This window comes from Alnus glutinosa, chromosome 3 (genome assembly GCF_958979055.1).
Source record: "Alnus glutinosa chromosome 3, dhAlnGlut1.1, whole genome shotgun sequence".
Classification (NCBI taxonomy): domain Eukaryota; kingdom Viridiplantae; phylum Streptophyta; class Magnoliopsida; order Fagales; family Betulaceae; genus Alnus; species Alnus glutinosa.
The window spans coordinates 21,533,958-21,606,046 of NC_084888.1; the positions used below are offsets into that span (position 1 = coordinate 21,533,958).

Below are 72,089 nucleotides of genomic sequence, written 5' to 3' on the forward strand. Positions count from 1 at the left end.
TCCTGTAATATTACTAGAGTCTAATAATATTATCATTTATTTATAAAATTACGGTTTATAAATAATAAGACCAACCTTATTATTTATCGGGGATTAAAATATCGTGTTTAAAGCCACGTATTTTATTGACTACTGGATGTGAATATTGTTTCCTACAATATTAAGCCGTTCGAATGTCGAGTCTTGAGAATTGAACGTCAATTCCAGACTTATCTATTTTACTCAGTCTTAAATTCTAATTTAAGATATTTTATTTTATTATTTAAAATCTAGGGCATTACACACAGCATCTTCTTCATTATCAGAGTCTTCTTCAGATGACTCTCAATTTTTGGTTAAAGAGAAAAGACAAAATTTAAAAACCCTTTAACTCTTCTTTTCTTTTGGATAACAGGTCTTCATCTTTCCATCAACCGGTTGGAAAAGAAAGATTTTTACTCTTCTAGAAGTTTTAGTAAAGTCCCTCTAACATGTCTTTGTTTTGGTTGAAAACACTCCCTTTTTAAAGGGTTGGGGGAGGCGGGGGGAGGGGAGGAAACTGGCGAGCGCGCGCGCGCGCACACACACACACACACACACACATATATATATATATAACTGATATTTGGTCAACTCAAAATAAGGAAAATGAAAATATTTTCAAAGTGCCGCTATGCTGTCCAATTGTTTTAAAATGTTATTAAACATTAGATATAATAATGTCCTTGCTCTGAGGATTATTTACATATATGTTGTTGTGCTACCCATGTATTCTTAAACATGTAAAAATCTAGTATTTACATTAAAGAAGTCGCTATGTCTATTTTGTACAAAATACATATGTTTTTAAATACTAATACCGTTATTATGTTCAACTATACAAAAGTATAAAGTTGAAACATTAATATTTATGTTGTTATGCCGTCTATTTATTTTCAAAATATTAAACCCATCAATGAGGTCATTATGTTTAATTGGTACAAAGATTATATAAGTCTTTTAATGCTAAATGCCGTTATAATGTCAATGTTAGCTTAAATATATTTTTATGTGTGGAAATATTGTCCGTTTATTTTATACTACGATAGGACCTATAAGAAATTACTTGGAAGCCAAGAAAATAATAAAAGATAATAAAGTAATATTCTTGGCAATATGTGCTAATTTATTATCGCATGAATAAAATTGTATCACAGTAATTACGTGCAAAGATACTCTTTGGAAGCAAAAACTGTAAGTATTTCTAAAATACTTATTGAGTGATATTGTTTTCCATAATGTGGTGATTTCTACTTTATGTAATTATATGCATAGAAATAGTATCTTGCATACTGTTGTAAATAATTATTATACAGAGTTAATAATAGTTGTTGGTTGTTGTGATGACCAATGGACAGACATACCGTCTTTGCGAAAAATAATAGTAAGTACAAGTCGGCTGTTGAGATGGTCAATGTACTTGGCAAGTTATGGCTACTTAATTGGTTGTTAGGATGGTCATTGTATTTGGTTTGTCGAAGGTGACCAATGTACTAAGTTCGCTACTTTGACTAATAGTGCGGTAAAAACTAATAATGAGCATGTTTATGTATACACACCCGAAAGATGATTTGAGTCCAGCAACAAAGCGGTCAAGGACGAGCACTTAGAAATCTCCTCTAGGATTTTACCTGTCAAATTGTTCATACCCAAATCAAGCATGTTCAAACGCGAGAGCCCAGAGAGATCGTCCGGAATGTGGCCCGTCAAAGCGTTCGACCGTAGCTCAAGAACTTCGACATCAGAACAGTTTCCCAGCTCCGGTGGCTGTCGAAAGGCGATGTCGAGCTGCTGTCGTGACCGGAGTCGCTGGGGTGTATGGAGATTCAACCGTGCAACCTGTGATGGAGTCTTGGAGATTGAAAAAAAATAAAAATTCATAGGTAAATTCAAATAAACGATGAGAATTTCAAAGTGTAAGGAGAGAGGTATTTTTGGGCTTTTGGGTTAAAAGAGTCACGTGCACGTGACTCAGTTTCCATCTACTTAGACGGTATAAACTGATAGAGGGGGCCAAAAAAGGAAGCAGTTAGTAGTTTAGAGGGTCGACATGCAAGTATTGGTAGTTTGTGAGGCCATATGGAGAAAGAGTGGTAATTAGGGAGCTAGATTGTATTTTTTTTTTTTTTTTTTTTTTTTTCCATATCATATATATATATAATAGAGGAATCATTTAGAGGAATGCATAATATTAAGACAAGTGGCATTCTATTAAACTTACAAGTGTACTTATTTTTGTGTTAAAAATGCGGCATTTAACTGAACCCCCATTTATGTGTTAAACATATGGCATCTCATGCAATTGATATATAAGTGTACCTATTTTATGGAATCAAAATAACTGCATCTTATTCAGTTTACTTTTCCTACAAAATAACTGCATCATAACTGTTTGCGAAACAGATATCTGAAACAAGTTTAACTGTTTTCAAAAAAACAAAGTAAAAAGAAGGAAAACTGAAAAAGAGGGACGTGCGTCTTACCAAAGAGAGACAAACGTTTTTTTTTTTTTTTTTGGCTAGAACATTCTACTCCCTCTATAGGAACAAGGACATTTTCCTCATGGAGTTAATCTCCAACGCCTCTGACGTAAGATTGTGTTTTGTGAACCACATTTCTTATTTATAATTATTATTACGATTTAATGTTAATTATGCAAAATCGTTATACATTTCAATTTCAGGCATTGGACAAGATTAAGTTCCTTTCTCTCACAAGAAAAGAGATTTTGGGCAAAGGAAATAACACCGAGCCTGACATCCAGGTCAGTAATTTGGCCACATTAAATTAATAAAGATAATGAAACATTGAATTATAGCCCGCTTGGTTAGCAGTTTCTAAATCACATTTTGATAAAATTGTGGTTTAGTATTTAAATTGGAGTTTGACCTTTCAAATAGTTGCCATTGTTTTCAAATTTCTGCTATTTTTTAAAAATGAACTTTAACCTGCTAAATTGCAGGGTCAATCGCATTCTTAGGATTTGTTTGGATTTGTGATTTCTAAAAGTACAATTTAAAAATTGAGATTTTAAAATTTGTGATTTAAAAAAATAATTTCTAAAAAATGCAGTTAAGCGTTTGGCAAAATCGCACTTTGGCATTTAAAACTCCATATTATTAGCCTTTAAAATTTTAGGTTTTCAAAAAAGCACTCTCTTGACTGTGATTTGAAAAAACAGTTTTTTGCATTTTGAAATCACAATTTTTTAAAAATTCAATTCTCAAATGATTTATTTTCTGCGATTTGATTTAAAATCGCATTTTTTTTTTTTTTTTAAGAAATCGTAATTTCCAACGCAACCTTAGTATTGCGCTAAAGAGAGAAGAAAAAGTCTAAATAATTTGATAATAGTCGATACATGTATTGCTGAATATGGAACGGCTTTTTCTTTTTCTTTTTTGGTCTGAAACATGTGAAATGATATAACGCAGATTAAATTAGACAAGGAGAAGAAAATCCTTTCAATTTGTGACAGAGGTATTGGTATGACAAAGGATGATTTAATCAAGAATTTGGGAATCATAGCAAAGTCTGGAACTTCAGGTATCTATGTCCTGTAAAGTTTTTTTTTTTTTTTTTTTAATTTTTTTAAATGATTTTATTATTATTATTATTATTAATTAGAGTTGGTTGTTAACTATGTGGATTTGGGTTGATCTTTATTCTTTCAGTGTTTGGGGAGAAAACGCAGACGAGTTGAGATCTCAATCTCATTGGGCAGTTTGGAGTTCCCTCAATTTATTTTGTAGCATTACTTTAACTTATTTTTGCAAATAAATTGCAATACATACGGAGGTATGTTCTTAATAAATATTTCTTGCTTCATCAATATTGTAAATTGTAATTCACAAATTGAATTGGTATATACTTATACTTTTTACCATTGCATTCTTTGATTATTCTCTTAAGTAACAAATAATATTATATGTTTTACGTGAGTTTGATGAAGACATTAAGTAAATGATAATTTGAAAAAAAAAATTAATACATGTGATTTATTTTACTTCCTTAAGACATAATTCACAATATATATTTATGTATTTTTATTCTATTCCTAATTTTTTTATTTTGTTTTTTAAATTAAATGTAGCATTTTAATAGAATAACTCAAAACTTTGTACATTATCTATTACTTTTAAAACATAAGCACATAAAGTAATTTTAATTTGTAAAAACCCGCGCATGACGCGGGTTACATGCTAGTTTTTATTATGAATAGATAAACAATATAGCGAGGATATAAAAATGTTGAATCGTCCGGAGTGTGAGCCTGTACTTTACTGTACTGTAACCCATGTATTTGGACTGCTGAGATGGACGCTTCTTCTAACATTTCCAAGCGTCCACCGGAACCCACCACCACCGCCCAGACTAGCATGGAGTCCACAGCCAAGCGGCGCCACCTGTCGGGCGAGAGCAGCCTCTTCCGGCTCCTCTGCCCGACCACCAAAACCGCCTCCCTCGTCGGCCACATCCGCCACCTCCAAACCCTCACGAACACCAAGATCCTCATCAAATCATCTTCATCTGAGGAAGAGTGCGTCATTCACATCCTCTCCGACGAAGACAGCATTGGTACCACCAACTCCGCGGAGGAGGAGGAGGCGGGGTGCTCACCGGCTCAGCAGGCTTTGCTGAGGATCTTCGAGAGGATGGTGAGGGCGATCGGCGATGAAGATCAGAGAGAGAAAGAGAAGGATGGAGAATGGGATGGTTTGAATAGTGGTGGTGTATGTTGTAGGTTGCTGGCGGGGAGTAATCAGGTTGGGTGTGTGCTGGGGAGAGGAGGGAAGATTGTAGAGAAGATAAGGCACCAGAGTGGGGCTCAGGTTAGGGTTTTTCCCGAGGATCATCTCCCGCCATGTGCGTTCCCGGCCGACGAATTGATTCAAGTAAGCATCGTTTTTAACTCAATTGCTCAATTCTTACGTCTGATTTCACGTGGTTTCTTTTCGGCTATTCAATATGCGACTGTTACTATTTTATGTGCAATGTTGGTTTGGTATTGCAATTTAATCTATAAAACTAGCTGTGGTGTATTGTAACACCCCCTTCTTGTAGAAAAACGATATTACGCATTGCTCAATAGGAAAGATAAGGATATAAGGATTCCATAAAATGAAAATCAAAGTAAACCAAACATCTCATAACAATATAAACTTAAGCCATTGTATTACTCTTATTACAACTCATCCCATAAAAACCTAACCTTTAAACTCTTAGTCTTAACATAAAAAGTACGCTGGACAAAACAAACTAATGTGCTAACTGCACTTATTCAAGTCTTCTTCTAGGTGAAGGCATCCCGACCCTAGTTTTCCTGGCATGTAGAACTATCCATGACGTCATTGGGTTGTTTTAAAACACCAAAACAAAGGGTGAGTCGAATACTTAGTACGTAGATACAACATACAGTAAATACAATTGAAAACAATTTTAATTTTCAAAACATCCAAAAAGTACAAATATAACATTCACACATCATATATCTTCTTCAATTACGCCTTGTGTGTAAGGGTTGGCGATCACAAGGATCCTGGCTCCGCTCCCGTGGCCACAGTTGGAGCTTCGTTTAGGATACAAACATCACTCAATAAACTATGGTGCGCTCAAGTGAGCCATTCTCAGCAGACCATACAAGTTGGTTACCCGGTCCATTAGCTCCGATACCATCACATAATTTCATATGGCCTAGAAAACAATTTAAAACATTTCATGCATTCATGCAGTCACTTCCTTTTCTTTCCTTTCTTTCTTTTTACTCACTTTTCATTAAGAATCATAATGTATTTATTACATATTCATAAACTAGCAGAAGCATGCATATAAAATCATTTACATTTAAATTCTTTTTCAAACATATAGTTTTGGATTTATAAAAAGGGCTACCAAATAAAGGCTAACATTATATCATATGCTTTGAAAACTATTTTAAGAAAGCATTGCATTGACATTTTGAAGAAATAAAGGTATGATTATATTTGCTTACCTCACTCCTTAGCTTCAAGAGTTCAACACACTTCACTTAGGAACATAAGCAAACATTCACAACAATTGCTATTGTTAACGCTCTCATATACCATTCATACTTTTTCATGGTTTGATCTTCCTAAACATTGCTTCCCACACTAAGGGGTAGATCTGATTTCTTTAAGACATTCAATTCGTATTTCATGTTCGATTCTCTTCTTGAATGATCACACTATGCATGTATGTTCAATTTCCTACACATGACATTCAATTCGTATTTCATGTTCGATTCTCTTCTTGAATGATCACACTATGCATGTATGTTCAATTTACTACACATGGGTCATGGAACACGAGCTTACTCTCATGCTCTTTAGAGTGTAGGTTTCAACACCACTTACATCTAGTCTTTATAGGGTTTTTAAGTCACCTTAAGGTCCCCTAGACAGATCTGGTTTTGGGCCAAACAAATAGGCTGTAAGGACTCAAGGTTCAACTAGTGTGTTTGTGTGCTGTAATTCCAGTAAAATGTCAGCGAAGATTACTTCGTTGTAATCCCTGCATGTGTCCAACATATGGTTCGGACCATTAGAAAGAAAACTCAAAGAAGGATTATTCTAGGGTTTCTTTATTGCTAAACATCTTTTTGGAAAAGGCCCTACAACCACTTTTCTTGGTGACTGCAATTTGAAGAATTTTCTGCAGCAATCTAATCCTGATATTTGGTCTCTACAGTGCAATGCAACACACTCAACCACTCATACACATGTTACGATAATGTGTTTTTTTTTTAAAGGATGTTACAATAATGTTAAACATTCAGGAAATCATGTAATTAATGTGGAGCATTTGAAGAAAAATGAATTAGCGTCTCTTTGAGGACTGCGAGTCTAACGTGCTTTCTTTAATATCCTCTTCTTGGAGATATCTTTTGGATTGGGTTTTTGTATGTGTTCCTTACTTCTACTCATTGGATATGGTAGATCTGGTTAATTTTTTAGATTGTAGAAGCCTTTAGAGTGATTGGCTCTCTTGTATACTTTTCGGGTATGAAGGCTTTGCGTTTTTCTTTTAGACAATAGTTATCCAAATGAGTTTTTAGATATGACTCCCACCACTAACACACTATTCAAAACAAACTACAAAACTCTTTAGAAAACTTTTTACAGGAATGTTTTGAAAATATGTTAACTTTTCTTTAGGTGTCAAGACTAGTCTTGTTACTTGCAAATACAATAAAAATAAAGCGCGTGGAGGCCGCCCCTTCACCAAAGGTGTCTCCCCTCCCAACCTCCGGTGTGCACCCCTGTAATGGGGGCAGGGGGGTTGGAGACCCACTTCTTCCGCTCCAATACATCCTTTTTTTTATTACTTTTTTTTTTTATTTTTTATTTTATTTTTATGTTTTATTTATTTATTTATTTATATCTTTTTATAAGTTGTTTCTTTTATATTTTGGAAACACTTAACAGTTTTTTTGCTTTTCAGAATCACATTTTAGTTTACCAAACGTCTTTTCTTTTGTTAACTCGACATACGACAATTATTAATTTTCACTTTTTCAAAACCTAAAACTGAAAGGCTTTTTGAGAACTTTACCGAACAGGCTAATAATGTTTTTGAACTAGAAAATAGTTTTTCAACTTACAATGCTATAAGATTCCGAATCGACTGTTGTGATTTTGTATAATAAATTGTTTAGTAAATTAATATATAAGGCAGTTTGTTGAGTTGACTACTAATCAAGTGTGAATGTGCACACACACACAAGCAAATAATGGAAGGGGAAGAAGCTGACCTTTCTTTTTCCATGAAAAGCTTGAATGGTATGCTTGACTCCTGCTTAAGTGATGATGTAGCCATAAGGCTTATGCCAACACTAAGGTGTCCTTGAATGCCTGCAATAAAGCATTCCTTTCTCCTTTTCATGTCAAATAATTTTCTTGTCTGATATCCATTAAAGTGACATGAAAAAAAGGCATCTTTCCATCTCAGTGGCCTGTGAAACTTTATTGTTAAAATTTTAGGCTTTTGAAGTAAGCAATGAAAAGGAAGAAACTGCTTAAAGGAATTGTGGCGTGCCTTTGCAAGACAAAGTGAATATCTTTTTTTCATAGCCACTAAAACCAGTTTACATATAATACAATTAAAGAAAAGAAAAAAAAGCGGAGGTAATAGTCCTCCAAATGATCTACAAATAGTAATGGAATTAATGAAGGTAATACAAAAGCAAAATAATAAATGATGCAAAAGCACAATAAAAGAAGGGCTTTTTGGATTTATTGGCTCAAGTTAATGAGGCGAACCGTCAAGAGGTTTCAGTCTCCACTCTTAAGTTTAAAGGGAGTAGAGAGGTGAAAAACTTAGAGTACTCGATTAATTATGATGCTAGGGGTATTGGTTCCAGCTGGTGCAAAGGCAAGAGGGCCCTTGCTGTGATGTAATGGTCTATGGTTTTGTGGGCTGGTTCCTATTGGGGTGTTTGAGTTTCCTTTTGTTTTTGGGTTTTGTGGGTGTTTTTTTCTTTTCTTCTTCTTCTTCTTCTTCTTTTTTTTTTTTTTTTTTTTTTTTTTTCCTGTTTGGTGTCCTTTTTGTATGCTTCCTATATGCTTAGGAGCGCTTTTACACTTTTTATAAATTTCTCTAATTACCTATAAAAAAAAAAAGATTTTTGGTGTATATTATCTTCTATCCCTTATGGTGAACTTGATAGGATTTTTGTGCCTTGATAATAAAGTCAAAATAAATTTCCAAAGATCAGCGTAGGCATCAAAATTGAATTTTTCTAGATCAGTACCAGAATCTTTGAGATTTATTCAAGAGTTTAATGATAAAGATAGAGAGTCACATCTCATCGGTGGCTAAAGCTAAAAGGAGTTTTTAAAGCCTTGAATCATTTTTAGGTCGGTCACTGAATTCAGACAGATGAGTGGTTCTAAGGTTTAAGGCTACTTCAACGTAGTAATTGTTGCACATGACTGAGATGGTGATAAAAATCATCTTAGAAGATGATGCGTTATTGCTTTTTTGAAAGAGTTTCCAATTCTAGCGTTGCCTTTGTACAGTTTAAAGCCTGTGTATCACTTATCACTGAATTGATGTGTTTGTGTTTTTGTTAAAATGCTATATATCTTGCCATATACTCGTGATCTTTATTTGAATTGTATTAATATTTAGTGTTCTTTTCATTTCTGTTTTGTTCAGTACTTCTTAAGGCTATATTATAATCGTATGCAGATAACAGGAACCTTCTCAGCTGTAAAGAGAGCACTCCTGTCTATTTCAAGTTGTCTTCAGGATAACCCTAAGGTTGATGCAGTCGACTCTGGTTCTACCAAACCTTCACTGGCAATTATACATGGAACTTCTGTGCCACTACAGGCTGACCCTTTTCCTCAACGGGGTTATGCATCTAGCCTTCATGCTCCAGATTATCAATTGAGGGGTTACTCTTCTGTTCCAGGGCCTGAAAATTTTGGCACTGGCCACAGGATGGTTCTGGAAGAAGAGGTGGTATTTAAGTTGTTATGCCAACTTGAAAAAGTTGGTAGTCTAATTGGGAAAGGTGGCTGTATAATACGGGCTTTGCAAAATGAAACGGGTGCATCGATTAAGATTGCTGATGCCGCACCTGATTCAGATGAGCGGGTTGTTGTGATATCTGCACGAGAGGCATGAGAACTCAACCGTCTTTACATTATATTTCTGTTACCATTTTGTGGAGAGCCATTATATGTTTTGCATATTATAATGCTCATGCAAGCAATGTAGGTTTTCCATCCTTTCTTTCTTCTTCTTCTTGTTTTTTTTTTCTTTTCTTCACAATGTCACATGGGTAGTGAATCAGGACTCAAGAATGATAGACCTTTAACTTTGTCAAAAGGAGCCCATCGTCATTGACCTTAAATTTTGTCATTCTTTCAAAACTCTGCATTTTGGAGGAATAAAATAAGTTTTCTGGTTCAAATCATGTAACCGTAATGGTATTGGTACTATTTAGTGCGAAAATAATTTTAGGGCAGATCTAAGAAGCCTAGGACATAAGTGCCTTTGTTACAGTGGGATGGGTATTTTAAAGCGTGCATGTATGTGCACTTTAATACAGACTCAAATTAGCGCATTGGCAGTCAAGGGGAATTTCTTGGTTGCAAGTGGTTTCCAAGGAGAGGTTACTTGGACGAGGCCTTAAGACCGTTCTTCTCAATGGGGTATTCAAGTAGTTTTTACGTGGAAGAACTCTTTCGAGGTATTAGTTGCTCGAGTTTTTTCAAAAGGAGCAGTGTGTTCTGTCTCTGGGCTGTGGTAGTGTGAAATGGCTGCTGAAGACCTTTTAAGCTCTGCTTGCTTCTAGCAAAGGGCTCGAAGGAGTTCTAAAGATCATCTAGGGTGGGTGCCAAAGCTCATATTGCCTAGCGTTGCTCGAATTGTCACGGACGTTTCTTAGCTGTTGCGGAATACGGCGGTGGTGGACGAAAGGGTTTTTGTGGTAGTACCAAAAGTTAAAGGCGTAGGGGTTGGTTGAGGCTTGCTCTTGAGTTGTGGACGGTTATAGAAGTTTTCCAGGTATCCTACGGCTTTGTTCCTAAAGCGACTCATTTTGGGGTGTCTCTAGGGGCTGGGACTGGTTAATACCTTGTCTTGCAGCGATGATTTCACTAGGCTTGAGGGCACCGTACCACTGGTTCAATATGACAACGGTCGAGTAATGCCTGGGAAAGGTATGAATCCTGGGTCTTCTGCCGGCTCAATTCGTGGTGCAGTCCTGTTCTGACTTGAGGAAAGGCATGGACCTTGGCACATTCATCGGGATTTGAGAGGCCAACTGGATCGTTTGAGAGGGGATGTGGACTAGCTTATTGTGAGTTTGGGTGTGGACCTAGACACAGTTCGGGAGCCAGTTGGGTTGGGTGGCAAAGAGCAGGTTGGTGCGATTGGTAAAAAGACAGTTGGGTCGATGAGCAAATTTGGGCCATAGTGGGCGACAATTGTGCTGAAGCCCAGTCTTTCAGAGAGGGTTGTTCTTGATCATAAATCTGTTAGAGCTAGAGGCCCAAAGAATTTAGGCCAAATTGAGGGCGAGTTTAATGGGGTAAAGGCCCAGCTGCCTCTTGGGTGAAACGGTGGCCCAAATTAAAACCCACCTTATGTGGGTTAAGAAAACAAGAGTTGGGTCGAAGCCTTTGTCGAGGAAGGATTTAGGTACAGGCTTGGGTCCTGTGGGTGCGGGCTCGAGTTCAGCCTAGCGCGATGGATCTCCATTAGTCCCTCTGCCTAGGCCCATCGTCTATGTGGAAGTTGATTGGAAGGGGAGAAAGAGTGTCGTGGGTGGGTGTTGTCATGGAGAGTCCTCTCGCCGACAGTTCTCCGGCCACAATGTCGTTGTTGAACAACCATAATAATCTATTTTCTCTATCTTTATACTGAGATTTCACTGTTGAGGATGTTGCAATGGATGTTATCGGCGTTGGGCTACCAAAGGTAGGTGATCAAGCTGGATGTAACATTGGCACCGACATGCTAACCGGGCTGGTGGGTTGTGAGGGTATGGTGGCTGAAATGGAAGTTGGGATGTCGGAGAAGCAGGCTGCTACTTGACCGTGCCAGGTTAAGGTGAAAAGGCTTCTGAGTTGGGTGCTTTTGGTGCTGATCCCAGTTCTGAAGGGTTGTTATGGTATAAATGGAAGGTTGGTTGTAGCGTAGGCTCTGTTGTTGATTCTAAGCTTGGGGTTGCGGTGGGATGATGGCAGAAACAAAGGTTTTGTTATCGGAGCAGCTTGTTGCTCCTTGTCCGGGACCTAAAACTGTCGAGGCAGCTTCTAAGGTTTCTGATTGGGCAATTGTAATCAAAGGGGGGAAGCAGGTTCCTTTGCCAGGTTTTTCTCCTTCCCCTATGCCTTTGAGGGGGTCTGCAGTGTGGGAATGGTTTGGAATCCTCAGTTTTGGCAGGTATTGAGGTGGTTGGTGAAGAAGGGCTTAGTATCCTTGAACATATGTCCTTTCCTTGTCAGGGATGTGGATCTTTTTTTATTTTTTATTTTATTTTGTGGTAGGAGGATATCTTTTGTAAGCAGTTGAGTTCTTGTTGCTGCCCTGTTGTGAATGAGGTTCCAGATTGTTCAGGATCAATGACCTGAGATTGGGTTTTTCAGAGAGTGAAGGATTTTTCGTCATAATTTGGGGCTCTTGTGTGAGTGTTTTGAAAAGCAGATTATGGCCCTATTTTACAGCCATTGAAGTGAGCCGTTGCCAAGAGGGTTCGACACTTAGTTCTAGGCTAGGTAACAAAGGGATCAAGGAACTAAAAGGATTATCATGTTCCATTAATTATGATTCCAAAGGTGGAAGTGCCAACCATGGCAGAGTTAAGCGGAGGGTTTCTTTGGTTCTTTATGAAGCCTAAGTCGCTTTCTTTGAATGTAAGAGAGTTGAATGAGGGGGATAAGCGCCTCAGGGTCAGAAACATGCTTAGAGAATGGAGGGCAGATGCTGTTTCTCTTTAGGAAACTAAACTCAATCGCATGTACCATAGCCTAGTGAGTAGTTTGTGGGGATGCCAACATGTGGATTGGTATTGTCTAGACTATAGAGGGGCTTGGAGGAGTATCTATTGGAAAAGAAAGGAAAATACGTATTGAAGAAGAAGATGTGTTGAGGAAGGAAAGGAAAGTTACAATATGCGTTATTTGATTCCTATTATGTAATAAATGTATTTTCCGTAATTGGTTGTAGATTGTTTTCTATTTAAGCTTGTGTAAAGTGTACGAAGCATATCATCGATAATAAGACAATTTTCCCTTATTTCCTCTCCCATTTTTTGTCTTTCTTTTCAACTTGGTCTCAAAGTGGTTGTAATTGGTTTTCTAGGTTGTTTTTAGTTCGTGATTGTGTCGTCAAAGCACAAAAGACCGGTGTTGGCCTTGGGTTTGTGCTGGATGTCACAGAAAACCCATTTTTGAGATTTTTTGGCAAAGTATGGAGCATCTCGGGTAATTCTGTGCTGTTAGCGCTATTGGAGGACCTGCGTCAATCGAATCTTCCTATTCTCGATCGGTGTGAGTGCTTGAAGGGGACTGTATGTGGGTGATGAGACTCAACGATCTGATTTGGATTCATCTCTAAAGAGAACGTGACTTTCTAATGCAGTGGTGAGTTTCTGGCGGCCCTTTGCGACAACAGTGGAAGAAATACAAAAGGACAAGTCATTTTGTGAACACCTGAATGTGTCTTCTAGGCATGGAGAAACAACATGTCGTTTGGTTGAGAACCAAACGACAAGTTGCTCAGATGGAAGCTCACGACAAGTAAGTCTTCCTAAACGGTGGGTCATTTTTTTGATAAGTAAGAAGAGAATTTTATTATAAAAACGCAAAGCGCAATCAAGTATACAGGGGGTATACAAGAGAGACAATTAAGAAGAAGAAGAAGAAAGCAATACAAGGAAATCGTTATAACTAGTCTCTAGAGGTGCTAAATACGCAACCGTCCAGGAGTACAAAGAATGAAGAAAAAAGGAAATGAGCTCCTCTATGGTTCTTTCTTTGTCCTCAAACTGTCTATCGTTGCGTTCCGTCCACAAGCACCACATAAGACAACAAGGAGCCATCTTCCACACGACCGCACTACGGGACCGTCCCCCCGACCACCAACATGCAAATAAGTCTATCACCCGAGAAGGCATCACCCAATACAGACCGAACCAGCTAAGGATGACGTGCCAAAGAGCGCGTGCAACCTCGCAATGAAGGAGAAGATGATCCACAGTCTCCCCGGTCATTTTACACATGCAGCATCTATCAATCACAATGACACGCTTCTTTCTGAGATTGTCCAAGGTGAGAATTTTTCCTAACGCTGCCGTCCAAGCGAAGAAGGCCACTTTCAATGGGGCCTTGGTCCGCCAAATACTTTTCCAGGGGAAAAAAGAAGCTTCTTTGCATGCAAGAGCCTTATAGAATGATCTCACATCAAAAGACCCTTTGCGAGAGAGGGTCCACCAAAGCCGGTCCCCCCCATCTTGAGCCACCTTGGATGAATACAGTAAGGAGAAAAAGGAAGCCATAACGTCCACCTCCCAATCGTGAACATCACAGAAAAATCTGACATCCCACTGATAGGAACCACTTACCACTACCAAATGGTCTTCTACCAAAGAATCCTTGACACAAGCTATATCATATAGAACTGGAAAGGCTTCCTTGAGGGACATCTCTCCACACCAAACATCATCCCAAAAACGAATCCTCGACCCATTGCCCAAGATAAGTTTGGTATATCTACAAAACAAGCTCCACCCCTTCCTAATGTTCTTCCAACTCCCCACACCGTGAGACCCAAGGGGATCTAAGGAACACCAACCATCCCTAGTAGAGCCATACTTCGCATCCACCACGGATTTCCACAGAGCTTCTCTCTCATAAGCATAACGCCACAACCACTTCCCTAACAGCGCCTTGTTGAAAATTCTCAAGTTTCGTATGCCCAAACCACCTTCAGAAGTAGGATGACAAACCTTGGACCAACTGACCAAGTGGTATTTGAATTCGTCTCCTATGCCACCCCACAAAAAGTCACGATGCAGCTTCTCAATGCGACTAGCAACACTGGAGGGAATAGGGAATAGAGAGAGAAAATATGTAGGAAGGTTGGAGAGAGTACTCTTTATAAGGGTAACCCTACCCCCCTTCGACAAATACAACCGCTTCCAGCTAGCCAACCGCCTCTCAATCTTCCCTACAACTTCATCCCAACAAGACTTAGCCTTGAAAGGAGCTCCCAACGGAAGACCAAGATACTTTATAGGAAGAGAGGACACTCCACAGCCCAATATGTTAGCCAGACCGTCCATATTATCCACCTCACCCACAGGAACCATAACAGATTTGGCCAGATTAATCTTCAATCCTGACACAGCTTCAAAAGAAATAAGAAGCATACGAAGATAATGAAGATGATGAGAATTAGCCCCACAAAAGACTAAAGTATCGTCTGCGAACAATAGGTGAGAAATGTTAATAGCTTCGCTGTTGCCAGAACCCACAGAGAACCCTGAAAGGTAACCCTTTTGAACAGTAGCGAAGAAGAACTTACTAAGAGCCTCCATCACAATGACGAACAATAGTGGTGACAGTGGGTCACCCTGTCTAAGGCCACGAGAGCTACTGAAAAAACCGGTTGGGGAGCCATTCACCAGCACAGAGAATCGCACCGTAGAAATACAGTGCGCTATCCAGGAGCACCATCTCTCCCCAAAGCCACATCTTCTCAACATATACAGTAAGAAATCCCAGTTAACGTGGTCGTAGGCCTTCTCAACATCCAACTTACAAAGTAACCCTGGTTCGCCGGATTTGATTCGACTATCCAAGCACTCATTGGCAATAAGGACTGAATCAAGAATTTGCCTGCCTTTCACAAAAGCATTTTGAGGGGATGATATAATCTTCTCCACCACCTTTTTAAGTCTATTTGCAAGGACTTTTGCAATGATCTTGTACACACCACTAACAAGACTGATAGGACGAAAGTCCTTTAGATCCACTGCCCCAGACTTCTTCGGGATTAAGGCAATAAAAGTGGCGTTAACACTTTTGACAAACTTGCTTTGAGAGTGAAAGTCCCAGAAAACCCTCATAAGATCTGTCTTGATCACATCCCAGCAGTCTTGGAAAAACGCAAGAGAAAACCCATCTGGACCAGGTGCCTTGTCTCGATTCATGCTTTTCACCACCTCTAGGACCTCCATCTCCTCGAAAGGAAGCTCTAAAGAGGAGGCCTCAGCTGCATCCAAGGTGTCGAAAGCAATATTATCCATTCTAGGTCTCCATGGGAAAGGTTCTGTAAAGAGAGACTCATAGAATTGAGCCACATGTTCTCTGATAACCTGCTGGTCGGAAGAAACAGAGCCATTGATGGAGAGCGACTCTATGGAATTAGACCTCCTGTTCGAGTTAGCAATTCGATGAAAGAATTTAGTGCATTTATCACCCTCTTTCAGCCACAGAACCCTAGACTTCTGTCTCCAACTAATCTCTTCCTGCAAGGTAGAGTTCTCGAGGTCTCTGATGACCGCACATTTCCTCTCCTTATCTTCAGAAGATAGACCTTGTTGTTCCTCCAACCTATCAAGAGTACATAACTCTTCCATGTGCAATTTTTTACGAAACTCCACATTGCCAAACTCCTGTTCATTCCATCTCTTGAGATCAACCTTTAAGGCCTTAAGCTTTTGAGTGAAGATGAAGTTAGGAGAACCCTGGAAGCGATAAGACTCCCACCAAAGCCGAACCCTATCCACAAACCCTTCAGCCTTCAACCACATATTCTCAAACTTGAACGGTCTGGAACCCCATTGAATGCCACCACAATCCAGGAGGATAGGGAAATGATCAGAACACAATCTAGGAAGCCTTTTCTGAATAGACCCTGGAAACTTGACCTCCCAATCTGGAGAAACAAGAAATCTGTCAATACGAGACCAGGAGGGGTTCTCCTGATTATTGGACCACGTGAAAGTCCCTCCAGCGAGAGGAAAGTCCATGAGGCCCTGCTCGAAAATAAAGTCTGAGAACTCCATCATAGCAGCGTTAAGGCGGCCTTCCCTAGACCTTTCAGCAGGAAAACGAATGACATTGAAATCGCCCCCAATACACCAAGGCATCTCCCACCAAGAAGCAAGGCCAGCCAGCTCGTCCCAGAGCAATCTTCTAAGAGAGTCAAGGCAGGACCGTATACCCCCGCGAAGGCCCAAGTAAAGTCATCGGCAACGCTCCTAAAAGAACAAGCAACAACAAACTCCCCCACATACACATCTAATCTCTCAACAACCCTTCTATCCCACATGATAAGGATACCACCAGAGGCCCCGCATGAGGGTAAATAACACCAATCAACGAAGTGACAACCCCAAAGGCGCCTCACTAAGCTGTTGGAGATGAACTCCAATTTGGTTTCTTGCAAGCAAATAATGTCTGCCTTCCATTGTCTAATTAGGTTTTTAACTTTCAACCGCTTGCTACCCTCGTTTAAGCCCTTGACATTCCACGAGAGAATTTTTGGCTTCATAAAATACCTCCAATCGCCCTCCCTTTACACCTACTCTGAGAGCTGCTTCCGCTTCTCGCATCATAATTAATAGAACAAGATAATCTATTAAGTTCTCTATTGAACTTGTTGCCCGCTTTTAGAGTAGAGCCCGTCTCCTTCTTGTCATTTTCAGCAAGGATAGCCTCAAACACGGCTGAAAGCTGACCTTCATAGCCATCACACGTGACCCCCACCGACTGGCTATACTCCAGAACCGCCTTCAAGAAGTCCATTGGAGATTTTTTACCGGAAAAACCCCTGAAATTATCACCCGGACAGCAACACAAAGGAGCCGGCTCTTCCTCCGGGGGCTCAATAAGCTTCATTCCATTCGTGGGCCCCAAACCGGAAGGGGAGAAGAGAGTAATAGAGGCATCTTCAACTTCTAACTCCGAGGGATAAAAGCCCGAAGGAATCAAAGGATCCAACGAACTCCGACCAGCCCAGACAACCATCACTGAGTCTGAACCCATCCAAACTGTGGCAGGGACTTCCGGAATTTTGGGTACAACCTCCAACCTAGAACCAGGTAGCTCAGACCCATTAATAGGAACCGGCTGGGAGGTTAAACTATCCAAGGCAGGGACCACAGTCTGCCCTCCGGCGCAGAGCAGAGGTGGGCACATGCCGGTGTCCACCACGTTGATGAGTGGCCCGGGACCTAACTCCCACAGCTTGGAGTTGCAAACTGGAGCTTGGATTTCGAGAGGAGCAGAAACACCACCGTCAGCCTCTGTGCATCCCGCAGACTGAACCGCACTCCTGACTGTACCCATCTCTTCCTTTTCTTCCCTTGTATCCGCATCTATGGTGACAGGACGAGACCCCCGCTCTGGCCTGGAGACAGACTCGAGGCATGTGATCTCCGAAGACGTGATCGTCGTAGGAGGATGACAGAACCCGTCAGAAGTCGACGCTCCCTCCGGAACACTCTCTTGTCCACCGGAACCCGACACTGCCAATGGTTCTGTTACAGTAGGCGTTACTTTAGGCGTAGCCAGATCAGCCGTTGAACCACTTGGGTTGGGCTTAGATTTCGGAACCCAACAAGTCCTCTGCTTTTTCTTCTTCCTGTTCTTCTTTCTCTTCCGCCTGTCACCATTGGGCTTGAAGCCCGGCCCAACCAACAGCAGCCCTTCACGCACACTACTCAGTGCTCGGTCCACCTCATTTTTCAACTTCTCCAGCTGGCTCTGCTAGAGCAGCAGGGAGGGTAACGTGTCTTTCCCTCCAAACTTCTGAAATCCGTCGCTTTTTTCACCAAAGGAGTAGTCTGACTTGCCTCGGAAAACAGCAAGGGACTTTGCTTCCGATTTAGCCAATCTCCTGACCCCCTGCACAGTGTCAAAGGCATAACGGTCATGATGGTCTTTACCCAAGAGGTGCTCCGACTGAACCTGCTTCAACCCTTCCTCCTCCGGTCGTCGAGGGCCTGTGCTTAGCACTACAGCGTAAGATGGTGCTTTGTCTGAGGTTGAACCAGTAGCAGCATCAGTGCCGGCTCCATTATCGTGAACCCGCTCCACCGCAGGCGGAGGTCCAGTCCGAACCAGAACTTTCCCTGCTGAGTCTGAGAGGAAGTCCCAGGTCTTACCCAGCTCAGCCAGGAATCTGCTCCAACCCCACCCATTCCTTCCTTCAGGAATGTAAATAATCCCTTTCAAACCACCCAAGGCATAGGCTGCTACTTCGATGAAACTTCCAGCAGTGTTGCCTCCTCGCCTAACAATGAAGACCTTGGACCCCTCCCTGAAAGACCTTACAAAATCCTTCCCTGTAAACCTCAGCACACTCTCCAGAGTCGAGAGCAACCATCCACAGCTCTGGGCACCTAGCAGTACGAGCCCTGAAAATCTCCTCCTCCTTTCCTTCACTCTTACCACCGAAGCACCTTCTATCACCGAGAAGACAAACGTCTTAGATTCCACACAGCACCACCTCTCCATTTAAACTAGTACTTTTCTTTTTAACATCCTTATCGCTTCACTTCTATAACCCAAAAATATGCTTTCTTAATAGCTGATCATGGATTCTAAGTGAAGAACAGCCAAAGGTACGGTATGAACAGTTATATCATAAATCTATTGTGTACAGCTTTTGATTGTATAAGTAGGAAAACATCTTTGCAGCTCTAATCTGTCTATAATTTAGAATGCGGGTCATTTAAAGTAGGCAACAAAAAAAGAAAAAGAAAAAAGCTGTTGCTGTATTTTCGATCACCTGATATGGGTTGCTTAACTTAAATAATATTTTGTGCCCAATTGTGTAATGAATTTTTTTGGTTGGATGTCTGCTTTAAAAATGTTGAAGACAAATTAGACTGGAGAAATTCACAAGGGATAGAGAGTCAGGTGACTCCCATAGTGAAAATCCAATTCTCCAAGGGATCATGTTGCTCAATTTTATAAATCTCTTTTTGCATAACCTTTCAGTTGGAGGCCTAGGTTGGATAACCTTGTTTTTGACAATTTGGATGCGGGTGAAGCCTCTTCCTTAGAACTTCCTTTTGAGGAGAGGGAGGTCTTAGAGGTAGTTAAAGGTTTGAATCGTGATAAGGCTCCAGGTCCTGATGGGTTAACTCTTGTGTTCTTCCAAGATTGTTGGGAGGTGATCAAGACTGATCTCATGGGGGTATTCCAGGACTTCCACACTCATAGCAAGTTTGTCAAAAGCATTAATGCCACTTTTTTAGCCTTAATTCCGAAGAAGTTTGGGGCTATGGATCTTAAATATTTTCGGCCTATTAGTCTTGTAAGTGGTGTCTACAAGATTATTGCTAAAGTTCTTGCTAATAGACTCAAAAGGGTGGTGGCGAAGATTATCTCGAATCCCCAAAATGCTTTTGTGAAAGGAAGGCAAATTCTTGATTCTGTTCTTATAGCGAATGAGTGTTTGGATAGCCGCATCAAATCAGGCGAGCCTGGGTTACTCTGTAAACTGGATATTGAGAAGGCTTATGATCATGTTAACTGGGACTTCTTATTGTATATGTTGAGAAGATGTGGCTTCGGGGATTGATGGTGTTCTTGGATAGCGCATTGTATTTCATCGGTGCGTTTCTCGGTTTTGGTGAACGGCACCCCTTCTGGTTTTTTTAGCAGCTCTCGTGGTATTAGACAGGGTGATCCTCTGTCGCCTCTTTTGTTCGTCATTGTGATGGAGGCTTTTAGTAAGCTGTTCTCTATTTCTGTTCAAAGGGGCTTTCTCTCTGGCTTCTCTGTGGGCTCTAGAAGCAATGGAGTGATTAATGTTTCTCACCTTTTTTTCGCAGATGATACATTAGTTTTCTGCGGGGCTAGTCCTGAACATCTTCTCTATCTTCGTATGTTATTACTGTCCTTTGAAGCTGTTTCAGGTTTGAAGATTAATTTGGATAAGTCAGTTTTGGTTCTTGTGGGTATTGTAGATAATATGGATGATCTTGCTGGTATTTTGGGCTGTGGAGTCTCTTCTCTTCCTTTAAAGTACCTTGGTCTTCCATTGAGGGCTCTTTTTAAGGCTAAGTCTAGCTAGGATGAGGTAGTTGGAAAGATCGAGAGACGACTGGCTAGCTGGAAGCGGTTGTATTTGTCGAAGGGTGGCAGAGTAACCTTGATAAAAAGCACTCTCTCTAATCTTCCTACGTACTTTCTATCTCTACTCCCTATTCCTTCTAGTGTTGCTAGTCGTATAGAGAAGTTGTATCGAGATTTCTTGTGGGGTGGCATAGGTGAAGAATTTAAATTTCATTTGGTTAATTGGTTCAAGGTTTGTTCTCCTATTTCAAGTGGTGGTTTGGGCATCAGGAATTTGAGGTTTTTCAATAAGGCTCTTTTAGGGAAGTGGCTGTGGCGCTATGTCCATGAGAGAGAGGCTTGGTGGAAATCTGTTGTGGATGCAAAGTATGGATCTACTCGGGATAGTTGGTGTTATTTAGATCCCCCTAGGTCTCACGGAGTGGGGCTTTGGAAGAATATTCGGAAGGGATGGAGTTCGTTTTGCAACCATACCAGACTCTTGTTGGGAAATGGATCTAGGATCCGTTTTTGGGATGATGTGTGGTGTGGTGAGGTGCCTCTTAAGGAAGCTTTCCCAGTTTTGTATGACATTGCGCGTGACAAGGATGCTCTTGTAGCAGACCATTTGGTTGTGGTGAGTGGGTCTTATCAGTGGGATGTTAGCTTTTTCCGAGCGGCCCACGACTGGGAGGTGGATGTTTTGGCCTCATTCTTCTCTTTGTTGTACTCATCCAGAGTGAATTATGATGGGGAGGATAAGCTATGGTGGTCTCCTTCTCACAAAGGAAAATTTGATGTTAGATCTTTCTATAAGGCTCTTGCTTGCAAAGAGGCTATTCATTTTCCTTGGAAAAGTATTTGGCGGACCAAGGTTCCTTTGAAAGTGGCTTTCTTTGCTTGGACGGCAGCGCAAGGGAAGATCCTTACTTTGGACAATCTCAAGAAGAAGCGGGTCATTGTGATTGATAGATGTTGCATGTACAAAATGAATGGGGAGTCGGTGGATCACCTTCTTCTCCATTGTGAGGTAGCACGCGTTCTGTGGAACGCCATCTTTAGTCGCTTTAGTCTGTCTTGGGTTATGCCTCTTCGGGTGGTAGATTTATTCGCTTGCTAGTGGACAGGTGGTCGCTCCCAGAGTGCAGTCGTGTGGAAGATGGTCCCTTGTTGCCTTATGTGGTGCTTATGGAGGGAACGCAATGATAGGCAGTTTGAGGACAAAAAAAGAACCATTGAGGATCTCATTTCCTTTTTCTTTCATTCTTTGTACTCTTGGTCGGCTGCGTTCCTCACACCTTTAACGTTTAGTTTTAATGATTTCCTTGTATTGTTTTCTACTTCCTCTTAGATGCCTTTTCTTGTATACTTCATGTGTACTTGATTGCGCTTTGCGCTTTTTAATGATATTTCTCTTACTTATCAAAAAAAAAAACTATGAAATTGTATGGGCTCAACTATCTCGTGTGGTCACAATATGCTCTTTTGTATATTAAGAGCAGAGGGAAAATGAGACACTTGAACGGGAAAATTCAAGAACCAAAGTTTGACCTAGTTTATGACAAATGGGAAGCAGAAAATGCTACCATTATGTCATGGTTGATGCATTCAATGCAACCGGAAATCAGTTAGGGATACTTGTTTTTCCATAAGGGAAATGCAACACAAATCTACAAATTGAAACGTCGGATGCATGGAACGACTAAAGGAGAGTGGTCTGTAGGAACCTATTTTCATTAGCTTCGTGCACTGTGGCAGGAACTAGATCACTACTAGAACTTCCAGACAACATGTGTCGCTGATGCTATGAAAATTCAGAATATTGTTGAAGAAGGTCATATCTTTGAGTTTCTAGCAAGGTTGAATTCTGAATATGACGAGGTTCGAGTTCAGATATTGGGAAAGGAGCCTCTTCATTCTCTTCGAGAGGCATTTACCTATGTTCATAATGAGGAGAGTTGTATAGGTACCATGCTCCACTCTTCTTCCCAAGATCGAATAGCCTTGGTGACCACATCTCCTTGCACGGGAAAAGGACATTCTAAGAGTCATGATAGTGGGAAAGCAATTGATGTTATTCAAGATGACAAGGACAAGCTATTTTGTGATCACTGCCATAAATCACACCATACTCGAGAGACTTGTTGGTGACTCCATGGTTGCCCTACTCAAGGTTGAGGAGGTTGTGTTGGTGGAAGTGCTCGGCCTCGGGCTAATCATTCTTCAACCATTGATCAACCACCTAATTCAAGCTCTCCTACTCTTGATAACGGGTCTCTTAGAAAGGAAGAATTGGAAACGCCTACTGTTGTATCCTCCTCCTTTGCACACTCAGGTTATTCAACTTCATCTCTAAATGTAAATTCCACTGGGAATAGAGACAATTTTGATGATCCCTAGATAATTGAATCAGGGGCATCTGACCATATGATTGGCTTATAATATCTTTTCTATTCATATCATCTTTGTTCAAGGAAAGGAAAAGTTAAAATAGCTGATGGATCCCTGTCATCTTTGTCTGACAAAGGTTCAATCCCTATAACTACATCTATTTCTCTTTCCTCTGTTTTACATGTGCCTAATCTTGCGAATAATTTGCTCTCCATTGCTCAATTACAATTGATTTGAATTGTCGAGTAATTTTTTATTCACATTATAATTTCTTCTAGAATCTAGTCACAGGGAAGATGATTGGCAATGGTAGCCTAAAGGATGGTCTTTACTTCCTGGACTCGCAAGTCAAGCAATCTAGCTGGCTTAAACATGCTTACCACATTACTCGGACTCATGACTCCATGGAAATAATTTGGCTCTGGCATCATAGGCTAGCGCATCCTTCTTTCACTTTGTTACATCTTTTTCCATCTTTGTTTTTATAGAATAATGTTTTCGAGTTTCAGTGTGATACTTGTGAACTGGTTTGTTACTTTTATTGATAATTATTCTTGCACTACTTGGGTGTACTTTTTTTTTTGATAAGTAAGAAAAGAATTTTATTAAAGCGTAAATGTGCCACTAAGCATACAGGAAGTATACAAAAAGGACACCAAAATAGGAAAGGGGAGAAGGAGAAAAAACACCTGGAAAACCCAAAAACAAGAGAAAACCCTGAAACCCCCTACAAAACCAGCCCACAATACCCAGAGACTAATACATCACATTAGGCCGTATTGCCTTGCCCCCGGCTAGAACCAAAACCCCTGGCATCGTAATTGATCGAGCACTCAAAGGTTCTTCGCTTCACGACTCCCTTTAAACTTAGAAGTGGAGATTGGAGCCTCTTGACGATGCTCCTCATCAATTAAAGCCATGAAGTCTAAAAGGTCCTTCACATTTCCCTCACGGGAGACCCCCAAAGTTTGTAAACAGAAGCTAAGATCAATCGCTGCCCCGAGAGAACCACCAAACTCTTCAAAACCACTTCCCCTCGAAGATTCACTTATGAGACAGTCAATAAAGGCGGGCACCCAAGCACAGACTGGGCTGAAGAGAGCATAACCTCGCCCACTTCCAACAGAGGAAGAACCACGCCGCGAAGAAGAGGCTGACAGCCCTTGTCTTGAGCAGGCGTAGACACTATCCAATCCTTAGCTGGAGCAGACAAGGGCTTGTTAGCAGCCCCACGTAATGGCCCGGAAGGATCCTTGGGAACACTGAAAGTCTCAAGAGTCTCCGCAAGCAGATGCTTATCCAATTTGCCAATCTTGTTCTTCCGAGAGTATTTAAGCACTGACTTGGATTCCGACAAGTAAATGGGCACACCTGACTCTGACATCACAGGGAGAAAATAACACAGCCTTTCACCTAGAGCGTCCACACCTGAAGAGCAGTTGCCAGGAGTTGGACCCATCCCAACTGGAGCCAGAGAAGGAGCCATCTCCAGCAAGACATACTGATCTGCACCCATACCCAGCAATCTGGAGTATACCTCAGACGAAGGCGACAAAGGAGGAACCCCACCCAAAGCTGACCTCACCAAGGCGGGAATAGTCGGTTGTTCACCTAGTGCTGCCGCCCCTGAACGAACACCAAAGCCCTCGGAAACAGAAGAAGCGGCCGTTGATGACACGAGAAGCTTCTAAGCTGGACGACACAGAGGGTTTTTCCATGAGCATCTCTGGGGCAGAAATCACCGGAGAGGAACGGAGGATAAAGGTGATATTTCCTCGTGTTTCCAAACATTCCATAAGATGATTTGCATAGTTGAATACTTCCATTAAGATTATTCGTTTAGATAACGGAGGAGAATATTGTTCCAGTGATTTATATTCATACCTTAGGAAGAACGGTATCATACATCAAACAACGTGCGCTCATACCCCACAATAGAATGGCATTGTTGAGTGAAAGAACCAACATCGCCTAGAGTTTACTTGGACATTATTGATTTCCATTCATGTTCCTAAGTCCTATTGGGGTGATGTATTACTTACTGCAATTTAAGAAATCCATTGACGTTTTGTCTCCGTTCTTGTCTTCATCATTGTTTGTTGTTCCTCCCCGAGTTTTTGGTTGCGTTTGCTTTACCCATCTTCTTGGTTCCTCCCTGGGTAAATTGGATCCTAGAAGTCTTAAGTTTATATTCTTAGGGCATTCACCCAACTCAAAAGGGCTATCGGTGTTATCATTGTCCTACGTGAAAACATTTTATTTTGGATGTCACTTTTATTGAGTCCTAACCTATTTTTCTTCTCTTGAGATTTCTCTTCATGGGGGAGATAGTGGAGAAGAGAAATCCTCAGTAGGTCCTTTACCTATAATGATAGATTCTGTACCTACGTTGCCTAGATGGTCTAAAATGTGATAGTCAGCAACCACAACCACAAGAGAATGATCGTGAGCAAATTGACCCACTGGTGGAGGCGTTACAGGTTTATTCCAAACGCCCGAAGAATAAGACCATCCTTCAGCCTCTCAGCCAATCATTGGCTCTTGACGAGGTAATCCTATGCCCATTTTAGACAGCTATATTTGCAATTAATGATACTGATATTCCATTTGCCCAACGCAAAGGAATCTGATCTTGTACTCATCACACCATATCCAATTTTGTGTCTCATAGTAATCTTTCATTACCCTATCATGTTTTTCTTTCAAAATTGTCATCTGTCTCTATTCTCCAAAGTGGAAGGAAGCAATGCAGGAAGAGATGAAAGCTCTTTATAAAAATAACACATTGGGCCTAGTTGAACTAGCTGAAGGAAAGAAGGCGGTAGGATGCAAACAGGTCTTTATAGTAAAACATAAAGCGGAAAGTTTGGTCGAAATACAAGACTAGATTGGTTGCGAAAGGCTTCTCACAAACTTATGGGATAGACTATGAGGAGATATTTGCTCCAATGGTGAAGATGAACTCTATTAGGCTGTTGCTTTCGTTGGCAGCAAACTTAGATTTGCCGCTCCAGCAGTTTGATGTAAATAACGCATTCCTTCATGGAGACCTAGAGGAAGAGGTATACATGGAGATTTCTCTTGGACTTCATGATTCTTTGGTTGATGGTAAAGTGTGTAAATTGAAAAAGGCATTGTATGGATTAAAGCAATCTCCTAGGGCGTGGTTTGAAAGATTTGCTGGGGCTATGCAGATAACAAGTAGAGCCTGGCTGATCACACATTGTTCATGGTAACTGCCTTAATTGTGTATGTGGATGACATACTTCTGACCGGGAATGATAATGAAGAAATACAGAAGTTAAGAAAAATTCTCACCCATGAGTTTGAAATCAAAGACTTGGGAAGTCTCAGATATTTTTTTTCGCTTTGAAGTAGCTAGATCAAGACATGGAATATTTGTCTCTCGATGAAAATATGTACTTGATCTACTTAAGGAAACAAGAATGCTTGAATGCAAAGCAGTTGACAACCCAGTAGAGCAAAACAAGAAGTTAGGGGAGAGTAATGAGAGTTCTCTAGTAGATAAAGGTATGTATCAACGATTAGTTGGTAGATTCAAAGAAACCTAATTCTCGATCGTCTAGAATCTCGTCGGAGTTGAAGCCAGAGTCTGTTTCTGGGTTGTCTCTCAGTCGGCCTCCTCTTGGGGGTTTGGTGGCTCCTTCGTCAGAGAAGGGTCTAGCAGCTCCAGGGCCGTCTCCTTTTCCGGCGCCATCTCTTGCTCTTCTTCGGCCGGAGCCTTCGTCGCCGACTGTTCCAGAGGTTTATCCGATTCGGACGTCGTCTTCTGGGCTCTCTCTGGTTCGTTCTCCTCATGGGGGTTTGGAGGTTCCTTCGCCGGGGGAAGGTTTTGAAGCCCCAGGGGTGTTTCCTGTTCTTCCGGCACCGTCGCCGTCGTCGGCTGTTCCAGGGGTTGTTCTGGCTCGGTTTTCATTTTCAGGGGAAGGGTCTAGCTGTTTGAAGGTAGTACCTAGCCGGGTTACTGCCTCTAAGCCTTTCGGGTTTCCTCCCTCGCCGGTTCAGGTCTCTTCCTCCGGTGGCCCAGGTTGATTCTCTGTCGGCTCTGGTGTCCCCTCCTCTGCTTTGCAATCCGGTTGGTGCTTCTGTGGCGGTCTCTCAACTCACGTCCCCTCCTTCCATTGGAGCAACTGAGTTGGGGGAGAAATTGAGCTCTTCGTTCCCCGTGGTCTCGAAGCCATTTCATAGTTATATCAAGAAGGCGAGGGTTCTCAGGGAAGGGGTTTCGTTGAAGTGGAACGAGGTGCTTCTTTCAGACTCCTTGAAAGCATCGAAGATGGTTGCCGACTTAGCTGTTAATAAGGTTTCGGCTGTAGAGACTCCAACGAAGAAAGTCGCAGAGCTTCCAGTGAAGACGGGCATTCTCAAAAAAGGGTTTCTTAACCCCGCCCAAATAAGCTAGCCACTACGGATTCGCCCCGGAAGGTTTTCGATGTAGGGATGTTAGGGCCTTCCTCCCCTCCTAGAGGTTGCTCCACTTCTTCACCCGTTGAGGGTAATAGTTTCTCCCAATCTCGGAATTGGCCGATCGGCTTTGATCATAACGGGGAGATTGTGGTTTGGGAGGAGGACGTTGATCTTTGGGATGTTTCGCCTTTGGATTGGGCGTTAGAGGATGCTTTTGGGGACGAGGCGTTGGCCATTCGGGATGCCATGGAAGAAGAATTTCAGCGTGACAAGATGATATCGCGCCAAAAGTCTAAAGGAAAGAGGGAGCTCCTGAATCTGCATAGCTCAATCAACTATGGCGACGATAAATCTTCCGCTAGGCGTAGGATAGGAAAGGACTTTATGTTGTAGAGTTGTGTGCCTTTGTTGCTTGGGTGGGTCTGTGGGTCTTTCATCGGGTTCGGTTTTTTGCTTGGTTTATTTTGTGGAGTGTTTCTCTTGGGTTTTTCTCGGGTTCTGGGGTTTTTCCTTTGGGTTTAGGGGGTCCTGTTGGGGGTAATGGGGTTGGTTTCGGTGCTCTTAGGGGCTCTTTTTGTATTCACAGGTTACTTTTGGGGGTTTCTCTTATTTTGTGGAGGTTTCTATTATGCTTGTTAGGGGTTTTCTTGTGGGTTTCTTGTGGGGTTTTTTTGGTTTTTTTTTGTGGGTTAGCTGAGTTTGCTTCTGTGTATACTTAGGGGCGCCTTACGCTTTTTTAATGAAATTCTCTTACTTATCAAAAAAAATTAATATATTTTCAAACACTCGTCCAGAGATTGCCTATGCAGTCAGTGTAGTGAACTAGTTTATGCACTCACCCTATGAATCTCATATGGAAGCAGCTTATCGAATGCTTGGATATTTGAAATCTTCATTGGGTAAAGGGTTGTTGTTTAGCAAACTGATCATTTGAAAATAGAAGCTTATACAGATGCTGATTGGGTGGGGTCAATCATAGATTGAAGATCTACTTCAAGATATTGCACTTTTATGGGAGGAAGTCTAGTTACTTGGCGTGGTAAGAAACAATCAGTGGTTGCTAGATCTAGTGCAGAAGTTGAATTTCAAGCCATGGCCCATGGGATATGTGAATTAGTATAGTTGAAGATTCTACTGAAAGAACTCGGATATGATTACAAGGATTCAATGGGATTATATTGCTATAATAAGGCTACCATTAATATTGCTCATAATCCTGTTCAACATGATCGAACTAAACACTTTGAAATTGATATATATATTTTATCAAGGAAAAACTAGGTGCAGGATTGATTTGTACACCTTATGTGAAGACCCGATAACAACTTGTGGATATGTTGACAAAAGGAGTGTCCAGTAGTATTCTTAATTTGGCATTGTGCAACCTGGACATGCGAGACATCTTTGTCTCAGCTTAAGGGGGAGTGTTGGAAAAGAAAACTTACGTCTAAGAAAGGAAAATACGTATTGAAGAAGAGAAGTGCTGAAGAAGAAAGCGTGTTGATGAAGGAAAGGAAAGTTACGATATGGGTTATTTGATTCCTTTTATGTAATAAATGTATTTTTCATAATAGGATGTGTTGGTACAGTTTCCGGTACGGTGATGTGTCGCCTTGTGATTCGTTGCCTTCCTCGATGTTCGTTCTCCTCGTAATCTGCAAAATAACAAACGGCTCGTCGGGGGTGCCGACCGGACCCCCACTCCGATGCCTAAGTCAGTTCAAACTTATTTTCTGGAAAATATCAGTAATCTCAAGAGTTCGGAGAATCTGTCCTTTAATACCTGGCGTAGTAGTCTTATTTATAGGCTCACAGTTATAAAACTGCTAAAATACTTGGAGCATAATCTGATTAGGAGTCCGAGTCCTAGATCACCTAGTCTTTAATTTTATCTTTCTAATTAGGAGTTTGAGTCCTAGATCACATGGTCTTGAGTCTTCTCTTTCTAATTAGGAGTCTGAGTCCTAGATCACATGGTCTTGAGTCTTATCTTCATAGAATTCAAATTGGGTAGTAGAGTTCAAACTGGATATGACACTCTCTTTAGCCAATGTCAAACTATTAGGTACCTTATCCCATATTTGATGGGATAGAAGTCTATCTTGATATACTCGAGATATACGTCTTTTTAGAGATAACAACTGGTCTTTTACTTAGGTCTGATCTGGCCGGGTCAACCCGATGGGCTTAGCTCCCGGTACTACCTTAGGCCCACGTGTCCTTGGAGCTGATTATTTCTCCAACAGTTACCCCCCTAATTCTCTTATTTGAATTTAGAATGTAAGAGAATTAAATACCTCAATTTCTGAATCTGGATCTTCCATAATCTGTATCTGACAATTGCCGCCTCTTTCAAAGTAATTATGACGAATAATGCCTCGAATCTCTGGAAGGATTAGAATTCCTGCTCCTTGTCGATCTAGAATTGCTGTCAGAGTTCTAATCGAGCTCTAGAATTGATGTCAGAGTTCTAATTGGACTCTGATCCTTTATTAGACTTCTAATCTGATATCTTCTTAGACTTCTGATCTGATCCTTCTTCTTATCTGATTGGACCATAAGTCCTATCCTGATTTCCCTGAAGTAGTTGCTAAATATTTATCTCCTCCTTGGATCGGGTTGAGTGGATCCAACTTGTGATCTGCCATAGTAATAATAGCAACTTCTCATAAATATCTTCTTCATAAATGCCTCCACATAATATTGTCGGTCGGGCCAAAGTTGTGAAGATGATCTTCTACTCTCGGTAGGAGATGGATCGGACTGATGTAGTTGATTTCACCAAGATTGTGGTGAAATGCCACTCTGAGATAACACTTTGCGTACGACTTTCCTGAGATCAAGGTTCTGTCTGACAAAAATGGTAAACCGCTGAAGAAAAGGCTTAACATACCCGAAGCTTCTTCATCGGTAGCGCTTCGTAGACCGCTTCCACAAAAATCTCTCTTGGGGGGCTTCGGAGGCCCAAACTAGAGCTGAGGCTTTGGTTGTCCGAGACTTATAACGACTAGGGGCTTTTGGTGGCCCGAGGTTTTGTGCTTGGCGTACTGAATCTTCTAATCTGAATACCATCTAGCTTGATCTCACCTGTGAATATCTTTATTTTCGAACTTTGTAATGTTTGAATTCTTTGTTATGGAAAAACTTTCCATGACAAATCAATTCTCACTTATCCTCTAATAACTCAATTCTCACTTATCCTCTAATAACTTGAACAAACAATCGGTTTGTGTAAGTTATGACCGAGGAGGATATGAAAAAATCTTTTAGAAGCGATGAACTTACTTGGTTATTTTTTGTAGAGGTGATATCCCCGTATGGTTTGTTATAGGGGTTGTCTCCCCGTATCTTTGTTCGAGTTGCTCCTGAGAGATCTTAATTTGAGAGTTTGGTGTAGCTTCGGTGATTTTGCCTTTGTAGAAGCTTTAACTTTGTTGAGCTACCCCCCATAACTTTAGTCCGCGACCGCGGGCTAAGTCGTTCGAGGCGGATAGTCAAGTCCTCTTAGTATCCTGGATGATGGTGTAGAAGAGATCTCGGAGTTCGGAGTGAGTCTCAGGGCTTCAACCTGTAAATACTTGAATTGATGATTTTTTAAAGAGGTTTTATCCTCATACTTTCCTGAAGCTTTTCATTCCTGAAACTCTGTCTTTCTAAACCTTTACCTTCCTGTTTGTCTTAATGAGCTACCCCCCATAACTTTAGTCTGCGACAGCAGGTTAAGTCGTTCGAGGTGGGTAGTCAGGTCGCTGAGCTTTACCTTTCTTTTCGGAAATCTTTGTACCCTGTAAAAGACTTTATATATCATAACTTGAAATCTTTACCTTTTAATTTCTTTATCTCCGAACGCTCCAATCTTTTAATGTCTGGAGACCTCCAACCGAGAGGTTTTCTTGTCTTGGTGTCCTTTCCATAACCATTTCGGGTTGTTCGAGGAAAGGACTCGGGCCAATTCTATCTTGGATGTTCTTGTCCTTCCGAAAACCTGCAATCCTGCCGTTGTATCCTTTGTTGGACTAACCGTTAGGTTTTTCTTGCTCTCGGTGTTGGATAGACCGAGAGACTTTCTTCTTGCTCTTGGTGTTGGACTAACCGAGAGGCTTTTTCTTTTTCTGCTCTCGGTGTTAGACTAACCGAGAGGCTTTTCTTGCTCTCGGTGTTGACTGACCGAGAGACTTTTCTTGCTCTCAGTGTTGACTGACCGAGAGACTTTTCCTGCTCTCGGTGTTGACTGACCGAGAGACTTTTCCTGCTCTCGGTGTTGACTGACCGAGAGACTTTTCCTGCTCTCGGTTTTGACTGACCGAGAGACTTTTCCTGCTCTCGGTGTTGACTGACCGAGAGACTTTTCCTGCTCTCGGTGTTGACTGACCGAGAGACTTTTCCTGCTCTCGGTGTTGACTGACCGAGAGGCTTTTCCTGCTCTCGGTGTTGGACTGACCGAGAGACTTTTCCTGCTCTCGGTGTTGACTGACCGAGAGACTTTTCCTGCTCTCGGTGTTGACTGACCGAGAGACTTTTCCTGCTCTCGGTTTTGGACTGACCGAGAGACTTTTCCTGCTCTCGGTGTTGACTGACCGAGAGACTTTTCCTGCTCTCGGTGTTGATTGACCGAGAGACTTTTCCTGCTCTCGGTGTTGACTGACCGAGAGGCTTTTCCTGCTCTCGGTGTTGGACTGACCGAGAGACTTTTCCTGCTCTCGGTGTTGACTGACCGAGAGACTTTTCCTGCTCTCGGTGTTGACTGACCGAGAGACTTTTCCTACTCTCGGTTTTGGACTAACCGAGAGACTTTTCCTTGTTTTCTCTGCAAGGTTGTCTCCTTGGCTCTCGGTGTTGGACTGACCGAGAGACTTTCCTTGTTTAATTTGTTGTAGGGGTTGTCTCCCCGTATCTTTTCTGCAAAAAGGGTTAACGAAGCACTGCATATCCTAAAACAAAATAGCAGAATGCACAGTAGCACCATATATTCTTTTTATCCGTCGGGATGATTTTGTGATCCTTTCACTCACGACAGGAGTGAAGCCTCAACATATGAGTCTATTTTATCAAAATATATATACATTTCAGCAAAGCGTACAAGCGCATGCATATATATATTTTTTCCTGATTGGTAAAAACCAACATTTATCCATAAATCATGTTTGTAAAAGAAGAGTATGAACTTATCTGGTGAATTCGATGAAGATGAACCATCTTACTTGGAGTTCCTTATCTTGCACGCCACTCGATATGGGGCTCTTTGGGAGAGTTCCTCAAGCTGGACCTTCGGTTCGGATTGGTTCCTCGGCATGTGACTGTGCACTTCGGAGGATGGCAAATTTGGAGGGGTCCTCAAAGTGTGCTATTTGGAACTAGGAGCTCGGGCATAGTCTCCTCGGGATAGTACCCTCGGAATAATACTCTCGGTATGTGTTATCTCGGTACATACTTTTCGCCTCGGTAGAATACCCTCGAATCAAACTTCTCGGATTATACTTTCTTCTCGGTATATCACCTCGGATCTAACTTTTCGCCTCGGTAAAACACCTCGGATCTAACTTTCCGCCTCAATAAATCACCTCGGATCTAACTTTCCGCCTCAATAAATCACCTCGGATCTAACTTTTCACCACAATAAATCACCTCGGATCTAACTTTCCGCCTCAATAAATCACCTCGGATCTAACTTTTCACCTCAATAAATCACCTCGGATCTAACTTTCAGCCTCAATAAATCACCTCGGATTTAACTTTCAGCCTCAATAAATCACCTCGGATTTAACTTTCAGCCTCAATAAAACACCTCGGATCTAACTTTCAGCCTCAATAAATCACCTCGGATTTAACTTTCAGCCTCAATAAAACACCTCGGATCTAACTTTCAGCCTCAATAAATCACCTCGGATTTAACTTTCAGCCTCAATAAAACACCTCGGATCTAACTTTCAGCCTCAATAAAACATCTCGGATCTATTTTTTTTCTTTTTTTTCTTTCTTCTTTTTTTTTTTATGGTGTTCTGACTCAAAATCTTGGGCAAAACTACTTAATATCAACCTGTGAAAGAAGAAACAACTCACCAAGTCTAGAGCATTCTATAACTAGCCCATCACTCACGATTTTGGAATCAGCCAAAGTCATCCACATCATAAAGGTTTTTTTTTTTTTTTTTTTTTTTCAAAACCTTTCTCAAAACGAAATACCGAACCTTCTTTCCAATTCGCAATGCATTCATCAAGCCCATGTCTATTTCTTCTTGACCCATCTTTTCCATTCTTCTTTCTCTTGTGTAATACATCCTGAAGGGCCCACTCGGGTCTTTCATTTGACGTAAAAACATATATACATTTTTCTGTCCGGGTCCGCCATCAGCTCACTGGCCCCACCATTTCCACCATTAGGATATTGAGAATGACTAAGGAATTCAACGATATTGTCTTCCAATTCAGGCTCAACACGCTCCTCAAGTAAAGTGATTGCATGCAAGATCCAGCAGCAAAGCCAAGGCCAGTTGGTATCCAATGCAGAAAATGAAGGTTCGAGACAAATGGTCTCGGGACAAATGAGTGTGCACTTCTCGGGTGGAGCTCTAGAAGGGCAGTCTTCTCAGAATGATGTCTTATAGCACTTGGTCAACAGCCCCTAGCAATACAGATGTTCTCCCACCACACTTCTTTTACTTCATCGGGTCACTACCGTCTTGTGGTGAAGACAAGCTGGTTTCGAACTTTGCTGCCCAAGATCACCCATCACACAGGCCTAAAGGGCTTGTGCATCCATGACTGCCCGGCACACAAGGACACCCCGTGCTCACGACCGATCCATGCCACGTGGAACCTAATCCAAACACGTTCTCTTCCAAGTCGCCGCTGCCTTGGAAGTCTGGATCCTTGGAACCTTCTGGCCAGCACCATTCTGTGGATCACGGTCAGGATTGGGCTCTCCGTGACAACGCTGCTGCAATTCTTCACCTGCCCCACTGGAATTGATTAGAAGGTGTTTGGGTTCATAACCCTGAGGAAGGAGGGGATGACCTGTTTGTGCTCCAGTTTTCGATCTGCTCCAAGCACCTCCGTAGACGAGAGTGAGGCTGTGACTCATGGAGTACCAGATCACGTCACCGAGGCTGTCTTCATCACTGACCGAGCCTTTCACAGCTTTGGTAAAAAATTCTCATACTGAGAAACACAGATTCTTCTACAAATTAACTTATCTCCTCTCTGGTATCTGCTTTTTTTTTTTTTTTTTTTTTTTTTTGAATTTCGCAACAAGCCATGGAGCTTCAAGAAGCAGTTGATTTTCTGGGAACCACCGATTATGAACATGAGCAAGACCTTTGTATTTAACAAAAACTGCTTCTGCTTCTGCAAACGGTCCACGTCTGAAGCATACGCTTCAGTTCTCTTTCATCCCATCTTTCTTCTCTCTGGACCTCTCTTTTTCCAAAGAAAATTGCCTTTCTCTCTGCGACAGCCCTCTTGTGAGCAAGCCACTAGTCCCTCCATGCATCCAATGAAGGGAGACATTCAGACAAATCTGGAACAAATAATACGGTAACCTTCCTGTGGCTAAACATCTCTCTCTAGATCACCCAAACTGGATGAGTAAACCTTGCGGACATATTCTCTCCGTTTTTCTTTAACAGGTGAATGGAGCCTATATAAAGCATCATAACGTGGGGAATCCCGTCTCAAAGGTTTCCACTTCTTCACCAAAGAGGAACCAGGTCGGTCCCGAGAAAATCTTGGTGGAGACCGACCACGCCTGGCTTCAAGTCCACGTTTGCGCTCTCGCTCTCTCTCCTTCTCGATCCCATCGTCTCGGAACTTCGGGAGCCTCGGAAGTTCAAAGGTGGAGTCTCTCCTTCACTGCCGCCTCGGAGGTTCACAGAGCCACGAAAATCGGAGCTCGGGGGTCCTGTGAAGCCTTCTCCACAAGGTTGAACCAGCTCTGACTCCTGTTGGATCTCCCATTGACGCATGAAGTCTCGGGCTTGCTTTCTTGTTTACAGATTCTCGGTGGGTTCTGGATCTTTGAATGCAAGCAGGGGCTTCAGATGATTCTCGCCTTGACTGGTCGTTGAATATCTCCTAGAGGCGAGGAACCCCAGGCGCCTGGCAAGGCGAAGTCGTACTCAAGATCGGGCTGTTGATCTCCCACAGCTTGTTGATGTAGTTTCAATGGAAGAGCAACGTGGTTGCCTCTTCTTCTTCACCGGGTCACTATGACTTCTAGCTTGGGTCGGATACCCGGGATCGGACCCAGCACTTCTGAGAGTTCCAGTGACGGGAAACTCGGAAATCATTCGAGGCGATACACGCGCCGGTGTCTCGGTGAACCTGCAGGTATATCTAGCAAAGCCGTTCCCGTCCCACTTCATGAACCCATCGCTGGTTAGGGGGTTCTGGGTCTCCGGTTTATGACTGGGACCTTTAACTAGTTGGATTCTGGGCACTAGGTTGGTGCCTACAACCGCAATTCTCAGCCTCCCTGCGAACATCATCAAGAACTGAGTTGGACGGGTCGGATCAAATTTTGTCTATGGTGCCCGGTTCCAGATCTGGTTCAGGCTTCGGCGGGTCACAGCTAGAGCTCGGTTCCAAAATGCTATCAGGTTGCTGGTCCATTTGAGTTGGGTCTGGACTTTACAGTCCAGAAAGAAAGGGCCCGAATATCTTCTTGTTGATGTAGCCACTTTTTCTAACCTTGTTTTTTTATCTTGCGCATCCGCAGTGAAGAGTTTTGATTTTGTGTCGGTGGACGCAAATTGGGGGTTTTCATGAAGGAAACCATCGGCCGGTTTCAGCCATGAATTGTCGTGAAGTCATCGTTGTGAATTTTGTACTTTTTTGTTGTTTCAAAAATAAGCTGAATCCATCATCACCGAGCAATTAGGTTCCGATCCGTGATTTCAAACTTGACTTGATCGCGCAGTCACCGTTGCGGATTTATTTTTTCGTAAGAACGATTCATCGTTCCCACAGACGGCGCCAAACTGTTGGTACAGTTTCCGGTACGGTGACGTGTCGCCTTGTGATTCGTTGCCTTCCTCGATGTTCGTTCTCCTCGTAATCTGCAAAATAACAAACGGCTCGTCGGGGGTGCCGACCGGACCCCCACTCCGATGCCTAAGTCAGTTCAAACTTATTTTCTGGAAAATATCAGTAATCTCAAGAGTTCGGAGAATCTGTCCTTTAATACCTGGCGTAGTAGTCTTATTTATAGGCTCACAGTTATAAAACTGCTAAAATACTTGGAGCATAATCTGATTAGGAGTCCGAGTCCTAGATCACCTAGTCTTTAATTTTATCTTTCTAATTAGGAGTTTGAGTCCTAGATCACATGGTCTTGAGTCTTCTCTTTCTAATTAGGAGTCTGAGTCCTAGATCACATGGTCTTGAGTCTTATCTTCATAGAATTCAAATTTGGTAGTAGAGTTCAAACTGGATATGACACTCTCTTTAGCCAATGTCAAACTATTAGGTACCTTATCCCATATTTGATGGGATAGAAGTCTATCTTGATATACTCGAGATATACGTCTTTTTAGAGATAACAACTGGTCTTTTACTTAGGTCTGATCTGGCCGGGTCAACCCGATGGGCTTAGCTCCCGGTACTACCTTAGGCCCACGTGTCTTTGGAGCTGATTATTTCTCCAACAGGATGTATAATTTTTCTATTTAAGCTTGTGTAAGTGTATGAAGCATATCATCGGGGATAAGACAATTTTCCCTTCTTTCCTCTCCCATTTTTTGTCTTTCTTTTCAACTATATCTGGCAAAATAAGGAGTCGTGTTCTTTGTTTGGTTGCTCGCTTTAGGGAAGATCTTCACAATGGACAACTTAAGGAAACCGAATTTAGTAGTGATAAATTGGTATTGCATGTGCAAGAAGAGTGGGAAATTTGTAGATCACCTTCTACTCCACAATGAGACTGCTTATGCCTTATGAAGTTCTATCTTTGACCTTAATGGGTTAAAGTGGGTTATGCCTCGAAGGGTAGTGGATCTCTTCGCATGTTGGAGATGGCAGCGAGGTTCTTCTCAAAAGGTAGCAGTGTGGAAGATGATCCCCGCCTTGCTTGATGTAGTGTATCTGGAGTGAAAGAAACGATTGTAGCTTTGAAGATTGCGAGAGATCGATGGTGGAGTTGATGGCCTTCTTCAACACCCTTTACTAGTGGACAAGCACCTATGATTATCTTCATATTTCTAGATATGGTAGGGAGAGAGAGGCTATATGGCGTTTGGTGATTGACGCCAAATTTGGGAGCCTAAAGGGTGGGTGGTGCTCTATTGAGGTGTCGGGTTCCTATGGAGTAGGGGTTTGGAAATATATCAGGAAAGGGTGGGAGAAGTTTTGCAATTATGTTCGGTTTGTGGTAGGGGATGGGTCATATATCAGTTTCTGGCATGATCGGTGGTGTGGGGAGAGATCTTTGAAGCTTTGTTTTCCAGTTCTGTATAGTCTTGTGAGGAGCAAAGCGGCAATGGTGGTAGATAATATGGCTGTTCATAATGGCAATATTCATTGGAATGTTCACTTTACGCGGCAATTCCAGGACTGGGAGTTGGAGATGGTGCTTTCTTTCTTCGAGCGGTTGTACTCCACCCCGATTCGACAAGGAGAGGGTGACAAGTTAGTAGGAAAGAAGGTCCATCATTCCTATGGAAGAATATTTGGTGTGCTAAGGCTCCGACAAGGGTGGCGTTCTTTGTATGGTCTGCAGCTTTAGGTAAAATTTTGACTCATGACAATCTGCGAAAGAGGAATATTGTGGTTATTGAGTGGTGTTGTATGTGTAAAAAGAAGGGGGAGTCTATTGATCATCTGTTACTTCATTGCGACACCGTCCGTGAGCTTTGGAGTTTTATGTTTTCTTTATTTGGAATTGAATGGGTCATGCCACAATCGGTGCTGGGTTTGTTGACTACTTGGGGTGCTTCTCGAGGGCATGGCCTAGCAAAGAATATTTGGCGTTTAGTTCCTCACTGTGTTTTGTGGAGCATTTGGAGGGAGCGGAATGCGAGGCTTTTTGAAGATGTCGAGACTGTAATGGTAGTATTAAGGAAGCGTCTTCTTAACACGCTATATCTATGGATAGCACCCCATCTTTGCCACCTAGGTGTTTCTACTTTTGTGGACTTTCTTAATTTATTAGTTGTTCCTCCCGTTTAGGGGCTCTCTTGTATACTTCCCGTGTATTAGGGTTGCGCCCCTCTGCGCTTTTTATTGAATTTTATATTACTTATCAAAAAAAAAAAATATATCTTGATTTTTATTTATTTATTTTATCTTTCATCTTTTTTCTGATTAGTTTGTTTCTCTTGTATAGTTCCTATGTACGTGGGTTGTACCCTCTCTTTTTTAATTAAATTTCAATTACTTATCAGAAAAAAAAAAAAAAAAAAAAAAAAAATAGTGGGATGGGTTATGGATCTTGTTAAATGGTATGTCATTCATCATCCATTTGATCACTCTGCGATCTCATGTGTACGAAGTCTAGATGATGATAACTCCCACCCTATGACTTGTCTTTATTGATCATCCACTACCTTCTTTCCTGGACCTCAAATCGGAGCAAATTCCATACCCTTCTGTACACCTATTTTGCTAGTAGGCAATATGGTCCTTAGGTCAAATGGCATCTCTACCCTTGTAAGTAAACAGTGGAAGGTGAGGTCATGGGTTAGATCCTGTGTGCTGTATGACTTGTGTATTACCTATCCAAAGAAAAAAAAATGTCATTGGAATATTCATCATTGACATTTGGAGTGACAATCTAGAAATTTTTCAGTTTGAATTTTACAGGGATATGTGGTCTTTTGTTTTCTCAAATTATATTGTTTTGACCTGTTTCAGAATTCTGAGCTGAAACATTCTCCAGCACAGGAAGCTGTTATTCGAGTGCATTGTAGAATTGCAGAGATTGGATTTGAACCTGGCGCTGCAGTTGTTGCTAGGCTTCTTGTACATTCACAGCAGATAGGATGTTTATTGGGTAAAGGAGGTTTTATTATCACTGAAATGAGAAGAGCTACTGGTGCTAGTATACGCATTTTTCCTAAGGAACAAGTTCCGAAGTGTGGTTCCCCAAATGATGAAGTTGTACAGGTAATTTACCCTTTTAGGCATGAATATTCTGCATAAGCCAGCTGTTAGTTCTCTTACTTGTTAAGTCTTAAATATCATGCTTACTCTTCCTGAATATCTGCTTTAGAATGATTTGAGAATATTGGAGAATTGGAACTGATTTATATAATTCATGACATTTATGCAGACTTTATTGTTGGTTAATATAGTGCCAAACAAACAACTTTCTCTTTTATGGCTTGTTTACTATTTATTATGAAATGAAACAATTATACAGGTTGACTATTTCCCATTCTATAAGAAAGACCCAATAAGCTAGCAACTGGAGTGTTCAAGCTATTATGATTGCCAGGTGCTCTAGTGGATTTTCCAGATGCTCTAATGGGTTTTTTGTATTAAGAATCACCCTGCCTGTTGTTAAGCCTGGTGAAGCTGATCTTATTAGAAGAGATAACAATATATTTGAGACAATAACACGATGATGATTAGAAATTCTAGTCATTATAAATAATAAAATAATTTCTTAGACATTGCATCTATTGGGGTGACTGGTGATGTGTAAATTTTAATACTCGCAAGCGCACAAATCGTTTGCAATATAGTGTATGTGCAAGTGCGAGATCGTATCCACAGGGAATTATGTTGCAAAAAATTAATTTCTAGGGGTAATTACCTTTTCCCCTCATCAACTACCAGCCATTGTCAACATACCCCCATGAACTGACACCTCGACCAAAAGAGAGCATCCAACTACCAACTTTACACACTTTGCACCCTTTCATCAAGGAATTCCGTTAACTTGGATGGAATATTCCATTTTTGGGCGTTAATTTTGGTTTAAAGACCAAAATGCCCTCCAACAGTAATTAATAAAAAAAATATTAAAATTAATATGTTTAAAAAAGTTGAGGGCATTTATGTCTTTATACGAATTAAACTGACGGAAGGAGGCAAAGTGTGTAAAGTTGGTAGTTGGATGCTCTCTTTTGGTCGAGGTGTCAGTTCATGGGGGGCATGTTGACAATGGCTAGTAGTTGATGGGGGAAAATGGTAATTACCCCTAATTTCTATTTAAACTAATTCTATTTTAACCTAGTTCCGAATTTTGGGAATTGTGAATAAAAGAAAAATAAAATAAAATAAAACGAAACAAAAGAAAATGCACTAAGGTTTTAGAATCTACACCCATCAAATCACAACAACGTATTCTCATGTTCGTCAATACATATCCGAAGTTGTCACCGTACAAATCCTATGTATGTTCCACTATGCTTCAAAAATTAATTAAATCATTCAATGAATCCGTTCTTTGCACAAATCACAAAAGATATCCGATTTAAACCGAATCATCAAATGTATCCGTAGAACGAAACACAATGAATATCCAATGTTTTGATAAATGAAAATCCAAGCAATCAATTAAATGAGACTATCTCAAATCATCACATGTATCCGGAAATCACAATAGCGTCCCGTCTTTGCCACCTAGGTGTTTCTACTTTTGTAGACTTTCTAAATTTATTAGCTGTTCCTCCCATTTAGGGGCACTCTTGTTTACTTCCCGTGTATTAGGGTTGCGCCCCTCTGTGCTTTTTTATTGAATTTGAAATTACTTATCAAAAAAAAAAAAAGATATCCAAGAAATCATCTCAATAATTGAAAAGTAGTAAAACATTGAAAATATTAAACCAAATAAAATCGGATAGTATAAACTCATGAAAATATTGTTGCTCTTCAAATGTGAAGTTTCATCATCAACCTTAGTTGAAAAAATTAGCTACTCATCACTAAGAAGAAAATACTAAATTTTATTAAGAACATAAAAATAAAAATAAAAACTTGCAAAGAATAAAAGCCAAAGAACCCAGCTGCTGCTATGTACAATGTTAGGATGTGTGTTCTAAGTGGTGCATAGTATGTGATATTTATAGCAGAAAATTAGGTTAAAACCAATTTTTACAAAATGGCACCTCTACTCTTCTAAACCCTAATAGGAGAAAAGAACGCTAAGGTTTAGGGCCATATTTTCAAAATGGCACCTCTACCCCTCAAAAACCCTAATAAGATAAAAGAATGCTAGGGTTTGGAGTGTCTGCAGCCGCCAGGAACAAGAAAATTCGCGCTCTTATATTGCGAGGCATTTATGATGTAGCAAACATTCGAATTAGGAAAATTCTATTTTACAATTATTTGTAGCATTTTGAATTAGCTTTCTAACACCGCTGATTTTACTTCAATCCGATACTTGAGCTGAAAGTTATGGTTAAAATACTATGACTTGTACAGAACCTGAAATTTAATCCAATCCGATTTTGACTTCCAAAATTTGCATTTTTTTCACTTTAAAACTACCGTTTTCTCTCCATGATCTGGAAAATACCAAAATACAAAAACTAACCAAAAACATCAGAAAATAAGAAAGTTAAAGGTCTAACTAATATAAATTAAGAGGTTCAAATATATAATATTTGACACTCATCAACTGGGTTAGGGTTTATGACTGATAGTATATCAGCTTCACTTGTGCATGTTGGCAGGTTCACAACCTAGTCTTTGCGAGATCTAGTAGGAACTCTTCTAGGGACAAGGCCAAGAGCCTATAAGGTTAATGTGAGGTTGCGCTGCTTTAGGGTACGCATACTATGAGTAAAATGCTTGCCAATTTATAGGAAATGTTTGCTTTGAAACTTTGCAGTTTCTAATCTTAATCTTCCATTCATTTGCTTCATTTTGCATAGAAAGTTTTTTCTTTTCTGCTATAATTTGCGCACATGGACATGAATGTAACATATTGATATGGATAAAAGATGTCTGACTCAGAAACTCCAAAAATAATGCTGCCAATTACATATGTACATCTTAGATGAATCCATGATGTTAGATTCATATGCTCTTGAAATAACGCATCACAGCCTTACAAGTGTATCGCAAATGAGTGTCAGACATAATTGTGTCCTCCTTTTCAATAAGAAAAATTTTAAGAATATAATATTTGGGCAATCCTACAAAAAAAGTTTCTCACTTTTTTTTTTCTTCTTCTAATAATTTCTTTAGGCAGTTATTTGTTTTCCTTTTCTCTTTTTCTTTTTCTTTTTCTTTTTTTTTTTCTTTTTTTTCTTTTTTGGCGGGGGGGTGGGGGGAAGGGATCATGTTTCTTCTCAAGCCTGAGTAAATCCTTTAGGGAAGTGCATCATAAAATTCATGCCAAAAGAGCTAGCTGTTAGGAAGTGTCAAAGTAAGGAAGACATTTCCTTGAACTTCCCTCGAGCACACAATTATTCCATCTTACTATTGGTAACTTATGATTGATGTGGAAGAGGCTTTTGGAGAAGGTTTTTTCTAAATATTTCTACTCTTCTATTACTCAAGGAGGACATCATAGCCAATGTGGCTATTCTTTCTCAATTGTGTGTGTTTACTTTATTTAGATTAATATGAATAAGATCTAATGAATTCACACATTAAAGATTATTTTTGAATCGATTCTACTCTAGTCTTTTCCCTCTTACTTTTTTTTATAAGTAATAAAATTCAATAAAAAGGGCAGAGGGGCGCAACCCTAGTGCACAGGAAGATTTATTTTGGACTTGTTTTTGGTCAAACGTAATGCTCAAGATTTATTGACCAGTGTGCTATGTTCTTGTACAAAATAGGTATACAAACTGCGACTTTGGATCTTTTCTTTTCTATTCTTTCTTTCTTTTTGTTCTTTTTTTTTTTTTTTCAATATTCCTACATGAGGGGAACAAAAGTTTCTTACTTTCTTCCCTTCCTCCTATGGGAGCAAGGAGTTACAGAGTTTGTGTGAAGAAAACAATTGCTTTGGTGTATTTTGAGAATGTCATTTATACCATCTCACATTCATTGCAATTGGTTGTCTTTATTGTGTGGTTAATGTGCTGCCTGGTGGGAATTGATAATTTCAATTCTCAAGTATTTTGTGAATGAAGTGCAAATTGTGATAGAAGTTGTATAGAACTACATAGGGGTGAGCACGGGGCGGTTTTTCGCCCTTTTTGCCCTCGCCCCGCAACCCTGTGGGTTGAGTAATTATCACCCGTGAACTGCATAAAATAGGGTGCATCTATGCGGGGCGATACGTGTGGGTTGGGCGGGGCAGTTTTTTTTAATGGCATTTATGTAATTTTTTGTATTGTTTTGTAAAAATCCAAAAAAATACTGGTTTTTTTTTAAAAAAAAATAATAATAATAAATAATTTTATTTTTTTGTAAAAAATAAACCTGACAAGTGATAGATGTCAAAAACTAAAAGCCCCATTTCAATAATTAAAGCTTTTTTTTTTTTATCACATCAGCCGTGTAAATTAAACAGATTTAAAAACATTCATCACATTGCAATAAGAATAAGAATAATAAGATAGAAACTCTGGTAATGGACTTATGGACCATTCATAAGATAGAAACATTCACCAGATCAATAACAATAAGAATCATAAGATAGAAACTCTGGTAATGGACCATTCACCACACTGCAAAGGATCAAAGAGAACCTTTTGCACCCATCAAACATACAAAAACATACCAGAACAAATTAAAACAAAAGGAAAAAGAGAAGAAGATGAAAACAGAGAGAGAGTTTCTCCATTCTAGGCCTTCTTAGTCATGGGTGCAGCAACTTGCTCCTTCTTAGTCATGGGGGCAGCAACTAGCAAGCTCCATAACCTGCAGCAGCAACCCATCCAAACAAGCAACAGCCAACACAAACAAATCCAGCAGGCAGCAGTAGCACACATAAAACCAGCAGTACAACACAAACAAACTAATCCAGCAGTACAACACAAACAAACTAATCCAGCAGTACAACACAACCAAACCAAGCTAGTAGCACACTTAAAACTTAAATTACATAAAAAAAATTAAAAGATAGTAGCAGAATGGAACTTCAGACTTCAGGTTACTAATCCTCCTCAAGTAAAATATTGATGTTCTTTAAAGTTATTTCTACAAAGAATGAAAAAAGAAAAGAAAAGAAAAAAGAATTACAATCTCAATTGAAACTAATAATTAGAATTTGTAAATAGCAAAATAAATTAAGTGAATAATAGAAAGCTTACCTGAATCGAGCTTATTACTATAGTTTGCTACCACACGAGAGAGATTACTTTATGGATGGAAAGCCAACATAAATAACGATTGAAAAACATGAGTTACCTAGAGAGTTAATTTTCGAAATTGGAAGCTCAAGGATTAAATTGAAATCAAACAAAATTCAAGTATTAGGTATAAATTTTTATTTTTATTTTTTTTACTTTATCATGCTATCCAATAAAGGGAGAATTCAGTATAATTGCTTGGCAAATCTTTTGGGGTTTGTACACCTACTTCACCCATATAAACTTCAACTATAATCAAAAGAAGGTGAGTTCAAGATACTATTAACAAACAATCAAAAGAAATTATCCAATTTTAAAAGGGGATGATTTCTGCCTTGCACAAAGTTTACAATGTATACATAGTGCAAATCGCATGTGTTCATGCGTAGTTAAGATTCAATAAAAGCACCAAAAACAAGAGAAAAACATAGTGCAGAGAGACGCACAAAAATTGTAGATTCTTAAAAAGTGCAGAAAAACAAGATTTTCAATAAAATCATATAGATTCACAAAAATTGTGTGCATCTGCAACCAAAAAATATTTCAAGTTCTCCCAAACCCAGAAACATCAGTCTTATACTGATTATCACATGACTCGGTGTTTAAATCTTAAAAGTAAAAAAGTGCCTTATTTTTTTTTTGAAAAAATTGTCATCTAAACCCCAGTATCTCATCAACAACAAATCAAGGCCCGTGAACCATACAAAGAGCATAGAATAAATACTATCAAAACCAGACAGAGCAGAGAATAAATAGGAAGACATAGAGCAAAACAGAGTGAACTCAGAAAATACCTAATTTCGGCGCCTTAGAACGAGACCCGTGATTCCGTGAAGCTCTGATTCTCTGAAAATACATGCAAACCTATAGGCTGTGATAGTATCAGTCCAGGAAAGTTCCAAACATACAGTATCGACTCAGTAAACAGGCCATTTGAGTTATATGAAAACTCTGTGACATATGGATCCCCTGAAGTGATGAACCCGTACCCGCAAAAGGAGTGGTTATCTTGATGGAGGAGAGGTGAAGATTGAAGAAAAGGTGTGCGGCTATAGGGGGGTCTCTTCGCTGAAGAGAAGGGAAGAGAAAATGAAAAAAATGAAGAGGTGCACTGTGCGGTGCTAGGGGGAGAAGGGAAGAGAAAATGAAAAAAATGAAGAGGTTACCTGTGCGGCTCTAGGGTTAGGTTTTTTTTTTTTTTTTTTCATCCTGCGGGGCGGGGCGGGGTGGGTCCCTAGGGTTTTAAAAAAATCCAACCCGCCCCGCCCTGCACGGGTATACCATATTTGAACCCGTACCCGCAAAAAAAAACACTAAAAACCGGCTTCTGCAGGGCAGGGCGGGTTCGCAGGTTTTTGCAGTCCTAGAACTACAGATGGTGAACAATCAATTTGCCTCTGGCTATTCCCTTGGACTTTTATATGCAACTTGTCTACACCTAGAACTACCAGTTGACAAGCTAAAAAATGGAAGCATGGCATGTGTTGATTAGCAATTGCAGTAGTATAACCAGGCACATGATGTGATGTAAAACTTGATGTACTGTTAGCACATAAAACGACCTTTTAGCAATGAACTTTTTATCTGATCTTATATCTTTCTTTCTTTCTTTCTTTTTTCTTTTTCTTTTTTAATGAATGACCTGATCTTATATCCTAAAAGACTTGTTTAGAGAAAAATGACATTACTTGGGCTGGTGCATTCTCTGCCCCTAGCAGGGGTTTGAGGTGTAACAGGGATTTGTTGATTAATTTGTGTAAAAAGAAAAGAGAAGTAGGAAAAGAAAACAGCAAAATGTTTCTTTTATGTGTGTATGTGTGCATGGACATATATTCTGTAAAACTGTTGGATGGATGAATTTTCTTGTCGGCCTTTCTGTTTTACTCATTGCATATTCCTTGCAATAATTTTTCCTATGTTCCCCAGAAGAAGAAGCAGTATGTATTTGTCTTTGCAATGCAAAATTTTTACCAAACCTGTCATCACACAATCTTGTCTTTTATTTCACGCGCCCCACTGTAGTAAATGAACAAAGAAACCTTGAGCTTCATGCTTAGGTGATAGTTTTCAAGCTAGCTTATCCACTTTCTTTTTCTTTTTCCCCTCCTTTTGGTGTCCTTTTAATTCTGACCCCAACTTCTTTCTTTCTTTTTCTTCCGTTTCTTAATCAATAAGAAGAAATCCTATGAAGTGAGTGATAATTTTTCATGTTGCAGTGAGTTCCATATTTTCTGAGTAAATCTTCAGCCCAGTACCACGCCTCTCTAAGGTATGCTAAATGATACTGTTGTAGCCCATATGTCATATGTGTCCTTTAATCTCAATCATAAATAATGTGATAACCATCTTGGTTCAAATTATAGACTTTTGGCCTTAAATTAATAATGGATCAATTGGGGTGGAGAATTTTTTGCCACTTCGTATCTGCCTGTTTTCCATATTTATTATCCAAACTTCGATTTGAATTCTTTTCTAAAACAGATAATATATAATTTTCTTCCCATATATTCTTAATGTGAACCTCAAACTCTTGATCTTGAAGACTAAATAGGCTCCGTGCTTTTTGTCAGGTTATTGGAAGTTTGCAATCTGTACAGGATGCTTTATTTCACATCACAAGCAGACTTCGGGAAACCATATTTCCAATGAAACCACCCCCTCCAAATTTTAGTGCCCCACCTTACTTTTCTCCTTTTCCAGAAATTCCTTCTTTTTTCCGACCAAGGCATAACCCAGCTTCCCCCGGTAACTATCCTTCTCCTGTTGGACATCCTCATGGACATGACCGTTCTGCCATTGCATCCCAACCCCTTGATCACCACCCTACATTTTCACATAGTATGGATCGCAGTGGTCCATCTAACATGGACCGAGTTCCCTATCCTTATGGAAGTGAGAGACCAGGACATGTTTTTGACCGGCCATCTTCTTCTCCAAGATCCTGGACTCCTCAGGTTGGTTGCTTGACAGACCATCTTTTTTCAAAAGTTTGATACTTCAACTTTATTGGCCAATCATGGGGGAATTTAACCTACTTCCATATGCTCTTCCGTCTAATTTCTCATTGTCCCTTTCAGGCAGTTGGCAGTGGGAATCATAGGGGAACAGCTGATTTTTTGGGCTTGGCTCCAAAAAATGGGCCTGTTGGAAGGTAAGCCTTTTCTCCTAGAGATCTCGTTATTTTTCTTCCTCATCCCATACTTATGTGACTAAATACTTAGGTTAATGAATTGGAATCAAGCTGGCAGTCACAATTATCTGAGTACAAGTATTAAATTTACTCAGCATTATTATTAAAGTAGTATTGATGATTTAGCTTTGTGGATATCATGTTCACAAAAAATAATGATTAGATTTCTACTCTATTCCACCCTCTTTCTTTTCTTTTCTTTTCTTTTTTCCTTTTCTTTCTTTTTTATTTGGGGTGAGATAATAATGTTGTGATAAGCCTGACAAGATCTATGAACAGTTTAGATTTTTGGGACACAGTGATATGTAGATTCATATTGGCTATTTTATTGGTAAGTAATTTTATGTAGGCTGATACAAAATAAAAGCAGAAAGTACAGGAAAGAGATTTCTTAATTTGATTTGGAGGTGCATTCTAATATTTTTCTGCAAATATTTTGAGCAGCGGAAGTCAAATGCCCATTTTGACCAGCACAAACATCGAGATCACAATTCCCCAAATATTGTTGAGACATGTTCATGGAGAGAACAACAGTAGCCTGACTCAGATCCAGCAGGTGGATTTATGGTTGGCGTATTTAGTTTCAATCTTTCTACATTGAATTTCTGATTATCTTACTAGCTTAACTTTGATTTGCAATTTCATCCAGACCTCAGGCGCAAAGGTGTTGATTCATGACCCAAAACCTGGGGCTACAGAAGGGGTGGTTATAGTTTATGGGACACCAGAACAAACGCATGCTGCCCAGAGTCTTATTCAAGCTTTCATTCTTTGTGGGCAGACGCCACCTTTGACAATCGGTTCTGATAAGTGGCAAGCTATATAGAAGATTGGAAGGATAGATATGCCTTTTTCTTTTCTTCAGGTGAGAATAGAGAAAGATCTCTACATCGAGTATAAATTCTATATTTAATTATGCAATCGAAGTATGTTGCCATGTTGGATCCGTTTTTTGGTGAATGAAATCGAGATCCCGTGTTTACGTTACCAAATCATGATGTTCATAGTAAGTTTTGTAGATGACCGCCCGTTCGTGTTTTTGTTGAAGATACGTAGATGCCTTTCTTTAAGCCAGATGTTGAAGAGGGGGGGGGGGGGGGGGGGGGGGTAAAGAAGGCACAAGGCCCTCTTGAACTTGGGTTGTACTAATGAGATATCAACTTGATCCTCGGCACCATTTTGTTGCTTTTAGAACCTTTTTTTTTTTTTTTTTTGAATGGTCATAAAAGTTTTGGTGCTGAAGATAACATTTGAAACTCAGGGTGATGCGAAGCCAACTCTAATGCAAAATTAGAGGCCCATGCTTGAGGTAGAACGCAACTACGCATTATTCATCCCAGCACCAAGCGCAAGGCAATGAACCCTAGACAAATCAAGCTCCATCACGGACTATTCTAATATTTTGGCCCCTATATGGATAAGGGAGGATCGGGGAAGGGTGTAATGGGTCTATTAGGTTAGTAGGCTTTAATTGTAATCTTCCAATTAGATAAGTGGGCCTTTATCCAATTAATAGGATTAGAAGACTTTTATTGTAACCAAAGTGGTAAAGTTGGTTAGGAAGTTAGGGGGTTATAAAGGAGGGAAACAGATTGGGGGCATCGGAGATCATTCCATTTCCATTATGTTGGGAATAAATTTACTCATATCGGCCTATATGAAGAACCACAGGCCACCAAGTCAATACCGACTCGAGGAAAATTGGTGGCCCTAAGGCAAGACGCCAAGACACCAAGACTTCTGAGTAGGCCAATCTCGAGAGATAGACTCTATTCCCGGAAAAAGGATATTTTCGAGGATAAGAGACACGAGGTTCATCCAGATTGAGTCCCGAGAATGCAGACATTTCGAGACCGAGAGTCAACTCGTTCAGCCAAGACCCGGGATAAGCATGTCTTGGCAATTCAGGTATCAATCAGCCAAGGTTCGAGACAAGCATGTCTCTGGAACTCAAGTATCAGTCTGCTAAGGTCCGGGATAAACATGTCTCGAGAGCTCAGGTATTAGTCAGCAAAGGCCCTAGACAAGCATGCCTCGGGAACTTAGGTCTCATTCAGCCAAGGCTCGGGACAAGCATGCCTCGAGAACTCAGATATCAACCACATCCCAGAAAATCAAGATTAGAACCCTACTCCAAGTTGAATTTGAGTAAGAGCCATAATCTGGGTCCAATTAGAACTCCTTAGAGAATCTGATCAACAATCCTATTCCCAGTAGAATTGGGATAGGAGTCTCGGTCCAAATCTAATCCCTGAAGATTCGGACTAGATCCTACATTTAATAAGGAATCCAAATCCAAATCAAACGCTAGCAAAGCTCTTAGGTCAAGTAGGAGTAGGAAACCTAATTATTATTATTATTATTATTATTGATAAATAAAGCATACCCCACCCCAAGTATAAACTATAGACTGAATATTTTGTGCATAGATTATATTTTTCTCTTAGAAACCGACTCAGGTATCAAAGTGAGACCCCTGGAATGGCCTCTTAATTTTAGTTGTTTTTGTAGTGATAATGGGAGCGTAAAAAATATCGAAAAACGTGTCGTTCACACTGCACCAAAAACTATCCAACACATTACTTAATTCATTCAAACATCTACTTTTCATACATTTATTCAATTCACATTCGATACTCCGAATAAACACTTACAAATTACCTACAAAAATCACGACAATCCATGGGTTAAGGAACACGAATCTCAGATCGTAGATGGTAGACTTCACGGCAAGCATGAAGTTACAGCAAGATGTACAACAGAAAAAGGGGTTGGAGGGAGGTAGCACTACTGTTAAGCGAAGTGCAAGAATCTATGAAGGAATTGAAGGAGAATCAGAATCAGTTGCACGCGAATTGGTAAATGGGAAGTCAGGAAGTGTTGTTGGTCGACATCAATCTCTCCTTCAACCCATCATCAATTGAAGGTGCTGAAGAAATTTGTGGTTTTAAAGCACATATGGCGTGTTGGAAATTCCATTGGTGGCGGAGACCCTGAAAATCTGAAGGCTTGTATATACAACTGAAACGAGTTATATATATGTCTTGGAAATAAGTACCTTACTAATGGTATCTCTTTTTTGAAGGCTTCTTCTAACCCTCGTTCTTCTTGGCTTTGGAAAGGATTATTGAAAAATCGTAAAGTTGTTGAATTGGGAGCATGTATTTCTATTTCTAATGGTTTGAATGTGGATAGTTGGGACTCTCCATGGATTCCTTTAATGCCAAATTTCAAACCTATACCAAATGCAAATCTGGTTGTGTTGCCTTCTTTTTCTGTTAATGATATGTTACTTACAAAAGATCATGTGTGGAACATTCAGTTGTTGATGGATCTTTTTGATCCTACTATTGTTCAGAATATCATGAGTGTTCATATTCCTCGCATCTCTTCATTTGATAAATGGGTTTGGGCTCCTTCTCCTTCAAGGCAATTTTCAATGAAATATGCGCATGAGATTTCTATTGCTCAAGGGGGTCGTGTTTCTCCTTTCTCTGTGGATACCTGAAAATTCCTTTGGAGTCTCAAAATCCAAGCTAGGCTTAAACATCTCTTATGGAAGATTGCTTGGGATATGTTGCATTCACGTGCAAATATTGGTCGATTTATTATCTCTGAGGATATGGATGCTTGGGTTTGTCCTTTCTGTAAGAATTCTCTTGAAACCTTATCTCACATTTTCTTGGAATGTGATTTAGCTAGAATTTTATGGAGGAGCTCTAGTTGGCCTCTTTTTCCCTCAGCTTCTGCCTCTAGACATCTATCAGATTGGATTCTTGCTATTATTTCTCCTGTGATGATGCTTGCTATTCCTAAATCTGAAGTTAGGAAATTCCAATTGTTTGCTTCTCTCACTTTAGAATTTATCTGGATGGCTCGGAATAAACTTATTCATTATGGAATTCAACCTTCTCCTGCAAAAGCAATCAAACGGATTTCTTTTACTTTGGGCTTGCATTGTAAGGCTTGGTCTGATTCTATTTTACCTTCTCTTTGGACTCCACCTTTTGCTGGATGTATCAAAGGAAACTTTGATGTTGCTGTCCATGGCAATTTTTCTGTTGCTGCAGCAATTATTAGTGACGAAAATGGTAATATTATTCCAGTTGTTACTCAAAAGCTGACTTCTTCTGATGCACTTCTTGGAGAAGCTTTTGCTGCCCTTTTGACTTCTCAGTTGGCTGCATCTTCTGGTTGTGGGAATTTATTTTTGGAGGGAGATGCTTTACATGTTATTCTTGCTAACAATCCTCCTCTTTCCTCTTCTTGGTCTTTTGCTAATTGCATTTCAGATATTAGTTTAGTTTTATCTTACTTTCATAGCTAAAATACTTTTATAGTGTCTCATAGTGCCAATTTTCGGGCACATTGTTTAGCTAAGTGGGCCGCTTCCAATCATTTTTTTGGAAGCATTCTCATAGGATTTCCTATCTTCTCTTCCATTAGGATAAGAAGTGGGAAAGATCCAACCTTGTAACCCTTTTCTCATATTCAATTAGAATATATATATATATATATATATATATATAACTTACAGACTTGGTCTACAAAAACTGCCACATTTAAGGCTGATATCATACTGTACATCACCATTTGCCAAAGGTGGCATACTAAGATACAATTATCAAATACTACTAAGATCTCTACTCATTGGCTTATAGTAAGCCAACCTTTCCAAAAACCGAGGCTGCCCCGTCAGCCTCATGCACCATAGATTGGACACTTGTACAGGTCATCATCTTCTTCCTACTCTTCAATCTCATTTGTAAAATTATCACAGTTTTACCAGCGGATATTTGAGTCCACGGCCTCACTAAGTTCAAGGAAACTGACCATTTATATAATCTGAACTACCTTTTTATGTTGAAAAACTATCTGATCGCCAAAGTGTACTTAACCACCACTTATGCAAGGTTTCCACAAAGAGTTTATAAACATATGGCCGTTTAGTAAACCTTATGATAGATATGTTGGTATATAGAAATAAAAATATAATTATTTTCCTTTCCGTTAACTCCGTATTTATAACATGAAGCAATAAAACAGTTCAGAACATAAAAAATGAAACAACAATTAAATCATAAAACAATATATAACATAACAGAACATACTAGATCAGACAAATCAATTAGTGAATTTATTCTATTGCTTATCCTTTGGGATTTGTTAAGTGATGTCTCATTTAATCGCAACATTACTAATAATTTATCTCTCTTATAGCTTTGAAATGTTAAGCATTTGACCCCTGCTTATCCGTTAGGCTGTTAGGCAACTTTATTTCCCATTTCCTAACATCAGAGTGTTAAGCACATAATCTCCCCTAACTATCAAAATACCTCAAGAAATATTATTTATATGTTTTGCTTTATCCTAAAGAAAATTTGGCAGCATATGAGATGTTTACAATGTCATAGTACCACTCGGGCATTATAACGGTATATCTAACATATCATAATTACACTTGGGCATTATAACCATATATCTAAAATATCATAATACCACTCGGGCATTACAATGACGCTATCGTAGAATACTTAATTAAACTTAGACAACACAACAATACTTATAATATTTAATCTTTACTGTAAAAGTAATTAGAAATTATAATTGTGCTATAAACATACTTTTAAACTACTTAAACATTATAAAGACGTATTTAAAACTCTAATAATTTAAACAAAAAAAGTTAAGAGTTAGAACTTATACCAAGCAATTTCACTTTCAAAAAATGCTCCAAAGCTTTGAGATCCAAAACTTCTTCCTCTTCCTAATTTTTTTTTTTTTCAAAAGATTTTGATCGATCTAAGTTTTTTTTACCCTTCAAAAATTTTGGCCGCTACCTCAAAATTCAACACCATAAAAAATTTTGGTGCTAGTTTTGATCAATCAAATTCTATTTTGATTGATCCAGTTCTGTTTTGATTCATCCAATTTCTTCTTTGATCAAACATCACTAAAAATAGTAAATTAGCCATAACTTTTTCTATGTGTCAAAATCACGCGTATGACCTCAATTCAGAAAACTGTTTTCGGCACATACACTTTTGTCACATTATTGGACTCATATTACATCGTTTTCACTTCTATAAATATTATTTTCTTCTATAGATTATTTCAAAGTGTTTTTAATGAATGTTTTATGCACCTTAGCCCTTAATCATTATTCTGTGTTTTGTTTTCTTTAGCGTTATATCCTTCTCTCCTTATAAGAATTTCGTCTGCAAAATTTAAGCAATATCTTATAAACAATCCTAAGGAAAGAAATATTACCTGAATCCTCAAAAAATAGATGTGGGTATCTATTTTTCATATCTTGCTCTAGCTCCCACGAGGCTTCCTCAATCCCATGATTCTGCCAAAAGACTTTCACAAGTTGGATTTTCTTGGTCCACAACACTTGTTCTTTATAATCCATAATATGAACCGGCATCTCCTTCTAAGTGAGGTTTTCTTGGATTTGTAGCGGTCTGTAGTTCATCACATGCAAAGGGTCGTGCACATACTTCCTTAGGGTAGACACATGTAAAACATCGCGTATTCCTTGCCAAATCTGGTGGTAGAGAAACTCTATACAAGACTAACCATTTCCGTTATTTCGAATTGTACAAGACCACTGGTTCAGCTTACCCTTTTTGTCAAATTGAACTACACCCATCGTTCGTGAGACTTTCAAAAATACTTGATCGCCAGCCTCGAATTTCAACTCTCGGCGGGGCTTGTCTGCATAATTCTTCTGTTGACTCTGAGCAGGCAACATTCTTTGACAGATGAGTGCAACCTTCTATATTGTATCTTACATTATGTTCGGGCCCAATAATTGTCGCTCACCGACTTCATCCCAATATAGAGGTGATCTGCACTTACATCTGTACAATGCTTCATACGGTGTCATACCAATAATTTCTTCAAAACTATTGTTATAGGCAAACTCAATCAAGGGTAGGTACTAAATCCAACTAGCTTTGAAGTCAAGTACACACATCCTCAACATGTCCTCTAGAATCTGAATGGTCCTCTCTGGCTATCTATCTATTTGTGGATGATAAGTCGTGCTAAAACTCAGATTGGTCCCCGTTACTTTATGCAAACTTGTCCAAAACCTTGATGTAAACCTGAGTCTCGATTAGAAACTATGGCTATTGGTACTCCATGTAATTAGACTATCTCTCGTACGTGTTATTCTTCTTCGAATCTATAATCTTAAAGGGAATAATGCCGATGAAAATTATGTTAGGCCTGATGTCTAAAATTTCAATTGCATTGATATTGTTTTTCTGTAATTATGCATTGAACATTGGACATATATGTATGAATATTTTCAAATGATATACATGTAAGTCCCCTAAGTTACATTGTATTTGACTAAGGTTTGAATAATAAGATTATCACACAGAAGATCATAGTCATAGGTCTTTGTAATTTATAAAAGATTGTTCGTAGTCATAAATTTGGAGATCATTCGCTAATCAAAGTATGCGCAGCGGAATACCGATCCCAGAAAAAATTTCTTCAAGATAAACAAGGCTAGATTAATAAAACTAACATGTTCAGGGTACTTACAATCGAAATCGGCCTTTCCTAGGCTACTAGGGCCAGTTGACTTTGGTTGATTTGCTCACTATATGTTGAACGGTGAAGAATGCGTTCTTTGTGTTCTTGATTTAACATCCAAATCTTCTCTTTGATGACTGAATATGACCGTGAGTATGGATTCACAACTTGAAGTGGTAAATTTGTAAATAATACTTCACTATGGCCCTCTATTTATGGACTTGGATTCACACTTATGATAGGGTTAGGAGATAAGATAGATCTGTAGCATTGATATGATAAGAGTCATAGGAAGAGTTGAATTCCAGCTCTTACAATATGGGGTGCACGGCCAAGGGGAGTGGAACACTCCCATTGTTCATGCACAACACGGCCATGGGAAGGTAATTATTTCCCCATGCGTCTAGGGCTAAGGTTTTAACCCTAACTCATTGCTACTAATTTTTCAGCATGGGCTTGGGTTTTATCCCTTAGGCCCAATCAGTGGCTAAGCCAAAATTTTTGTTCAAGGGAGACAAGATTTAAAAATAAAGTTGAACAAAAATTGATTAATTTATTCAATTGTTCTTGATATGTCTTCATATTTTGAAATCATTGCATGATTTCTTCATCGTTGATAGTTTTGAATATATCACTCTCAACGTACGTAACCACACAATCATTCATCCATTGATCTCCCATTTGTTTACATAAATGATAATGTTACAAATGAATAAACCAATGGATACACAATATCGGTTTTTCATCTTTTCCATCTTTTCAGCAAGCTGACCAATCCCTTTGACTATTGTGAATTCTTTAATAAAACGCATGGCAATGAGATATGTTTCAAGCTACTTATTTTTTTTTACTAACATGGGTCGTATCTTCCTTGAATTTTCTTAGAATTGTTTTTCAATGTGTGGATTGATTAGAAGGCCTAAGATAGAACTAATTGATGTAAATATCGTTAATAACCGCATTCGCATTTCCATTTTTATCCTTAATAGTGACCAAAGCCTTGAGACATCTACAAGGGAGTGGTGGGTCCTTGGGTTTAGTTTGTACGTTTAGAAATAGTAATTGGGTTGGAAATTTTATTTTTGAACCTTGATGTTGAATTTTGACCTAAATGATCTAATATCTAATATATTAGATATCAGAATCACATCATCAAATGAATTAATGGGTATCCGAAAGCAGCTCCAATGTCTGATTTTCAAGAAGATGCTTATTCAAAATACGTGTACCAATGCTACTTTCTGACCGAACTAAAAAAAAAAAAAAAACATTTAATAGAAATATAAGGCAAGCTACAACTACTAATTGACCTGACAGTTCAATCTAGCTGTGTGTGTTGTCCCCAAGGCATAGAGTGTTTTGTCATTCAAAAAATAAAAAATAAAAACATGTAACTCACGAGTTTAAATCGGCAACTCAACGTAACTCAGTTCAAGCTTTATTATTGAAACAGAGGGCTTTTGTCATATAGTAAATATTATAGTGTAAACGACATCGTTTGTTTCTCCTTCTTTGTAAGTCTAAAGACTAACCTAAATCTGGAAGAGTCTGAAACTGAGTTTGAGAGTCTTAGACTACAAAACATTGTTTGTAACTATGAAACATCATTTTCCCCTTGTCGTCGCCGGTAATGTCAATGCACTTAAAGAATGGTCGAGGGTGGGCATTCAGGCTATCTAGAAAGAAAAAAAATATGACAGGGATAAGGAAAATTTTTTGGGGTTGAGAGGGGCATGTGCCCCCTCTCGACCCCCCCTCACTCCACACCTGGGCCCAATGCTTCTTTATTCCTACTTAAGCCATTTGGAATTAATTATAAGAACTCATAACTTTTTAATTGCTTAAGCCCATGGAAATTAGTTCCTAAGCCTATAGCTCTTTAATTGCTTAAACCTATAGGAAATTAATTCATAAGCTCAATCATCTCTAAGTAATGAGCCATACAAGAATCAAATTCCTTTAGCCCAGGTTTTATCAAATAAAATAATACAAAATAAAATAAATACATAACCGAGGCACATAGTATATGGTCAATTTACATCAGCTTAAAGAGGGACATAAATGAAAAAAATACAATTAGCTTTAAATAGGTCTGTGGCAATATCACACGACCCTATTTAATCACAATTGATTCCACTAAACAAATGTAATTGCACTCTAATGTGTATTTTCAAATTAATGAATCAATCTTCGCGACGTACATATTTATTACATATTACCCCTCCATGGGATCATTCCGTAGTCGAACCAAAGTCAACAAACTGTTACTTAGTTCACTACCTATTTTCCTTGATTCTCCTAATTTAATTACATGATATATCATTTTTGTACCTTATGAGATTTTCATATCACCTTCAACAAAACAAAGTTTTAGTAAATACTGAAAAATGAAAATTGACTTCTAATTTAAAGCAGGTGTGTGTGTGTGTGCGTGCGCAATGTGTTAACAAAATAATGCGAAAATAAATAACACAAGATTTTTGTTAACGAAGTGAAAACTCAAGATGAGAAAAACCACTCCGAAGCAACCAAACCCAGGATATCCACTATTCAGAAGACAAGACTAGATACAAAATAGTAACACTCACATACCCCTGATGCAGTGGTCGTACCTTGCTCTCTAGCGTGTAACCCAACACAAACGCCTCCCAACTAGGTCTCCTACCTAAAGGGGTCTTCAATGGAATCATTTACCTTAGGGCCAATCCCTAAAATAGACTTCAGTTTAAGAGCAGCAACATCACACACAATAACGGCTTTAGAGAGATCAACTCAGCTCAATAACCTCACAATATAGCTCTCTAAACACTAATGGAATTCAATACCGAATTCTTGTTGTTCTCAAGCCTAGGGGCCTCTATTTATAGGCTAACGGTTCAAATGAGCGTCTGGCTTGATAAAACTGGGCGCCGTCCGGACGGTGGTCATAGGCCGTCCGGACTGACAACTGTGCGACCGAAATTTCAAAAATTTCGCTGAAGATCTTTCTTGTTTGAGAGCCGCATCCGGACGATGATGCCCTGTCGTCCGGACGGTCGCACATTCGCTGCAAGTAATTTCCATACAGAGGCTTCGTGCGTCCGAACCAAGAGGATGGTCGCCCAGACGGTTGATGAGATGCACGCAATTTTCATATCTGATGCTTGCGTGTCCGGACCATGCTGACTGCGTCCGGACGTCTAGATTTGAATTGCGATACTTACCTTATAGATGAGCGCGTCCGGACGGTTGCAGCAATCTTCCCATAACTGTGTTTTGGAAAGAAATCCTGAAGCTTGATCGAACACTGAGAATCGTCCGGACGGGCTGCGGAAACGTCCAGACGGATGCAAGCTGGAGCAGTTCGAAGCTTCTTGACACAGAGAAAGGTACGGACGGGAATCTACGTCGTCCGGACAGATGATGCTTTAGTCTGATGTGCGTTCGGACGGTATGACACGTCATCCGGACGGCTGGCAGGGAACCGAATTTTCTGACTTGCAAACTGTGCAGAATCTTTTGGAAACACTTCTGAATAGCGGAATCCCTGTTAAAAAGCATCATTACAATAAAGTGATTTTGTCCAACAGAATGCGGCCAATTACAAACCAACAAACTCCTCCTTTGGCCATTCTGGAACAAAAATCACTTGACCGGTTAAAAATACAATCCCAGTCCGAATCAAAAATTACTCCCATTTTTTTGTCACAAAAGGACAAAGGGTAAAACAGAGTAAGAAGAAAAACCAAAAATTACTCCCCCTAAGTGTCTCAGAAGGACAAGGGTAAATAGAGTAATAATATCCATAGACAAAAACGTTCTAAAATCCAAAACAATAGGAAAATAGAGAAGGAACAAAAAAATCCTCCAAGTACCAAATCCTGTTGATCCACTTAAATCAAGTAACGGAGAGAAATCCGTATAAAAAGCTGGATTTGTACTACTTCGGCTTCTAGCTCAGGAAGCCGGGAACCATGGACTAAAAACCTTCAATCTCTTGATTTTGCAAAGCCTGAAACTGGTTATCCGCATATTGACATCTTCTAAGCAACTGGTCTGCAAGATAAATGAGGAGATTCACCACTGAACCTCTAACTGACAAAGATCCGAGGGAATGCTACGGAAGGCTCTGCATGAGCTAGGAGAAAAAGCTCATCTTAATCCTGAGACCTTTGGAATTTGAACAACCGACTTCAACAATGGTCAATTTTCCAAAGGATCCATCTGTTAGAAAATGCTGTTGGATGACATATTCCTGAAAAGATTTAAATAGAAATATTTCCAAAAATAACACCACAAAGAAATATTAGATCCTGTTAGTCCCAAAAAGAAAGTGGTATTATGACGGCTGTCAATTGGATGCCTAAGAATTACAAAAACAAAGATCGCAAACCAAATGACCTAGATATATCAATATCAACCCAACACACAAACCAAATAGGATTTTCATGCATATTATCTCAAGAAAATATCCCAACAAATATTTCAATATTCTAAAAGCACAAAAAATTAAAAGAATAATGGAAGACACAATGAAGATCATGGGATAAGAAGAGATGTGCAAAGAATGCAAAAATTTCGGGAGAAATCTACGAGAAAAACACAACATGCCATGATAAATCAATGCAAAGATGTGTGTATAGCAGAGAAAGAGAAGCAAGTCTTAAACCTATAGAGATCCTGTCCGGACATGTCACAAAACCGTCTGGATGGCAACTACTAGGTCAGCATATGGCAAGACTGGTCTCGTCTGGACCTAAGAATAGGTCTGTCTGGATGCTTCACAATGAAAATCTGAAACTGGAGAAAAATTTGCAGAAAAATATTTTTCTCTAAAATTAGCTTCAGAACACGCATGTATAATCAAATGATAACACAATCAAATAGCATTGAAAAAATATGCAAAGATATAAATGAGAGTTAAGTATTCAATAAGCACAAATTTCCCTGCACATAGAAATTTTAAATAGATTACTCAACTCATGCAATGTGTGTGTGTGTGTGTGAAGACTTTTCCCACAAGGTATGATTTTAACTGATATGACAAAAAGCAACTAGATTTTCTAGACAAGAGAGAAAATCAATGAAAGATCAGTCAAAAGTCAAACCTTATTAATTACTAGGGCACTCCCCCTAAGATGCAACACCTAATTGTTTTACTTGTACCATGAAGGACAAGGTAAAATTTTACTTGCACCATGAAGGACAAGGCTTATTTCAGCACAAAAGCAGTGAATATAAGCATATAGTACAGAAAACTGAAGAGTTACTGCTTGATTCTAGTTGGTGCTGCAACCTAGAGAGAATGCTAGAATTTTTAGGCTCTAGGTTCAACTAGCATGTGGTCAATTTGACCATCTTATCAAAAACATCTCTCATTAGAATTTCCAGAAGCAAGAAGTCAGAGAGGAAAATGATGTACCTTAGGGGAGCTTTGGATAGTGCACATTTTCATCGCATGAGGAAAGTAACTATCTATCATTAAGATGCAACAGGAAAACTTAGCAGATATCATGCATAAACTCTCAATCATATATAAGCATATTTAATCAATGCACAATGAACAGAGATATCAGGCAAAAACACATACAATATCTGAAAAGCTATCAAAAGAAATTAAAGTTCCGCATCTTCTCCCCCAATTTTTTTTTTTTTTTTGTTGAAAAAAAAATGAGACAGAAAAACAACAAGAACATGCTTATGGAAAAGGAAATAACATCTAGTCTCAGCATGCAAGGTAAAACCAAACCTTTCTTCATGGAGAGAGGTTTAGAAATACCAAGACAGAAAAGTAGCCGCCCGACGTGCTTTAACTATCATCCCCAAAAAAAGATATTTTGCAGATGTTTCTCAAGAAAACAAGAGAAAGTGTGGGGGATAAAATAAGCAATTCCTCAAACAGAATGCAAGGCATGAATAAGATATGACAAGATAAACAATGCAATGCAAACATACCTGACATGCACTAGGATTTAGGAACCAAAATCCTAGGCATGGTGAGACTTCACCTTTACTAAGTGAGTCCACTCCCCCTCAAGGGGTGAATGGTCTTATCATTCTTAACCCATACATGCTTGACCCGTGGCGGTGGCTTGCAGGTCTTGTCCATGTTGCCCATTCTCCTTAGCATACCTTTCATCAGACTCGAAAACCCTTCATAGTCATGGTAGCTAATGGGCTTCTGGGGCTTTCTCTTGTAGCGCCTTGATTTGTTCTTCTTTGGTTTGCCACTTTGATTGGCAGGAACAAACTGCTGCTGATGCATGGAGCCTGATGTGCTGTCAGAGGTAGAATGCCTGATGTAGCTCTTGTTGGCAGCTTCTTCTGAACCTTCGACTTCTGAGCCTGGAGCTGTGGACATTTGGGTAGGATGTGACCGGTGATGCCGCAATGATGATAGGTGGGCAAGCTTCTTTTGTTTGAATGCTTCTTGACATTCTCTGCAGAATTATGATTAGCATTCTTACAAATAACATTGCCCTTACCTTTTATATGTCTTCTATGAAGAGGGACATATTTAGATGAGGAAGAATCTTCAATTTCACTTTTCCTCAGATCATCCTGCTTAATCCAAGGCTTGTGGGATTTCAACAAACAATAATTTGACCTAATATGACCAGTTTTCTCACAATTATGACAAGTAGGAACAAACTTACCTAGTGTTCCTGATTCCTTGGACTTTGGCATCACATGTTTATTTAAGCAAGAATTTTATAAACAAGCTGTATCTACTATCACAGGTATAATATATAATTCAGAATCAGAAGCATGTGAAGTAGAAGTACTCATATCATCAACAATTAAAGCAGGCTTGTTAGAAATATCTGAATGAATATAAAGCATGCTTTTCAAGTTATCACTTGAGAATTTTTTTCAAGAGATCTTCAGATTCTTTTAATTTATTCTCAAGTGTATCAATGATGTCATATAGCATGATATTCTCAGATTTCAAAGAGTCAATCAAAACATGTGATTCAAATAACTGAACAATCAAAGACTCTTTTTCTTGCTTCACCTTTTTGAGCTCTTTTGAAGAAATAATTTTATCCAATTTAGCAAAAACTTTAGAGAGCTCAATATCACAATTTTCTTCAGATAACTAAGAGAAATCCATGATAAAAGGTGTAATAAAAAATTGAAGTCACAAGAGATGAGGATCACACTCTGGAAATAAATCCTTAACAAAGTGTACCTGCTCTGATACCAATTGAAAAATGAAAATTGACTTATAATATAAAGCAAGCGTGTGTGCACACAATGTGTTAACAAAATAATGCGGAAATAAATAGCACAAGATTTTTGTTAACGAAGTGGAAACTCAAGATGACAAAAACCACTCCGGGCAGCCAAACCCAGGATATCTATTATTCAGAAGACAAGACTAGATACAAAGTAGTAACACTCACATACCCCTGATGCAGTGGTCGTACCTTGCTCTCTAACATGTAACCCAACACGAACATCTTCTAACCAGGTCTCCTACCTGAAGGGGTCTTCAATAGAATCATTTATCTTAGGGTTAACCCCTAAGATAGACTTCAGTTTAAGCGCAGCAACAACACACACGATAACGGCTTCAAAGAGATCAACTCAGCTCAATAACCTCACAATATAGCTCTCTAAGCACTAATGGAATTCAATACCGAATTCTTGTTGTTCTCAAGCCTAGAGGCCTCTATTTATAGGCTAATAGTTCAAATGAGCGTCTGGCTTGATAAAACTAGGCGCCGTCTAGACGGTGGTCATAGGCCGTCCGGACGGACAACTGTACGACCGAAATTTCAAAAATTTCGCTGAAGATCTTTCTTGTTTGAGAGTCATGTCCGGACAATCGCACGTTCGTTGCAAGTAAATTCCATACAGAGCCTTCGCGCGTTCGGGCTGGGAGGATAGTCGTCCGGACGATTGATGAGTTGCACGCAATTTCCATATCTGATGCTCGCGCATCCGGACCATGCTAGCTGGCGTCCGAACGTCTAGATTTGAATTGCAATACTTGCCTTATGGATGAGCGCGTCCGGACGGGAATTCACGTCGTCCAGACGGTTGCAGCAATCTTCCCATATCTGTGTTTTGGAAAGAAATCCTGAAGCTTGATCGAACACTGAGAGTCGTCCGGACGGGCTACTGAAACATCCAGACGAATGCAAGCTGGAGCAATTCAAAGCTTCTCGACACAGAGAAAGGTCTGGACGGGAATCTACGTCGTCCAGACGGTATGACACGTCGTCCGGACGACTGGCAGGGAATCAAATTTTTTGACTTGCAAACTGTGCTGAATCTTCTAGAAACACTTCTGAATAGCTGAATCCCTGTTAAAAAGCATCATTACAATGAAGTGATTTTGTCCAACAGAATGCAGCCAATTGCAAATCAATAAATACCATCGAAACACTCAAGTCCAAGCTTTAAGATAATTATTCTCATTAAATCTACATCAAGGGGAATATATCTTATTGCTTTGTTCCATGACAAAGGATTTGAATTCCTTCTTGAATAAGGTGTTCTCACAATGCTACATGCGATCATCCAACAGACAAAAGTGTTGACCAGCGATTTGATCACATTCTCGTACATTCAAGTGACCTATACTTTACATCTGAGTTCACAACTTTCTCAGGATTTAGAGTGACTGTTATAAGTCATCGTGCACGTACATTATTCTTTTTAATCACAATGTTGAAAGAATGATGACTCACTTAATTCATTCAGTGCATGACATTACCTTACACTCACACCAACATATCAACCCAAAGCCCTTGCTAGTTTTTCTAATCAAGATGGATCGTTAAGGTTGGCATGTTATAGTCTAGATGGATTTTTTAGTTCCATTTATGACTAGGAACAATCTTTTATAAATTACAAAGACCTATAACTATGATCTTTTGTGTGATAATCTCATTACTCACACCTTAGTCAAATACAATGTAACTTAGGAACCTTACACGTATATCATAAGAAAATATTTAAATATATATATACATATAAAACAATAATATATATGTCCAATGTTCAATATTATTCAATTATAGAAAAGCAAGATTAATGCAATTGTAGTTTTGGACAGCAGTCCCAACATTCTCCCACTTGTCCTTAATTCCAATTGGGCACTTATATGTAATCTATATTCACAAAATGAAGCATCCAATGTTTCACCAAAGCAAGTAACTTGTAAACAAAATATAACAGAACTTAGTCATAATAGAATCATGCCACCTCAATACCTTCTTAAGAGACTCTCCCTAAGAAAACATCTTCTCACTTAAAATAACTTTTGCATCTCTATGAGTTGCAAAACATTCTTGGCTAAGTCTGGAGTTAACTCTTTTGTTGTTATACCTCTCCAACTAACTGTCTTACCTAGGGGTGTTCAAGCGGTTATAACCGGCAGTTATTGGCTAAAACTGCTAACCGCTAACCGCATAGGTGGAGGCGGTTATTTTTATAACCGCTGGTTAGCGGTTATTACCTTAATAACCGGCGGTTTTAAAACCGCTTTTAAATTTCGGTTTTGGGCCGGGTTTAAACCGAGTTTGGGCCGAGTTTAAAGTGGTTTGGGCCGGTTTTTGTACAGACTTAATTTTTTCAAAAAAAAAAAAAAAAATTAATACTTTTTGGGCCTTTTGCTCTTTGGTACAAAATTAACAAATCTAAATACAAAATTACAAATCCAAAACACTAAGACACAAACAAATAACAAATCTGAAAAATATAGATAGCTAATTAGCTATAATGAACCAACCACAAATTCAAAGGCATCACAAAACTGTACAAGGCAAATATTCATACAAGGCAGTGAGGCACCAATGGCTAATCTCCCACACAAGGCAACTCAACCAAATCATCCACACAAGGCAACTTTGACAAATACCACATTACCACTCATGTGAAAACTCAAAAGAATTACAAATACCACATTACCACTCATGTGAAAACTCAAAAGAATTCTACAGCAAATAATCCATCTTAAAAATGTAGAATTCTACATCAAATAATCCATCTTAAATAATAATCATCATTCAGTTGTGATGATGATCCAAATTCCAAAACCAAACAAATCCACATACTCCAAATCCAAACAAATCCAAATAACCAATACTCCCAACTCTCCAAGGCAATACAAATCCAAATTCAAAACCAAAAAATTACAAGTCCAATAACCACATAGATATTCCAAATTCCAAAACCAAACAAATCCAAATACCAAATACTCCAAGGCAATACAAATCCAAAATAACCAAATTCAAAACCAAAAAATTACAAATCCAAATAACCACATAGATATTCCAAAACCAAACAAATCCAAATAACCAAATACTCCAAGGCAATACAAATCCAAAATAACCAAATTCAAAACCAAAAAATTACAAAAAAAAACAAATAACCACATAGATATTCCAAATTCCAAAACCAAACAAATCCAAATAACCAAATACTCCAAGGCATTACAAATCCAAAATAACCAAATTCAAAACCAAAAAATTACAATTCCAAATAACCAAAACCAAAACATTACAATCAAATTAATTAGATAAGGTCCAAGTATGCTTCGGTCCTTGATTGAGCGCCATCTACAAAAGAATAAGCTTTAGTTAATATATTTACTGGGAGGCTCCAAATACATTGATTAACTAAAGCCAGGTGAATTGATTGATCTACAGGATTGCATCTGGATGCCAAACAGCAAAATAAAATGATTTCATTATATTCTCCAGCATCTGAATACACAAAACATCTTCAAAAATGAGCAATTACAAAGGCTAAACTCATCACTACAAATAGAAGTTATTAAACACTTGTATGGAATTGTTCAGAGTAACATATATATTCAGAACATTATACAATATATAGTATATACCAGTAGGCAGTAGCCATCACAAAGTTTAAAATCAACCCAAAATGAAAAACCGAATCCCTAAAATGAAACCCTAAAACAAACAAAAATCGCACACAGTGACACACCCTAAATCAAAATCCCACACACTCACACAGTACACAACATACCCTAAAAAAGCCGAGACAAAAGCGTGAGAAAGCGAGAGAAATTGAGAAAGAGTGGAGAAGCTTATAGTGTAGCAATGGCAGAGACAAGCGGCGGCGAAGACAAGATGGGCAAAGAGGTAGAGGCTGGGCGTCGTGGAGAGTGGAAGGGAGACGAGAGGCAGAGGCTTGGCGTCGTGACTCGTGGGCGAGCGGTAGCCGGCAGAGAGAGGTGAGAAAAAAACGTGCTGAAGTATTGAACCCTAAACCTAAAAGAGTAAACGATGAATATATATGAATCATATGTTGCAAAAAACGGCGTCGTTTTGGGCATTGCTGAATGCCCAAAACGACGCCGGACGCCCTCCAGGTTTTGGAATATTTAATTTTTATATTTTAATATATATATATATATATATATATATATATATATATATATATATATATATATATATATATATATATATATATATATAAAAGCGGTTAGCGGTTATAAATAACCCCTTTTAAAACCCTATAACCGCTAACCGCCTCCGCCTAACGGTTATAAGCGGTTAGCAGTTATAAGCAGTTAGCGGTTGGCGGTTATAAGCGGTTAGCGGTTTTAAAGCGGTTATAACCGCACCGTTTGAACACCCCTAGTCTTACCTACAAAAGTAACCACTTTTACGTTTTAGGCAAAACTCAATGAGACTTGTCAATAATCCATTCATCATATATATGGATTTTGACTGCAGATTGTAATACCCCGTATTTTAAGATATTGAGTAAAATATCCTAAAATACGATTTAAGGCCTAATAATAGGAATAACATACATATGAATATTTGTGGAATAAATATTCATCAAGATAGGTATAAATATTTAAGAGATTAAATATTTATTAAAAATATGTGTATAAGTATATAAGAGTTAAATGGATTAGAATTAAACTAGGTCTAATTCGATCGATCGATTATAGGATCGATCGAGCGATTGTTTAATGTCTTAAAATCGATCGTGCGATTAAGGAATTGAACCATTATTAGAAGCCAAAATCGATCGAGCGATTAAATAATCAATCGAGCGATTTAGTTATATAAGTGCTGAAACGGGTGAAAATTTGGCTAAGTATAATAGATCAATCGATTATTTTATAGTGTAAAAAGTAGATCGATCGACCTACTATTCAAGTAGATCGATCGACATAAAAGTGGATCGATCTACTTACTGTTCAATTAGATTGATCGATTATTTCATAGTGTAAAAATGCAATTGATCGACTTTCTGCAAAAACAAATTCATGCACCGAATCTCCGAAAATCTGATATTTAATACCAAATCTTCCCAAATCTTCTCCCCAGCCGTTAGATGCAATCGTTTTGAAGCAATCTTGGCCGTCCATTTCACTATAAATAGAGCCCAACCCTCATGTTCAATTCATGCTTCAATTCTCTCCCAAAACTCTCTCAAATTCTCTCCCAATCTCTCTCAAATTTTCTCTCTCTTTCTCTCTCTCTCTCTCTCTCGGTCTGTCCAGCAGAAGAAAGGTAGAAAAAGATCAGAAGAAGCATCAAGGAAGCTCTCTTTCCCATGGGTAATCTCTCTCAAGCTCTCTTTCTCTCACTTTCTCTCCCTCTCTCTTCTCTCTCTCGGTTACTTGTAGTGAAGAAGAAGAAGAAACAAAAGGAAGAAGAAAGAAAAAGAAAGAAAAGAAAAAGAAAAGAAGAGAAAAAGAATAAAAGAAGAAAAATGATATTTAGCTTTAAATAAAGTGTTATTTTAATATTTTGGTAATTTTATAGTTTTTTTTATTTTAAAGTATTTTAAGCGTTATTAACACTAATGCCGTTATGCTGCCCAGATTTTAAAGGAATAAAATAAGGTTATTATTCTGAAACATAAAGCTCATTATTTATATTTAGTAAGTTGTTATGTTTATTTGATATAAAAATAAATATATATGATTTTTAATGTTAAAGTTTTTATAATGCTATTTTAACTAAAATGGGTATTTTGGTTATTATTTATAAATGCTATTATAATGCCCGCATGAAATATGTGGCATTATAATTAATCAATTTTATATGCCGTTATAATGTCCAAATGACATTATATTTATTAAAGATAAAAAATAGAGGCAGGAATATTATGCTTAAGGAACTTAATAAATGCCGTAATAAATCCCGCATAAAATATTAGTAATAAAATGTAATTGGACCAATTTTATATGTCGGGATTATGCTCAAGCGAAAATAGGAAATTATGTTAAGGTTTAAAGGTTAGAAATGACAATAGAGTTAAAGGTATTTTTAGTGAATTATATTAATCTATTATTGTTTGTATTAAATTATATTGCAAAGAATATTTATTTGTAAACGCTTTTCCTGAAGCCAGAAGAATTACTGTGAGTATTTCTTACTCACTGAGGATGATATGTGTGGTTTAGTCTTTAATGACTAGTGATTGCTATTTTTATTTAATTGTATGCATATGGTCTGACATTTGATATGTTTATCATGTTTTGGTTGGAATTATGCATATGATGTGGTTTACATGATTATATTGTGGTAAAGTTATGAGTTATGAATAGGCTAATAAAAAGACCGGAGGTTTAGGTACCAAGGCGTCGGTGATTGAGGAGACCAACGGATGAACTGAGGTTTACAAACCAAGGCGTCAAGCAATTGACTAGACCAGCGGGTAAACCGAAGTTTGGGTACCAAGGCATCAATTCACTGATAAGACCGACGAATAAACCAAAGCTTGAAGGAATGAAGATAAGAAGCTAGCGGGCACAAGGCCCACAGAGGGAGCACAAGGCTCCAAAAAGATGATAAGCTGGCGGGCACAAGGCTCCGTAGTAGACTGGCGGGCACAAGGCTCACAGTCGAGCACAAGGCCCTAAGAACCAATAAGCAAGTATATGACTTAAGTAAATAAAGAGTTAAAGCAGATAAATGAATGTTATTGAATGTATATGGATAACTGTCATCATTTGATTGCATTGCATATGGTTAAATAAATCAGTGTATCACTGTGGTTGAGGACCGTTGACTCACTCGACCACAGCATGAGATTGTAGTGTTAACCGCAATCACATGCGACTTTTGCAGGTATAAAGGAAGCAGCTTAAGGAGGAGACTTTTAGCATATAATCATTATTTGAAGAAAACAGTAGTCATGAATTTATTAAGTGCCGCATGTGGCACATATGTTATTATTTTCGATGTAATTATTATGTCAAAACAAAAGGTTATTATTTTTATATAATGAGGTTATTTAGTCAGCTCTGATGTGTCATCGTTAAAGAAAAATTATATTCCGCTGCTAATTTATAACTCTGATGAGTTAGTAATGTCACGTGGAAATCGAAAAATTTTCACTTTCGCTTTTTGTAAAAGCAGGGCGTTACACAGATAGTACTATGTATTAATTCTATGTATTACCATTTTACTTAATATTTCTCATACTCATGGCTATATCCAAGTCCTTTATCTAAACATTCGACTTCTTAGATCAGACTTGATATTCCAATACTTGGATACATGCATAAGTTCATCAAAGTACTTTTGCATCTTAGCATATTACATGCCTCTAGATCTTTGCTGAAACATTTGTCTAACTGTATCATTATGATACATCTGTCATGGTGATTATCTTAAAATAATCAACCTTGGACTTTAATCTTGAATAGAGATCAAGCATGATTACAAGTGAATAATTTTCTCAAAGTATATCCATTTCTTTCTGAGAAATATTATTTACCGTCATTGCTTTGAAGTTTTTATACCTCATTTCTATTCACCTTTACTTGTAAAATCAATTACAACATCTGAGTGTTAATGTCGTTAGACGCCTCTGTTAGTTTTGTTGACTGCATTATGTTGACAAAATCACTATCATGTAATGTTGCTTTCATAAATAAGGATGCCGTATATTTCAGAATCTTCAAAGTATTTAGAGAAGGCTATTTCAGTGTCCAAGGAAGATTCTGTGCAGATTCCAACTCAGAGAAGTCGGATCCTTTGTTTCCGTCCGGACGGCCCAGTGATGCGTCCAGACGCCCATCAATGTCGAGAAGCTTCTGAATAGTTCTAGGTTGCATCTTCCAGACATCATGGCAACACGTCCGAACACTCTTCAAAGTTCGAGAAGATTCTAGTTTTCCTTTGAAGACACGGAGTGAGAAGACAGCTTGCACCCGTCCGAACGACAAGGCAACACCGTCCTGATACTGAGATCCTTGATAAGGAAATTGGGAGCATACAATCTGCATTCGTCCGGACTCCAGGCCAACACTGTCCGGACGCAGTCCTTGATAAGGCAATTACGTGCAGACAAATTGCAACCATCCGGACACAGCCTTAATATGGAAACGTGTGAAGTGCGTTATGGAAAGGCGGTTGCACAGCTGACCGTCCGGACGCTATATGCTTCCGTCCGGACGTCACCTAGAGAAATCAGAGACAGACTCGATTTAGGTTTTCTTAACCTATAAATAGAGGCCTCTAGGCATGTATTCTTTATAAAATTCGGTATTGAATTCTCTACAGCTTAGAAAGAATGTTTAGGGAGATATTGTGAAGATCTACTACCTCTCTAGCTATTGCCGATGTGTTGTTACTGTATTCATGTGAAGTCTATCTTAGTCCTAAGGTAAAAGAATCCATTGAAGACCCTTTCAAGTAGGTGACTTGGTTGGGAGGTGTTCACATTGGGTTACGTGTCAGAGTGCAATATATGATCGCTGCATAAGGGTATGTGAGTGTTACTGTCTTTGCACTAGCTTTGTCTTCTGAATAGTGGATTTCCTGGGTTTGGTTGCCCCGAATTGATTTTTCTCTTAATTAAGTTTCCACTTCGTTAACAAAATATCTGTTTCATTTAAATTTCGCACTTACGATATTTTGTTACACATTGTTCACACACACACACACTACAAAAAAACTGAGCATTTAGTAACATGCTAAAAATTTGCACGTTACTAAATATTATGTCATTATATTTTTTTTAAAAAAAAAATAATATAATTTTAAATATTTAGTAACGTGCAAACTTTTTGCACGTTACTAATTTAGTAATGTGCAAAATTTTCCACATTACTAAATTAGTAACGTGCAAAATTTCCTACATTACGAAATATTTAAAATTATTTTATTTTAAAAAAATATTATATAATTTTAAATATTTAGTAACGTGGTAAATTTTCCACGTTACTAAATGAGGAAAAAGAGTGAAAAGGAAAGAGATAAGGATGTTCCTAAAAACAAACAAACAAAATTAAAAATAAAAAACAAAAAGTTTAATCATCAAACTTTTGCGTCCCACGCGCCACTCTCCCCACAAAAGGCTAATCATGAGTTTTTTTTTATTTTTTGAAAGATGAAATTTTTTATTTTTTAATTAGTTTTTTTTTAATATATATATATATATTGGTTTTTTTTTCTTAATTTATAGTTTTTTTTCGTTTGTTTAAAAAAAATGTTCTTTTTCATTTTTTTAATTTAATAGAAAACTGGTTTTACTTTTTTCTTTTTCGTTTTTTTTTAAAAATAGTTTTCATAATTTTCAGTTTTTTTTTTTTCTAAAAAAAAAAAAAAATTCATTTTTTTTTCGTTTTTCTTTAATTTTTATTTTGTTTTTAAAAAATAACTTTTTTTGTTTTTTTTTGTTTTAGTTTTTTTTTTCGAAAAATTGGATTTTTTTTTTTTTTTTCAGTTAATTTTTGGTTTTTGTTTTTTTAACAAAAAAATCTTTCTTTTTCTTTTTTTAATTTAATAGAAAACTGGTTTTTCTTTTTTCTTTTTCATTTATTTTTTTTAAAAAAAAAAA

At 38.9% G+C, this 72,089-nt stretch overlaps 1 protein-coding gene across 1 annotated transcript; it reads left to right on the top strand.

The window, feature by feature from the left end:
- The first annotated feature begins 4,288 nt into the window (after window positions 1-4,288).
- Window positions 4,289-48,757, top strand: LOC133863981 (KH domain-containing protein HEN4). Its single transcript, XM_062300161.1, has 7 exons — window positions 4,289-4,913; window positions 9,229-9,663; window positions 39,231-39,482; window positions 47,146-47,529; window positions 47,653-47,726; window positions 48,210-48,321; window positions 48,415-48,757. The coding sequence occupies exons 1-7, from the start codon at window positions 4,335-4,337 to the stop codon at window positions 48,589-48,591; spliced, it is 2,013 nt and encodes a 670-aa protein (XP_062156145.1). The 5' UTR covers window positions 4,289-4,334; the 3' UTR covers window positions 48,592-48,757.
- The last annotated feature ends 23,332 nt before the right edge of the window (window positions 48,758-72,089 follow it).

Coding starts and splice junctions, on each gene's coding strand:
- LOC133863981 (XM_062300161.1), top strand. CDS start 4,335: ATGGACGCTTCTTCTAACATTTCCAAGCGTCCACCGGAACCCACCACC. Junction 9,664..39,230: donor TTGTGATATCTGCACGAGAG/GCATGAGAACTC, acceptor GACCTGTTTCAG/AATTCTGAGCTGAAACATTC. Junction 47,727..48,209: donor AAAAATGGGCCTGTTGGAAG/GTAAGCCTTTTC, acceptor TATTTTGAGCAG/CGGAAGTCAAATGCCCATTT.